Source organism: Sturnira hondurensis, unplaced genomic scaffold, assembly GCF_014824575.4.
Source record: "Sturnira hondurensis isolate 20B ecotype Veracruz unplaced genomic scaffold, ASM1482457v3 Scaffold0000880, whole genome shotgun sequence".
Taxonomy (NCBI): Eukaryota; Metazoa; Chordata; class Mammalia; order Chiroptera; family Phyllostomidae; genus Sturnira; species Sturnira hondurensis.
The window spans coordinates 2,728,714-2,798,059 of record NW_028073511.1 but is presented as its reverse complement, the minus strand read 5'-3'; the positions used below and the strand labels follow the sequence as shown (position 1 = coordinate 2,798,059).

General features: G+C 55.3%; 1 protein-coding gene across 8 annotated transcripts; it reads right to left on the bottom strand.

Annotated features, from left to right (window-relative positions):
• Window positions 1–10,448: 10,448 nt before the first annotated feature.
• On the bottom strand, window positions 10,449–61,732 carry FOXP4 (forkhead box P4). Of its 8 annotated transcripts, none has more exons than XM_037052392.1 (18): window positions 61,646–61,732; window positions 44,258–44,483; window positions 31,054–31,149; window positions 24,887–25,009; window positions 24,214–24,300; window positions 22,518–22,665; window positions 22,162–22,375; window positions 21,794–21,898; window positions 21,008–21,095; window positions 19,903–19,986; window positions 19,611–19,818; window positions 19,456–19,532; window positions 18,665–18,766; window positions 15,054–15,175; window positions 14,401–14,499; window positions 13,499–13,565; window positions 12,793–12,962; window positions 10,449–12,378 (listed from the first exon to the last, which is right to left on the bottom strand). In XM_037052392.1, exons 2-18 carry the CDS (start codon window positions 44,465–44,467, stop codon window positions 12,231–12,233), a joined length of 2,148 nt encoding a protein of 715 aa, XP_036908287.1. In that variant the 5' UTR covers window positions 44,468–44,483; window positions 61,646–61,732; the 3' UTR covers window positions 10,449–12,230. The 8 variants fall into 8 exon arrangements, with proteins under 8 accessions (XP_036908287.1, XP_036908313.1, XP_036908303.1 ...); XM_037052418.1 differs by having other exon boundaries at window positions 19,611–19,782; XM_037052408.1 differs by having other exon boundaries at window positions 22,162–22,372.
• Window positions 61,733–69,346: the final 7,614 nt, after the last annotated feature.

Below are 69,346 nucleotides of genomic sequence, written 5' to 3'. Positions count from 1 at the left end.
TCCAGTGCTCTAACATTCCAGGTTGGTGCGCTTCGGTGAGGGCGCATTTGCATTCATCCTTGGGCCTATTCAGGATGGAAACTCATGTCCATCAGTCCTGGAAAATGCTCTTCATCTATGTTTTTCAGCATTTTCTCTTCTCTGTTTTTTCTGTTTCTTTCTTTCCGCGTCTCCTGTTGTTTAGCTGTTGGTCCTCCTGAACTACTCCTCTAGTTTCACTGTCTTCTCTGGTTTTCTTTTGTTGCTTTGTCTGCTGTTACTTTGGGAAGATATCTTTAATTTCCAGGCTTTTTGTTTAATTTTTCATTTCTGCTATATTTTTCCTAAGACCTTATTTCATTCTCTGAATGTTCACTTTTGTAGCATCTTATTCTTATGTCATGGATGCAATAGCATATTTGTGAATACATGATTTTTTAAAAGATTTTATTTATTTATTTGTAGACAGAGGGGAATGCAGGGAGAAAGAGAGGGAGAGAAACACCAATGTGTGGTTGCCTCTCACGCGCCCACTACTGGGGACCTGGCTTGCAACCCAGGCATGTGCCCTGACTGATTTTTTAAAGATTTTTCATCATCCTGGCCAGGTAGCTCAGTTGGTTGGAGCATTGCCCCATACACCAAAAGGTTGCAGGTTCAATCCCCAGTCAGGTGACATACCTAGGTTGTGGGTTTGATCCCCGGTTGGTGTGCACGTGAGAGACAACCAATTGATGTTTCTCTCTAACACTGATGTTACTATGTCTCTCTCCCCCACCCCCCTTTCTCTTTCTCTAAGATCAATTTAAGGAAAACAAGTCCTTGGGTAAGGATTAAAATAAGTAAGTTTTCTTCATCTGTGTAGCAGTGTCCTTCTCCAAGCTGCTCTTTCGTTTGCTTTGCTCTCTGTTTTTCACGTTGCATGCTCTCTGCACGAGTTGATCCTTGGGTTTCTGTGGAGGAGGGGGACTCCAAAAGCTCTGCACCTGTGGCAGGCCATTGCTGCCCTGGCCTTTAGATTAAATCTCTAAGCCCCCTGGCGTGCCCTTGCCTCAACTACCTCAGTGTCCCCCAGCCCTAAGACCCTCTGTCTCACCCACTCCAGGGAAAGGGACCTGCCTGTGCAGAGTGGGGGAGAGGATTTGCAGGATCCCACCTTAAACTGACTTTTAGCTGGTTCATTTTTTAAAAGATTTTATTTATTTATTTTTAGAAAGAGGATAAGAGAAGAAGAGAGGGAGAAAAATGTCAGTGTGTGGTTGCCTCTTGCATGCCCCCTACTGGGGACCTGGCCCACAACCCAGGCGTGTTCCCTGATTGGGAATCAAACCAGGCACCCTTTGGTTCTCAGGCCAGGGCTCAGTCCACTGAACTACACCAGCTTGGGCTGGTTCATTTTTTAAAGGCTTTATTTTATTTAGAGCAGTTTTAGGTTTATAGCAAAAGTGAGCAGAAAGTACAGAGTTCTCATATGCCCCCTGCCCCCAACCTAAAACCTCTCCCACTGACAACACCCCCACCAGAATGGCACCTTTATTACAATCAGTGAGCCTGCATTGACACATCATTGTCACCCAAAGTTCGTAGTTTATGTTAGGGCCCACGCTTGGTGCTGAATATTCTATAGGTTTGGATAAAAGTATACAGATAACGTATCTAACGTATCTACTTTTGTGACATCATAAAGGTAGTTTCACTACCCTAAAAACCCTCCAGGCTCAACCTATTCACCCCTCCCTCACCCCAGCCCCTGGCAAACACTCACTTTTTATTTTTAAAAACTTACCCTTACCCCTGCTTCTAGAGGTAACCCAGCCAGCCACCCCTCATCCCTGCACCTGGGGTAGGGATGTCCACAATGTAGGCTGGGTTGCCTCTCAGCTTCCCTCATTGCTAGCTCAGGACTCAGATTTCTCTGCCCATTCTCTCTCCAGCTTCCAAAACTTGTTGCTGTTGCTTTCTGCTTTGTTCTGTTTCTATAAGTTGATATCTTTAAAAAAAAAGTCCTTCATCGGTGGGTTAGCAGGGCTTCAGAAGGGCAAGGGCATTAAGGAAAATGTGTGAGCTCAACCCACCATCTTTAATTAGAAGTCTCTCCAATTGAATTTGCTATCACCTCAGATTCAACCTGACCCAGACCAATCCCTTCCTCTTCCATGACAACAACAAGCTCCTTCCCTGTAAGTCCTGACTTCTGCCTGCGGCTCTGATACTCTGTTACCTAAGGTTTCAAACCATGAGGTCCCCTTCGCACCTTTGCTTCCTTTGCCTCCTATTTGTGGAACCAGTCTTCCTTCCTTCCTTCCTTCCTTCCTTCCTTCCTTCCTTCCTTCCTTCTCTCTTTCTCTCTCTCTCTCTTTCTGGTGTTTCTCCCATTTCCCTTTTTCTCTCTCCACAGCCACCACTCAGATCCCGTCTCAGACCCAGGCCTAAATGAGGGGCCTGTTAGCCATCTTCAAGCTTTTCTCTTTCCCTTTCCCACCTAACCTGCAAATATCTTATAAAAAGAAAACAAAACCAGTCATGGTCATGTCATTCACTGATGAAAAATATCTTGTCTAGAGCAAAATGTCCAAAATTCTGAATTGTCAGGCAAGTTTCCAGAGTACGATCCCACTCTGTCTCTCCTGGACGCATTCTCCTGCCGCTGCTCCCGGGCACGGTCACTCAGGACACACTGGGCCCTGCCTGTCCGTCCCCTCTGCCTGGGTGCATCTCCAGCGCTGCCCCTGATGAGAAGCTTCCCGAGTTGTCCCAGGAGTCTTGCACACACCCTCTCCCAGGTCCCCAACCACAAATCGAGTGTCGTGCTGTCACTTTTCTGCTTACACACCTGTCTCTCAGTGGGGTTCTTGGAGGGGAGGGACTGTGTCTTACACAGCCTATCTTCAGGACTGAGCTTGGTGACTTGTATGTAGCAAGTTCTCAATAAATGTTGGGTGTATGACTGACTCACTTTACAGTTATGTATTTGACCCTTGAACAACGTCAGCTTGAACTGTGTGGGTTTGGATTTTTAAAAAAATTATGCAATCAGCCCTGGCTGGTGTAGTTCAGTGGACTGAGTGCAGGCCTGCGAACCGAACAACCGTGGTTCAATTCCCAGCCAGGGCACATGCCTGGGTTGCAAGCCAGTTCCCAGCAGGGCATGCACAAGAGGCAACCATACATTGATATTTCTCTCCCTCTCTCCTTCCCTTCCCCCTAAAGATAAATAAGTAAAATCTCTAAAAGAAAAATAAGTATATTTTAAAAAATGATGCAATCAGACCTCCATGTCCTCAGGTTTACATCCACGGATTCAACCAACTGCAGATGCAAAGGGCCGACCGTATACATTGCTTTATGTCATTTTATATAAGGGAGGGACTTCAACATGCTTAGATTTTGTATTTGCAAGGGGTCCTAGAACCAAACTCCCCAAAGATACAGAAGGATGACTGTGGTTAGGTTTGGGGGGAGTCAGATTCATAGGCAGATTCTCAACTGCTCAGGGGGTTGGCGTCCCTAACCCCTGCATTGTTTAAGGGCGACTGTGCTTCATTCTTTGTGGATGTCTGTTCCTTTCTCTGCAGCTGCCTTCATCGCCACTATATGAACAACTGCAATAGGAAGATGTTCTTAATAATTAAAAGTCCTTAGAAGTGTCATAAGAAGGACCTTCTCTACATCAAGGGTTATTTACAGCAAAAGGAAGAGGAGCATGTTCTTTTGCATGTTGCCTTGTCTCGAATCATTGGTTATTTTACTTCTTTACACATCAGTGTTCTTTCCCCAAGTGTCCTGTTCGCCCCCTGGAGGTAGGGCTTGTGCCTAGCAGTTTCTCTCAGCATTCCCTGCAGCACCCAGCACCAGTCTGGGTGTACAGTCAGGTGCTTAATAAAGATTCGTAGCTTCACTACATTCACTTCGGGGCAGAGAGAGGTAAATGGGCTAGTTTGGGTATTTCTTTTGGGTGGAAGCAAAATCAGGAACCCCAGCTGGGCCTGGGGTCCGGCCTGGGTGCTGGTGGTGAAGGTGTGACAGCAAGGACCAGAGGGGCTGTGGCAGAGGGCATCTGGGATGGCCAATCACAGGCAAACATACATGGAGAGGCAGGAAGCAGGAAGCAGGAGGAGCGTGAGAAAGGAGTTAGATGGGGGGAGAAAATCATGTGTGTGAACTGGAGTGGCCACTGGGTGGGGGTGGCAAGTGCAGTGGGGGAGGGGGAGGGAGGGGGCAGGCCCTCCAGGATGAAGTAGGGCCACTTCTGCGGGACGGCGGGCCCCATCCTCCCTCCCATTTCGACTCCCGTCCCACACGGTGGTGCCTGTGTCAGAACCACCTGCCTGCATCCTGAGAGTCTTGCCCCTCCTCACTGAAGGCCTCTCTCTGTTCCTGGATGGAATTCCCACCCCTTCTTTCCTCTCCCCACTCCACCAGATGGGAGTTCCACAACTGTTTCCAGGCTCCCCCTCCCAGAGGGGTTCCTCGCCCCTCTTCCCAAGCAGCCAAGGACCAAGTCCTGGGGTTGATCATGAGGAAGACGGGGGTGTCAGAAATGCCTAGTCTGATGGAGGAGGGAGGCACACTCACACACACATACCTGGGAGTCTGTAGCTTGAGCCTCTTCTGCCCTTCCCCCGCTCCCTCCAAATTCAGTAAAAATACACAAAATCATCGTAGCTGAGAAAATTAATAATCAAACCTCCCCTTGACATTCCATGGCCATATGCCCCCTACCCCCACCCCCCAGTTCTGGGGTCCTTTCTCTCCCTCTGCTACTAAAATCATACCCCTATGCCCATTTCCACCCTGCACACCGACTCCCCAACCCACCCCTCTGTGCTCTCGCTCCCCTTGGAACCTGTCCCGTCCCAGGGAGCCGGCACTCTCCTGTGTCAAGTGCATGCGGGCCATGGCTGCGGTAGAGTCTGCCAGGCCTCGAATTCCATACACCTTGCAGGCCCTCTCAGCCCCTGGAGGGCGCCAGCCTCGGGACCACCCTGTCTCCTGGTTCTCCTTTCTCCTTGCCCACTGACCATCTCCACCCTCCTTCACAACCATGCCTCTTGCCCCAGCTGGGCCTCCACAGCCTGCCTGCTACCTCAGTGTCATCTCCCAGAACGCAGCCTCTCTGGCCCTCCTGGCCGTCCTCTGATGTCCCAACCACCCCCACCCCGCCTCCTCTTGGTTGTTGCCCCACTGGCCAGGCTCTCCTGCTTAGTCTTATCTTCCTTGCAAGGTTTCCCATCCAGGGGTGTCCAGCCTCTCTGCGTCTCTGGGCCATACTGAAGGAAGAATTCTCTTGGGCCACGTATTAAATACACAAACACGAACAAAAACTGATGAGCAAAAAAAAGCTTTTAAGTGAATTCACGATTCTGTGCTAGGCCGCATTCACAGCCATCCAGGGCCACAGGTGGCCTGCGGCCGCGAGTTGGACACCCCTGCCGGTGAGTCTAACCTTCTCTAAGACACCCACGCCGAACACCTCTGGGGGCCACAGCATGTGGCGTTGAACCACTGACTGGCCCATGCCAGCCTCTATGCCCCTCTACATGTAAACTCCTCAAGGACAGAGGCCGCACCTTTTAATCTGCATCAGCATCCCCACTCACTGGCTGTCCCCAGGTGTGGGCCTGGTTGGTGTAATGCTTCACACTCACTGCTTCTCCCCTTCATCTTCTGAGTAGTCAGGGGTTCTCATCACTGCTTATGCACAGGTAAGGAAACTGCCCCACACCACACTTGCCCAGGGCCCAGCTGGGGGCCAGTGGGTGTAAGTGTGGGCTGGCAATGACGAGGGGGCAGGCTTCTGCAGCCCATCGGCCTCCTGGCCCTGCCCCTGCTTCGCCCACCTCCATTCAGTCCTCACGTTTTTCCGCACCGACCTCCTCCAAGCTCTACCTCAGCCTCTCCACAGGCCTAGAACATCTCTCCTGGCCCCTCTCCCCACCCAGGTTTCTCCGCCCCAGCTCCAGCCTGCCTTCTAGGGGGCCCTCCAGGTGCACCGGGGTTTCCTTGACTGCTCTGGTAATTGACATCCAAGATCCCATTTTATTAACAGCTACAATGTGCTGAAGGCTTAAAATGTCCTAGACACTTTGTATATGTTATATTATTGATGTTCTCACAAACCAGTGACAATCACCCCACTCCAATCTACAGACAGGGAGACCAAGGCCCAGAAAGGTCAAGAAGCTTTCTCAAGGCCACAAGAGCCAGCAAGTAGCAGCAGCAGGAATCAAACCCTCATTGGCAGAGTCCTGTGGGGCCTGAGTTGACTCCCTGCAGCACTGGGCACTCAGCGGGACTCCATCTGGTTCGCAGCCAGAGAACCAGCTCTCTGAGATCATAGTCCCGTCTGTGTTTCTCCAGAGTCCGCCCACCCTGCTCTTGGCCCACTCCTGAGCTCAGGAAGCAGCAGGAGGCCTGAGGTCCAGTTCTGGGAGCAAGAGGAGCACTGAGCCCCAGCAGGGAAGAAGCCTTCTCATCCGGGCCAGGGGCTCCAGAGGACGCGTGCCCAGCGCACTTCTGTACCATCCTGTTAACCTGGCCCATTTCACAAAGACGGCCAGCCAGCCCCTCCTACCTGGGACAAGAGGGCCTTTCAGCCTTGGCTGCCACCATGACCACCTTCTCAGCAGGGGCTGTTTTTCTAAACTTTTGATCCTGAGGTACAGACAGACTGCAGGTGTGGAGGGGACTGGGCCTGTGATGGGATGTCACTGTGACTACCACATGCTATGCATCCCTGTCCTTGGTGGTCCTCTGGGCATGAACATATCTGAGTAGTGGCCTGTGTGCACCCTACTGTGTCTGCCCGCACTCAGGTGTGCTCGTGTGAGTGTGCACACATACTTGTGTGCAGTCGCTGTAAATTCCCCACCTTACACAAGGGCTGCTTTGTCTTCACTGCTCCAACTCCCTTTTCCATCCGAAGGCCCCTGTTTGGTTATTTTTATGGGGTGTTTCAGCCTTTTTCTCTGGTCTGTCTGTCCCTCTGTGACTATTCCAAGCCCCAACTTACCTCATTCTGCCTAGACAAGAAGGCAGCTGGGGTACCCTGAAGCCAGTGCCCAATTCCTGGCTCTGAGGCACTCTGTACCTCAGTTTCCCCATTAGGAGTCTCCAAATAAAGATGTGGGGGGCAGGGGGCAAAGTATGCCTTGGCTGGTGTGACTCAGTGGATTAAGCACTGGCCCGCAGACCAAAAGGTTGCCAGTTTGATTTTTGGCTGGAGCACATGCCTGGATTGAGGGCCAGACACCCAGTTTGGGGGTGGGAGAGAGACAATCAATCCGTGTTCCTCTCCCTCTCTTTCTTCCTCCTTTCCCCCTCTCTAAAAAGAAATAAAATCTTAAAAAAAAAAAAAGACCGAAGTAAATAGTATCACTAAAAAGCTAAGCCACTGAGCCTCCCTCCTCTTTCTCCACTGGAAACCCATGCTTTCTCATTCTTAATGCCTCACCTGTCCACTTCTTTGATTCGCTGTGTCTCCATTTCCTCTTCTGTAAAATGGGATAATGAGAGTATCCAAGTCAGAGTTGTGGGGATTATACTATGAAGCTTCTAGTCCAGTGTTTGGTACCTCATAAAAGCTCGTTAAATTTAATTATTTCCCTTAACAAATCTTTATGGCGCCCTTCGTCATGCCCAGTGTGCTCCGGAGCTGCCTTCCCTCCAGATCCTGTCTCATGCCCCACCCCATCTCCTGGTTCTGTTTAGGGTGTATAACAGATCACAAGTTGGAGGGGCCTGGGAAGCGTACCCTGTCATCCCCCCCAGTAGAAAAGATGGTTTCTGCCCTGGGATAGAGGCTGCTCTTTGGGATATGGGGTTGCAGGAATGCTGTTCTCAAGAGAAGTTGAGCCCCTCCTCCCACCCCTCCCTACCCCTATCCACCCCTGGGGCAAGTTTGCATAGGGAGCATAAGGTCTGCTTTGTCTAAAGCGCCCTCTGCTGGTCATTAGCAAATGGCCTTGGGTAGGGGTGGCCACCAGTTAATGGTAGGAGGAAGAGGTTTCAGAAGGTGACGGGAAGGGGGAATTCTGTCCAATGCAGGTCCCAGAGTGCTACCTCCTCACCCTAAAAATGTCTGGCTTGGAGTACCCCTCATTTTTTTCCAAACTGAGAACAAGTTCTGAAGATAGCTTCCCTCTCCCCGTCAGGACAGAAAGTCCAAGAGCAGGACAAGCTGCCAGCCACAGCTAATGACCTGCCCCAATGGCTGTGGATAACAGCAGGAAGGAGAGGCTAGACAACATGCAGAACTTCCTGGCAGCAAAGCCTAATCGTGGGAGTGGGGGAGAGGCAGTTCTCACTTAGAAGAAGGTAATAAGGTGGTGTGAGGGAGGGGTATCCCTCATAGCATCTATCAGATAAGAACATTGTCAGTAAGCCCAATACACTTAGAAGGTGGTAGTCCACAGCAGTGCCATTTCTTGTATTTCAAGACTCTCTCTTTTGCCAAAGCCCAAAAGAGATCTTCACTGCATGTCCAAATACACCGACCAGGCATTTGCCATGTCTCTGTGGGAGGAATAAAATAAAAATCAAAACAAAAACTCTTGTTGAGCCCTGGCTGGTGTAGCTCAGTGGATTTGAGCGTGGACCTGAGAACCAAAGGGCTGCGGTTCGATTCCCAGTCAGGGCACATGCCTGGGTTGCAGGCCAGTTCCCAGCAGGGACACAGGAGAGGCAACCATACATTGATATTTCTCTCCCTCTCTCCTTCCCTTACCCTCTAAAGATAAAGTAATAAAATCTTTTTAAAAAAACTTTAGCTGAAGCAGAAGAAACTACAGTTAGACAGCTGGGAGAACTGTCTCAAATGAGGCTGAGTAGTCTCCTCCCTGCAGTGGTGTCCAACCCACGGCACATGAGCTGCATGTGGCCCAGGATGGCTATGAATGTGGCCCAACACAAAATTGTGAATTTACTTAAAACATTGCGAGGCTTTTTTTGTGATTACATGTCACAATGTATTTAACGTGTGGCCCAGGATAATTCTTCCAGCGTGGCCCAGAGACACCAAAAGGTTGGACACCCCTGCTTAGTCTCTGGGGTCAGCCTGTAGAACAGACCTTTTTCTTCCAGGGTGGAGTCAGGGAGCTGGGAGCCTGGCAGCCAACACTTCTGGGTGCCTTGGATCCAGGGGCTGGTGGTCCCAGTGGGAAGTGGTGGCAGTGAAATCGTAATGGTTTTTATTGAATTGTAGAGTGCCACTGTCCAGGTTAGTTGTATGTCCAAGGGCCTGAAAGCCTCCACGAAGGGAAGGGAGGGGCGAGAGGGTGGGGTGAGACCGAGGAGACAGGAGGGTGAGAGAGAATGGAGGAAACAGTTGCTGGTGGAAAGGGCAAGACAGGTCTGGGACAGAGAAGTCACCGACTCAAGCTCCAGATCCCACCTCCCACTTCAAGGCCCACTTTTCGGAAAGCTCTAGCCGTTTGGTGATTTGTGGGAAGGGCAAATGCTTCCATTTATGCTTTCTCAACACCCTTTCCTCTCCCTCCCCACTTTCCCCAAGCACAGCTGACCCTTGAGTTATACAAGTTTGAGCTCCACTTACGTGTGGTTGTTTCTGAACATTCAGCTGGCCCTCCTTATGCATCTGTGGGTCCGACCAAACCCACATGCACAGGGCCGACTGCACGCACTGTGTTGTTCTGCATCACTATATACAAGGGACTCAAGCACCTGTGCAGTTAAGTGTTCGTGGGAGCTCCTGGAACCGATGGGGGCTTCTAGGGATGACTGAAGTTTGGGGGGGAGTCAAAAGTTGTATGTTTAACTGCATGGAAGTCAGAGCCACTAACCTCATGTCTTTCAAGAGTCAACTCACACACTCCTCCCTAGGCCCTAAGGATAGAGGCCTGGGGTCCCTGCCCTAAGAGGTGTCAGGACTCATCTCTGGTTTCAACAGGTCGGAGTCTTCCTTTCCTTCTCTCCCCCAACCATCCAGGTCCCACGTGCAAGCCCATCAGTGCTGATACTGCACATGTGGGCACCACCAACAGCCCTTCCCCAGCAGCTTGGTGCCCCCCCCCCGACCCCTATGCAGGTAGCCCCCATGAAGACAAGGGTGACAGGCCCAGGGCCCTTGGGTGGATGTCTCCAAGGGTAGTGGCCCAGGTAAGTGACCTGCAGCTGGACTCCGGGCTGAAAACATACCAACAGGAAGTTGTATTTCAAACCTGAGAACTGGGGCAAGTGGTGACTTCGGGAGAAAGAAATGAGGAGCCATCTTGCTTGAAAGGAACCACCACAGAATGCCCAGAGGACGTGGGAGCAGGCACAGAAGCAGGGGAACTAACTGAATGTGGGCTGGAAGCCTGGTGGCTGGCACAAGCCCACTCACCAACTCGCAGAAAGCGCTCCGACAGGAGCCCCCACTTCCAGCTGGTGTCTCCTGCCCCCGGCTCCCCAGAGCAGAGCAATTTCCCACTTTAATGCTCTCCCCCCTCACGTGGTGACACACACGGGGCCCGGTGTATAGAGGACGTTTAATATTTCTGTGCTGGTCAAACAAAACACAGGTGGGGAGTACACAGGGGAGGGGGCGGAGGGCCCCCTGCCTCTTGGGAGGGGTGGCTTGTGAAGGGACGTATGTGGGGTTTCTTGGGAAATAGTCCAAGGAGTCTTCTCAGCAAAGGGGCCTGGCCCAGGGTGTCACGAGCGTCCAGCACACCCAGTCCTTGGCCTCAAGTCGGGGTCCCCCATAGGGGGTCTGTGGAGAGTGTCACTTTTTTCCAGCTCCTTTGCTGGAATCCACACTCCCAGCATGATGGGGGACTTGGTCCTAGAGAGGGGTCTGGAGAACCCCAGGAAGCAGCCCAGGGTTGGGACTAGGGCTCATATGCCCACTGCCCATGGGGGTGGAGGGGCTGAGGGCGGCCCACCTCCGTCCCCTGCCCTCTTTCCTTCTCCCAGCTGGGCAAGAGCAGAGGGGAGGTGAGAAGGGTCCCCGGCCCCAACTGAGTCCCAGGGTCCTCAGGGTTGGGTGGAGAAGGGGTGAAGAGAGAGGGTCTTGGCCACCAACAGACACTGTAAACTTTGGTTTAAAACAATAACTTAAGTGGAGGGAAGGTTTCCAGCCTGGGGCCGGGGTCGGGAGCAAAAGGACCAGGGGGTGTAGGAGGCGACAAAGGAAAAAGCGAACAAAAAGTTTTGGTTTTTGCTTCCGGCATAAGAAAGGTCTTTGGTCATCTGTTTAACTGGGGGACAGGAAAGGGGTGCTGAGGGTGGGTGAGGGAGGACTGTAATAGGGGACCTATAGGCTGGGGGCGGGAGTGGCCTGCTGGGTCACAGCAGCCACCAAATTAATCCCACCGGCCCCTCAAGCCCAGTGTCAGCCTGGCCGTTCCCCAAGACAGAGGCAGGATGTTTCCGGCAGCCCAGGCACCACCTCTGCCCCAACTCTTGCCTCAAGGGCGGCTGGGCTCCCTCTAGCAGCCCCACCTCTGGAGGTCTGCCTGGCTCGACCTCTCTGGAAGAGGCGGCGTGGGGCCTCTTCCTCTGCTCCCTGGACTGTGGGGCAGCTGCAGGGGCATCCAGCAAATGGGTGGAGGCCAAGTTCAGCCTGGGTCCCATCTCAGATGGGGAGAAGGGGCTAGAGCCAGGGGGCCCTGCTCCCATGTACCCCACAGGGCACACAATTTGTGCCACCCCAGTTGTGGCTTTTGAGTGGGCACAGCCGAGGGGGGCTGGTTCTTCTGGGGATGGGTGGGAACTTCAGTTCCTCCACCCAGGCCAGGGAGGGAGTAGGAGGTCAAGGGTGGAGAACTTTTTCTTCACAGTATGGAAAAGAAGGTGAGAGGGAGCACAGATTAGGGGAGTGGGAGGCCTCTGGCTAGAAAAGACACTGCCAGAGTCAGGTGCAAGGGTCTGAGAGGGGTGGCTTAGCCCCGCCTGCGGGTCTCCACAGCACTGCGGGGTGGGCGGGGGTGGGGGGGTGCTGTAGGGAGAGCTGGTGGGGGCAGAGGGCCCTGCTGCTGCTGCTGCTGCTGCTGGTGGCGGGGAGGGTTTGAAGAGGGGTCTGGGCCCTCCGTGTCCTCTGCTGGTCCCAGACCAGGGGTTCTGTTTCCCCTTGGGGGTGGGACCGTCCCTGCCCCAAGCATCTGTCAGTCAGGTCACATTGGGAGTTGCTGGCCAGTCCCCCCATCTGAGTCCCGAAGTGCCTTGAGGTTTGGATGGGGCTGTGGAGTGGGGGTAGGTGGGGCCTGGGTTCAGGAGGGGTCTCACCCCTGCCCTGCCTGCCCCTGAGGCCCTTAGGAGAGTTCCTCTCCAGGCAGCTCCTCCTCCAGGTCCCTGTCTTCTGTGGGCCCTGCAGTGCTGGGGTTGGAGGGCCCCAGGGGGGGTCCGGGCCGCCTGTCTTCCTCTGCCTCGGCAGGCTCCTCTTTCACCTGCACCTGGTGGCTGTGATAGAAGGGATCGTGTGGGCACCTTGGTGGCCTTCCCCTGCTCCCCTTGAAAACTCACCCAAAATTCTGGGGCACAGAGGGGTGTCTACATCTCCCCTCCCCAGGACCTTACCACCCCTGAGCCACTGGGGCCTGTGGTCTTAGGTCTGATGGATTTCCCCCAGGCTCTAGTCAGAGGAAAGGGGAGAGGTGAGGGGGGAAAGAGGATGTAGAGAGAAGGGGGTGGGTGGATAATGGAAGGAGGAGAGAGAAGAGGAAGGAGAGAAGGACCCACAAGAAAGAAGAGGCCCCTTGTCCTGGGGGGGCAAGGCGTGGTGGGAGCAGTGAGATGCAACCCCACCTGCAGTGGGAGAGGTCCCGTCCCTGACACCTGTGGGCACTGAGGGCAGGGGTCCATGTGCGTGCTCACCTGTACTGGGGTGGGGAGAGGCGAGGCGGGCTGCTGCTGCCATTGCTGGGAAGCGGCTCCCCCGGGGCACCCACGTCGTCATGGCTGAGGGGCAGGAGGCTGCTGGTGGAGCCAGGGTTCAGCATGCCAGGACTGTTGAGGATGGGGAAGCTGCTCTCGGCCAGGGCAGCCTGCAAGGCACAAGGGCAGGCCCTGTCAGTGGGCTGTACCTAGCCAAGTTTTGCCCCCTCCCCACCCCACACAGCCTCCCATGTGTCTGTCTGTGTGCCATCCCCACTGGGGAATCTGTCTGACAGCTTCCCCAGCCCAGACTCAGCCTTTAGAATACCACACCTCCCACAGCCAGAACTCTGACCCTGACCTCCTCCCTCCCAGCTCTCCCAGGAATCTGTACTTCACTTAGCCCCTTTCCAGGAGACAGAGGACCTCCAGACTGCCAGGCCAGGGAAGAAGGCCCTGGGGATTATGCCACCTCACTGCTTCCTGCCCTGCTCTCCCAGACCTAGTCTTGAAAGCAGAAGTCCTCCCCACTGCAGCTGAGGTGGGGCAGAGGGTCAGGGTTCTGGCCACCCAGAGTCGTCTCCTCCCTTCCTTTCCGGGAGAAGATGAAGAGGGTGTCTCTACAGACCAGGGTGTGTTGAAGAAAAACCACGGGGGCGGAGGGGGCAGGGGAATGATTGGTGGGCTCTGGGAAGGACCTGATCACCTGGTAGCTGGCATTAAGTGCTCCGTAACTGAGGCTGGAGATCATGTTCTTCACCAGGGTGGGGCTCCTGGAGGAGAGAGAAGGCCGTGTGTGGTTCGTTCATTCACCTACTACTCATTCACCTTGACCCTGACTAAGGGCTCGCTCTGTGCCAGGGACCATCTCCGCCCCATTCATTACCCTGGGGCGGGGGTGGTCAGAGCAGGGCTGGCCACTGTCTGCGGCGCCTGTGTGTGTCCCACCTGGCTCAGTCCCCATGCTGGCCTAGCACAGCAAGTGCCAGCAGCCCCCGCACAGGTGAACTGCAGGGCCTCAGTGGCTCTGGAACGTGTCTCAGAGCTGGAGAGTGGGAGCAGGGGCCCCTCCCAATGTCCGTCCTCACATCCTGCTGCCCCAGCACCTCCTCTCTGTGGTGTAGGTTTTCCGGTGTCTGGCAAGGTCCAAGCTACAGCCTTGACAGTCCCATATTTGTCAAATTCACCCTCTCTTGAGGACCTGCATTTTGGGACAGCTAATAAGTCATGTGCTCAGGCAGTGACCGTGTGCTCCTTACCAAAGGCTTTTCTGCACAGGAAGGCACTCAGGAGCTGGGTCAGGGCAAGCAATGGCTCAACACTGCCTCTTCCACAGTGATCATCCCCCATTTATAGGGGTCTCAGAGGTCGCGCAGCTGGTGGGAAGGAATTTGAACCCAGGTCTCCTGATTCTAAGTTGGTAATGAGATGTGAAGAGACCAGCTGTGACTGGCACGTGGGGGCGGTCAGAAGAGGTCGCTTTCCTTCCTGTCCCAGGCCCCAGCCCTGCTCCTGCCCCGACAGCTGCTGGGAGTGGAGAGGCTCTTGCCCAGGGAGAAGGCATCTTTGAGGGGAGCAGGCACCCACAGAGATATCCATCTGACTTGCCTCAGACCTCTCTCTCCTTCCCCCGGGGCCTCAGGGTCAAGAGCACAGGTAAAGGGTAGCCCGTGTGGGGTGGCTGGTGTAGGGAGAAGGCCTCTGGTGCTGGAAGAGAAGCCCAAAGAGGAGGTTTAGACCCTCTCCCAGGTCCCTCAGTTGCCACTGAAAATGCCATGCGGTTGAACAGATCACACAAGACAGGTCAGAAACTCAGCTCCGCCATTCATCTGCTGTGTGATCTCCCTCCAGCCCCTTGTCCTCTCTGGGCCTCCTCTCTGATAAAGTGAAGAGTTGGGGCCCAGGGATCTCAGATGTTGACTCCTCCTGTGATGAGGGCGAGTGGCTCTGGGGATGGCAGACCAACGGTCACAGTGACTAGCACGTGCCCAGCTCTAGCCATGGACACTTGGGGCCTATCTCCTTCTAGTGAAATATGCCCCTCGCCTCCTTCACTCAGTCAGAAGGGCGGGCAGAACGAGGCACAAACGTCCTCTTTCTAATCATGTCATTTCCAGATTCCAGCCTCCCCTGAGCCCCTGCACCCCTTTGCTCCCCACCTCACCCCCAAAGTGGGGAGCATTTGGTGCACTGGGGAGGCAAGGTGCTGACCAGGCCCACGCCCTGGTGGACACATCCCGCCCAGGTCCTGGCCCACGTACCCTGTCATCTTTGGTGGTCTCCGCTTCTGATACTCCCGCTCGTCCACAGTCCACACGGCGCCCTTGACGTTCTCCACACGCACAAAGCACTTGTGCAGGCTGAGGTTGTGCCGCACGGCATTCTAGGGGTGCAGTGACAAGGGGCAGGTGCTCAGAGGCAGCCTGGGCCCCGCCTCTGCTCAGGTGAGCACACTTTGTTCCACCTTCCCTGGGCCAGGGAATGGCAGGGATGGGCCAAGCAAGGAGACCTGGCCGGGGGTCGGGGGAGAAGACCCCCCTCCCCGCCCTTGGAGTCTGGTGCTCCCAGCCTCTTCACTACCGACGGCCCGTTTCATTATCTGCCCCTCTTCTTTCGGCAAAATTCTGGAAAACTGTCTACCAACTAAACAATAGGGAGTTAGTAACACTTTGTGCATTATCACTCACTAATCAGACACATAGTAGCTGTTACTCAGGCTTTTGATTGTCAAAAGGTCATACTCAGGCCTTAGCACCTCAGTGAGCCTAGGACACCTTATCTCAGGTACCCAGAGAATTTCCACTAAGCTTTTAAAGTTTGGGGGATAACTCAAGACCTCTTACGGCAGCCCCTCCCCGCTCTGGGAGCAGGGGAGCCCGGCTTGGAGCTGTGCTGCAGAATGGAAAGCTTACTGACAGCACGGAGCACACAGAACGCCTAAAACAGACTTGCTGAAATAAACCAGAGAACGGAGAGCGTGGGTGCAGCGGCCACAAGGCAGGAGGAGGAGAGAAAAGAGGGAAAGTCACCTTGCCGCTCCCACCTCCTTCTGGCAGGGTATCTTCCAGAATTGAGGTCATCTGGTTTGTAGGACACTTGGGTGAAGGTGGGGGTGCTTGGCCCAATTCCCTGACCCCCCCATCACCCTGGGAGCCTAAGCTAGGGCCCTAAGCCACCCACTTCTCCCACCCCCCTACCCTGTCCCTCCGTCCTGTCCCTACATTCTCCTCTCAGCTTCATCCCCGCTAGCTGTCCCTGTCCCTGTTACCTGTCCTCCCTCACCACCCGCCCCCCCCCCCCCCGCCCCCATCTTGTCTCCTCTTTACATTTCTAAATGGGGAAGAAAGCAGGCAGGGCGGGCAGCCTGTGCCCCTGGAGATCCCCTCTCCCTCTCCTCCTTCCAACTCTTGCCACTTGCAACTGGCCCGATTTCATTACCAATTTTAATTTGCCTCTAATTAAATCCTGTGTATTTTTCCGACTCGCTTGCTAATCCACGAGGGAGGCGGGTGGCTGGAGTGGAATCTCTTGGAGCGATAATTACAAAGGGCCTAATCACGCCGGGGCTCCTGCCTTGGAATAAATTTGCCCGCATTACGGGGCTCCGATCCTCCGCTTTGCAAATGAGAATGACCCCAATTTCCGAGGATGGCCTCACCGGGGCTTTTTTCCCTCATTTCGAAGCCTGATTCGTGATGAGAGACTAATTCGTTACGCTGAAACATTAACGGCAATTTCAGGGGTCTGGCGGGGGCTGCGTAAACAAAAGGACAGGCCCACAACATCGGCCCTGGAAGGGGATGGACACAGGGGGAGGGCTGGGGAGGACCATCCGCTTGGCAGATGGCAGCTCTGTCCCGGATGAATGGCAGCTGGCCTGGCCGACATTGCCTCCCGACCCCTCTTCCCTGGTCTGAAGTGGATAGCATCTAAGGGTGGGGGCGAAAGGGGTGAAGGAGGAGGGCAGAAAGGAATCGGAAATAGTTAAGAAGAGGGACCTCAGGGGAGATAGGTGGGCGGGAAAGAGCTGGGTGTAGACAGGGTGCATTTCCCAAGTAACATGAAGGAAGGTTCAAAACTCCCAAAGGTCAGAGTGGACCCTGAGCTGAGACGGTCTGTGTGCCCCAAGTGGGGGGAGCAGCAGCAGAGCACTGCTGGCTGGGAAGGCCACCCAGCAGCCATTCAGCCAGCTTCCTGTTGGGACTGAGGCAGGTGAGGGGAAGTGGAGGGGAGGACTCCGGAGCGAGACACACCACCAAGGTGACCAAGGCTGGGCAACCAGGTAAAGGTGGCGTGAGAGGCCAAGGGCATGAGGCCACGGGGCTTCATGACAATCATCGGGTGTTTAAGGAAGCCACCTAAATGTGTTCCCCCTGATTTCAAGAAGGGAGAGGAAAAATTGCAGTGAGGTGGTGTAGTCAAGAGAGAACAGGAAAAGGAGGGTGGGTGGGTGAGTGGTACGCTGCCCCCAAGAAAGACATTGTCTGATGGAAGGGAGACTCTACATTGTCACTCCTAAAGGCACAGGGTTAACATGCAGTGTGTAAAGCAAACATTACTAGCAATCATAATGATTCACGCAGGAACTCTATTATTTACAAAACCTAATATCCGACTGGCCTAAAGGTTGGAGACTGCGCTAGGAGGGCCTAGGGAAGGCTCTGCTGGCTCAGAGAGGGCAGAACTCTGGTTGGCCGGAAATGACATCACTTGTAGCCAATCAGAGTAGCCGTCCCAGCCTCAGAGCTTCTCACCCAAGCTTTGGAAATTGGGCCTGGGGATATGGAAGATCATGGAGCAGTCTCTCTTGCTGTACTCAGCACACTTCCAGAGCACAGAAGGCTGGGGCCTGTGCAGGCTCCACCCAGTCCTGGGCACTGATGGGGAGGGGGCCCCAGTGACACTTGTAGAAACCTGGCAGGATGGGGGGAAGGGAGGGAGTAGCCTGTTTGACTGCAGTTTCTGCACTGGCCAGCAGGGGGACCCAAGAACCAGGGATCCAAGTGGGGTTCTGAGGCAGGGACTCCTCCTCAGGTGTCTAAACTTCCCCATAGTGCTCAACACTTCCCTCTCCTTATCTGGCCCCCACCCCTCCCAATTTAGATATGACTTTCCCACTCTGCTGCAAAGACCCTAATCTTCTCACCCATCAGACACACACACACACACAGGCATATAGACACACAGACCATCTTGGCTATAAAGAAATGGCCTAGCAGCTCAGCCCACATCTCAGTGTCCTATTTTTCTAGGGTCCCTCTCTTGCTTGCCTCTGGTCCCTCAGGAAAACTCCTATGGGCTGAAGGTGTTGAAATGACTAATTGGATGGAGACAATTATCTTCCTGCAGCCAACGGCGGATTGGGGAGAGCGAGTGAGTGCCTGTATGTGAGCCCCAGTGTACACAGTCCGTGGGTCTCAGTGCATCCTGGAGCCTGCACCCCCATGCCACTCCATCCCCAGTTTTGGAGCATGCGCCTTCAAAGCAAGGCAGCCAGGCCTTGAGGGTCTCCTGTGAGTGTAACCCAGGCCTCCTTACCAGGCTCAGGCATTACCAACTCCCGAGGGCCCTACTCCATGAGGCTGGAGTCTTTGGGGCCCATGGGGAAGCACTCCGGAGAAGAGAAGGATTTCTTCCCAGAATGAAGGCAACACAAAGTTAGAAGGGAGGGAGTCATTAAGAGGCAGTTAAAGAACATTCCATGGCCCCTGAAGAGGTAGGGGTGGAGAGGCACATTCCCAGCCCAAGCTCTGGTGGGACCACTTTGGTAAGATTGCCTCATGGAGGGAACTGTTAGGTGTGCTCAGTCTCAGAGAGACATGTGTCCAAGGGTGACTGGGGCCCCTGGCGGGGTGAGAGGGGCATGCCTCACCTTCCAGGTGGCAGTGTTTCTCCGGAAATAGGCAAACATCCTGGTGAACCAGTTATAGATCTCATTCAGGGTCAGCTGCCTGTCAGGGGTTTCCAGAATGGCCTGTGGGCAAGGAAGAAGCAAAGGGACCCTCAGTCTAGGCCTCAAAGGGTCCCGGGCTTGTGTACTCACCCCCAAGGTCTCTCTCTTCTGCCTGGCCACTAACTCACCCTGAGCCCAGAGGAGACTGGCTGCAGAAGCCTGTGGGTAAGGATGGGTGGTACTCATCCATCCTTAGCAGGGCAGGCTGGTTACAGCCCAGCCACAAGGGAACACAAGCCTCAAGGGCTGTGCACTTGTGCAAGGGACACATGAACTTCTCTGGAGAGGGAAAAGGGCTCCAAGGGAGTGGGAACAAAAGCAGGATATCTAGGGAGTGGGGGCTGTTTGGAATTTATCCTGATTTTGGCAAAGGGCACGTTCTGAGAAGGTGTGGGGTGGGGGGAGGGGAAGCTGAGTAAGAGTGACCACAAGTCCATCACAAAATAGTCTCATGGGAGTGTGTGTACATAGAAATGAGAGAATGAATACACTGGGTATGAGTAACAAAAAGTGTGTGCTCCCAGAGAAATGGTCACATGACCAGTGGAAGCCTCTATCTGAGACCTACAGCTGAGAAGGGTGAGCAGGAAGGGACAGCCCTGAGAGGGGAAGCTGTGTCCCCTGCCTGGCACAGGATCCTGCCAGAGGCTGGGACCCTGGGGCAGCCTGTGTGCCATTTCCCACCCTCTCCGGCTACCTTCCGTGCTCACCTGGCGGATGAGGGAGGCATAGGTGAAGGGGGGCCTGACATCCGCGTTCTTGTAGAACTCGTGATTCTGGGCCAGCTCTGGGGGAGACAGGCAGAGGGTAATGTAGCCACTGGGGAGGCCCAGCTTGGGGAAAGTGCCCCTCCGATAGCCCTTACCTGAGGAGATGGGGGAGCAGAACTTGTCGCTGCTCCTCCGCCGGGCGGGGCCCCCGCTGTGCAGGGAGGCAGAACCCAGGCCTGGAGGCCTTAGAGGGGTGACAGGAGCAGCAGCTGAGGTGGGGGGGTGCACGAGGCCATCTGGGAAGGAGTCTGCTGCAGAGACTGTCACCTTGGAGAATGAGGAGGAGCCGGGGGCTGGGTTCAGCTGTGAGCAATGGGGAAGGAGCTGAGACGGGCCAGGGAGCTGTGGAGGGGCTGTGGGAGGGCTGCAGGGAAGGCGGACACTCACCGGCTGGCTGAAGGGCTTGGGCTCGGAGGGCCGCATGTGCAAATGGGCCATCATGGCTCTAAGCCGCTCACTCTCCTTGGCAAGCTGTGGAGAAGTGGAGAGGCTGGGGGTGAGCAGACGCTCTGCCTGGAGGCAGACAGGCCCTTCTCCTCTGCATCCCACCAGACTCCCCAGGAAAGCCCTACTCCCACCACCACGCGCCTCCAAGCCTCAGTTCCCCGGCTCCCTCTGGCCTCTGCCCCTCTGGCCCCTCACACCCTCAAGGTCCCAGACAGGGGCTGCCTGTTCCATGAAGCCTTCCTCGCTTCACTTCCAGACTGCAAGTCCCAGACTCCAGTTCATCAACAGTCAGGGGCCCTCTTCCTAACAGCACTCGCCTTTTCTCCCTAACAAGGGCAGAGGCTGTGGCTGAACAACACCCAAGTCCAGTGGCACTTGTGTGTGAGAGGGTCCTCATGCACTGAATGGAGACACAGGAATGGATGAATGATTCATTCACCCCCATTCATAAATTCAATAGATCTTTTACAACCAGCATCCCACGGCAGGGCCTCTGCTAGGTGCCAGAGGGAAATGCGTAAATATTGATTGGCGGCCTGACCGTCTGTCCAGAGCAGCCCCAGGCGCTCTTGTGTTACAGAACTCAGACTCTGGAGCCAGACTGCCTAGGTTCTTTTCCCAGCTGTGCCACCTGCTAGCTGGGTGACCAGAGGCAAATTACTTCGCCCCTCTCTGTTCCTGTTTTCTGTAACATGGGGGTAATAATAGTACCCACCACACAAAGTTGTTTAGAGGATTCCCTGAGTTACACAGGTTAAGTGTTCAGGACAGGACAAAAGAAGTTAGTGCATTAGCTATAAATACTACTTTTGTTTCTATTAGCATGAGTCTCTTCTTCTGGACCTCCCAGCAGAAACAGCCCTGACCCTGGTTCACCTTTCAGAGTCAAGCTAACCGTGGTAATGAGGACTTGGGAAATAAAAGATGCTGGCTCTTATGACCCTTCCATAAGACTCCCCCAAAAACCCCTCATGGAAAGTCAGTGCTGTGGGTGGGGTGGGGGCTGGTGGCCCCTGTCCGTGTCCCTCTGTAGCGTCGGCCACACCTGGATCTCCAGCTGCTGCACCACCTGCATCTGCACCCGGCACTGGGCCGTGCTCCGGTCGTCCAGGGCATGCTCTGTGTTGAGGTGTCTTCAGGGGGAAGCAGGATGGAGAAGAGAAAGTTGGCCCTGGGTTTCCTTCCATCACCACCCTCCCGCCCACCCTCTAAGCCAGCCCACAGCCTGGAAAGCAGACAGACCGAGTGATACAAAGAAGGGGAATGGGTGGGGAAAATGGGGCAAAGGAGGAAGCAGCCTTCTCCTCATCCTCCTTTGATGTCTTTGCTAAAATCACAGCTACAGAGAGATCTAATTGCAAATGAACTAATTAAGTAAACCTCTGACGAAGCGTGAAAACAATTTGTTTGACCCTGATGCTGCAAGGGTCTGGGAGACAGCGGAGTTAATCAGTCAGTGACAGAGCCTGGCACGGCTGTGGCAGCTGGTCGCCTGCTGCCAGCCGCCTGTCTGCCTCCCGCCCTGCCTGTCTACCGGCCAGGCCTGTCACTAGGCCATCACTCATGGGGGTTGAGGCCGGGGGGAGGACAGGGGTGGGAGTTCTGTCCTTGTCCTCACACCCAGACCCTGGGCTGTGCAGCCTGGGGACAGGGCAGGGAGGCGGGCAGAGAAGTAACGAGGGCCCCTGGAGGAGGACAGCTAGTGGCTGAAGGCCTTAGAAGGGACAAGCTAGGTGACAGGCAGGGGGAAGGGTGGTGAGGGACCCTGTGGAAAGGCTTCTCTGGGTAGGGGGGCAGCCAGGGGCAAAAGGAGAGACCGGGTGAGACCTACTTGATAAACTGGCCCAGGTCCTCACACAGGGTCTCACAGCCAGGCCACTTGCACTCTCCATGTCCATAGAGGGGGTGGGAGCTGGGGGTCTCCTCATGGGAGGAGCTAGGAGAAGGGACAGAGGTGGTGGTCAGGGACCTAAGACACCAGCAACCCAGCCCCAGTTCCCCTGCTGGTGATGTTTCTGTCCCTAACACAGGTTTCCCAGAGACCTGGCACAATTTTGTGTGCCCTGGGAGAGAGATACATTTCCAGGTCCCTGAGCTCCACCCCACTCTCCCAGCCCCCACTGTGGATTCCTCCCATAGGGGCCCAGGCAGGCCCCTGGGCAGGTCTGCAGCACCCCCTTCTCAGCCTGGGACTCGTACCTGTCTCTCCGAGGTGTGAGCACAGTGGGCTGTCCATTGGGCAAAGTGTGGTGGGAGAGTGGGGGTGAGACTTTGGGGGGGGCAGCAAACGAGGTAGCGGTGGTGGCCGTGCCAGTGAGGTCCAGCCCCTCCTGCTTGACACTGTCCTCAGCGGGCTGCCCAGGGGCACCCTCGCCCTTCCATAGCTGGGGCAGGTCTGTGGGGCACACAGCTGCTGTGGGAGAGAGAGGCGAGAGGCTGGCAGGGCTCCAGGAACATAGGGACCTTTCCATCTCACCCCTGAGAGAAGGGAGTACCAGCCCTTAGGTGCAGTGAGGGCCGTGGGGCTGGTCTTAGAGGGTGGGTAAGCCACTCACCTTGCGGGAGCGTCTGGAGGGGCCCCGAGGCTTGGTTGGGTTGCAGGCTGACCAGCCCCTGTCTCTGCAGGTTGAGCAGGTGCTGTTGCTGCAGCTGTTGCATTTGCAGGAGCTGCTGCTGGAAGGCCAGCTGCTTGTTCCCCAGTGCCTGATGGGGAGCCCGAGGGGGTGGGCAGAGAGGGGTGCCATCAGCCTCAGGTGCACCATCTGGTGCCCACCCTGCGGCCACCCCCTCCCAGGGCCTCTCAGCCCCCGGAGCTGTGGGTGCAGTGTCCGAAGCGGCAGCTTCTCTGCTCCCGGCCCAGCTTCCATAGGGCTGCATGCCTCCTCGCAGTAAACACACGCACACACGCACTCACGCACGCACTCGCGCGCGCGCAAAACACACAGCCAGACTCAGATGCCTCCCTCCTCCTGCTGCTTAGCGCCTGCTCCAGCTCCCTGATCCGCAGCTGTGCACGCCTGGGGGTGGGGGGGGCGCTCTCATCACAATGATCGATGAGCCTGTCAGACTCCAGGGGCCACTCCTGCCTGGAGACACCCTTCCCACATGCCCGGGGTGCCCCCCTTCTGCCTGAGGAGGGGGCCTTCTCCCCTCCAGCTCCTCTCTTGCTTCTTAGATACAGAGAATCTCAAAGTCTGATGGGACTTTAAAAGATCAGCATCGGCTCATCATTAGGACCCAGGATCCCTACTGCTGGGGGGCACTCTCACACATACACTTGTTCACACCCTCGCTCTAGTTTCCCCGTTCTCTAGGTTGGCCCAGCACCCCCCGCCCCCTTCCCGGCCGCCAAGATTCAGCTCTTCACACAGGCACTGACAAGTCAGCAGGCTGCAAGTCTTGTCCAGGCCTGTCCTGGGTGCTTGTGAGGCAGGGATGTCTCTGCCTGCCTGCCTGCATGACTGCCCTGGGGCTGGGGGCTGGCTAGTCAGTAGAGGCAGCCTAGAGATAATGCAGAGAATGCAGCAATTACTAGACCTTGAGGGAGAGGCTGAAGCCTTGGGGAAATGACTGGGTGTCAGCAGGGCAGCCTTCCGGGTGGAGGCAACTCAGAAGCTGGTTGTGGTTTGCACAGCAGGAGGGAGGCACATGTCTGGGATGGAGGAGTCAGGGGAACAGCAGGGCCTGGTACGGAAGCTCAGGAGGCTCTGTTGCCCAGATGGGGCAGCAGATGTAGGCTGGGAGTTAGGGCTCTGGAGAGGGCAGGGCTGAATGCTATGAGAAGGGACAGAAGTTGGGGCTGGACTAGCGGGTGGGGGCAAGTGGTTTGCTGAGTAACTGAAAGATTCTCAAGACCAGAGGGGAGAACTGAAGTGCTGGCTCACTAAGAGACAAGCGGGAAGGAAGAGGGCGTGACAGCAAGGCAGGTGGTCATGAGTGTGGGCCATGTGACACCATGCACACGTGTCTATACACATGTGCAGAGGCAACACAGAGCTGTCTTCCTGCTCTTGTTAACCCAACAACATAAGGCAAGGAGAGGACTAGGTGTGAACGAGGGGAGATAGAGAAATTCGAGCCCCTTTCCGCATCCCCCCCTATGCTCCCTCTCCCAGGCTGATCCCTCTCCCAGGCTTTTCCTGATTTTCCCACTGTATGCCCACCAAGCAATTCTCTGAGAGTCCCAGCCACCTGCCAGGAGAGGGCTGGGACGGCAGGTGAGGGCGCGGGGGCCCTCCCCGGGCCCCTTACCTCTTTGGGTGGCTGCTTCCCAGCCTGCTGTTGGGTGAGGAGCTGCAAGTGGAGCTGCTCTTGCTGCTTCTTGTAATATTCCTGCAGCTGGGTGGGGAGGAAAGGGTGGGAGTGGGTTGCCATGGGCAGTGGACCGCTGACCCCATAGCAACCCCAGCCCTGTGGTGACCCAGCCGCTAGAGGCAGGAGTGGGGAGCCTTACTGGGGCAGTGGGACAAACAGCCTGGCAGGGAGAGTGCTGCTGAGAGAGGCTCAGTAAGTGGAGAGGGGAAAGGGAAGCTTCATCCTACACTGCCCGGCCCTCCCTGACTCCTGGGTGGGTCCCCTGACCAGGTCAAGGTGCTGAGAGTCAGGATGTTCCAGCACTTTGCCCTTCCCTGGGGTTCTGAAGACAGAGGTGGGCCCAGCACCAGAGAGGGAGTGCAGAGGNGCGGCCCGCGCCGGGGGGGGGGGGGGGGGGGGGGGGGGGGGGGGGGGGGGGCGTGCCGTAGCTGTGGGAGAGGCCTGACTCCTGTGGTCCCCCCACTGCCCTGGAGGAATGCAGACCAGTCGGGCCTGAGCAGTCTCTCCGGTTTCTGCCACTCAGTGATGTTGGTAGCAAGCAGGGCAGAGGTGGGAGGCCAGTGCCCATTCCCCACCCCCCACTTCTCAGCTGCCCTGAGGCCAGACTCACCTGCTGGAGCATGAGCGCCTGCTGCTGCTGAAGCAAGGCCTGGAGCTGCGGGGGCGACAGGATCTGTTGCATCTGTTGGGGGGTAAGCATCTGTGGCGACATCATGGCCACCGACACGGGCACCTGTGGGATTGGGCCCTGTTAGCCTGCTCACCTCGACCCCACCCAGGGGTGGGCATGTACCCAAGGCCCCTCCACAGGATGGCAGAGGGGCTCCACAGTGAGTCTGCCTGGGTTCCGATCCGGCTTTGCCACCAACCAGCTGGGCATCTTTGGACAAGTGACTTGCTTCCTGTTTTCTTGCTTTTTAAATGGAAGCAGCAACAATGCCTACCTCTTGGTAGGTTTTCATGAGGACTAATGAGTTAATACCCCGAATAAAGCCTGGCACACAGCAAGTACTCATGAAGGCTGCCTATATTTGGGACAGGCAACCTCTAGTGCAGGACGATTAGACTCTAGTGACACTGGCTGGTAGAACCCATGTGATGGGAGGGCAGCCGTCAGCCATTCCCAACTCTTGCTCTGTCTCTTTTGGGACATACGAGACGGGCCTGACCCGAAGTGCAGCCTGCGGCCACGGGGGTATTCGAACGGTGGCCCACACGGCAGGAGCCCTGGACTGTGCCTCTGCTCACACACGCGTCATGCGCTTCCGCACAGCTGTCTGGAGGACGCACAGAGCCAGACATCCTTGGGTGGGGGGTGGGGGGTGGGGGTGTGGTTATGTCTTTAGCAGCGTGGGAAGAACCCCGGCAAGGAGTTAGGAGGCAGGCTTCTTCTCCTAGTTCCGCACTGAACCTGCTGGGCGACAGTCACTTGCCCTCTCTGGGGTGTCAGTTTCCTCAAATGTCAAACAGGGACTGGATGATAACAGATGACTCCTTCCAGCTGGAACATGCAGGTTTCTCAAAGCAGAGAAGCTTTCTGTCCCTGCCCTGGGTTAGGCCTCTCCAGGAGGCCCAGAGAATCTAGCTGCAGGCAAAAGGTGCAGGCAAAAGCAGTAGCAGCATTCTTTTCCCAGCCCTACCTCCCTCTGAAACCCTGAGGCTTGTGAAGTGACAGCCAGGGAGGCCCAAGTTGCAACACTGTCTTAACGCCATTTTGGCAGGACCGGTGCCCTAGTAGGGCTATCCCCTAGTGGGGCTATCCCCTAGTGGGGCTACCTGCCACTCCTGTCGTGCTGGAAGTGTGCAAGACTCTTTCTCTCATCTCCTCCTCACTCCCAGGCCCTAGCACAGTGCCCAGCATGCAGTAGGTATTAAATATTTGCTCCCGTGAGCTGAAATACCTTCCCCAGAAAATGCAGGCCCCTCTGCCAGCCCCGGGGTGGGGAGGGAGAGGTACAGGGTGGCCCAGTCAGGGAAGAGTGTCCTGCAGGGACTTGTCTTAAGCAACTTGTTTCAGGTTAGGTCCCCAGAGGACTCATGGCCCCTCTTACCTCCCCCCAGTCCCATGGGTGGGGCAAGGGAGGAGGAGGTGGTTCCTTCTGGGATCCCTGGCAGGGGCAGGACTCAGCCTCAGGCCACTAATTAGGGAATCCCCAAGCAGCGGAGCAGCCAGGGAAGCGAGGTAAATCCTCCAGGGACATGGGAAGTTCCACTGCCCACAGTAACTAGTGGCTGAGACCACCCCTGGGCTTTCCCCCAGCTTCTCTGCACACTCCCCCCAAGGGGCACCACCTGCCTCTTCAGCCACGGACATCCCATGGGAAGGGGGGCTCCCAGGGGAGCACTCAGTGGCAGGGTCGTGATTCAAGCCCGGGTCTGTGTACTCCATGGCTCCTGGTGTTTCCACATCCCATGCTGCCTGCTCCACCCTGGAGCAGGTCTTGAGAAGCATTATGGAGAGTGTGTAGAAACTGAACCATCCAGGGAGTTTAAAGGAGGGGGATCCCAAAGGCCAATCTCCATCTTTACACTGTAGCAAAGGAGATTCTGGAAAGCCAGCCTGCAGGGGCATCTTGGTCCTCACTCGCAAAGGCACCTAGGGGAGGTGGCAGAGGGTGGCCCAGATCCACTCCCCTGGCGGAGCCAGCCTCTGTGTAACCCCTGGGGCAGCTGGGCCGCTCATCTGTCCTTTCCTCCTTCCATGGGGGCACCCAACATGGTGGCATTGAGCTCAGAGTCCTAGATTTCTGAGTCAGGTGACCTAGGTTCTTGTCTCTGACACCAATTGGTGACTATTCTTTGAAATCACCAAGCCTCACTTTCTGCATCCTCTAATTGGGATTTGGAACACCTGCCCGCCCTGCCTCACAGGACTACACAAGAGGCTGTGGTTGGCTTCGGATTACTCGCCAGGCACTTGGCTAAGCCTTTAATGAGCATGATCTCCCTGAATCTTCGTGGCAACCCCGGGAGGAGGGTGTCATCATCATTACCATTTTACAGATGAGAAAACAGAGGCCTGGAAAAGTTAAAACACCTGCCCCGCCTTAAAGAGACCAGGGGAGAAGGGGTAAGTGGAAGTGATTTCTATGGTATTAAATGCTAGGCAACTGGAGAGACAACTACTTTTTAAAAACATTCTGAATGTTCCTTCTCCCCCTCTTTTCTTGTCTCTGCCTTTCCCTCTTTCTTCTTTATTGCACCTTAGGTAAGGTGCACCTCAAGGGGCCCCAGAGGGCACTGGGGAGCAAGGGTCACTTAGGACAAAAGCAGTTGGCCTCCTGTTCTCATCACAGCAAGAGCTGCCCCAGGGAGGGACTCGGCCCACAGCAGGGGAGACTGAGACCAGCCACCCAGCTCTTTCCAGGCACTAGGAGTGAGTCATTGTGAGTGGCATGCAAGAAAGGATGTGGCATTTCCTTCCTTGGGGCTTTCCTGCATGAGGCAGGGGAATGGAAGCGATGCCCTTGGAAGGCCCCCCAGCCTCAGACGTTCCTGCCACGTGGTAGAGGTGCCGGCTGGACAAGCAGCTGCAGGATAGATGGAGACAGGTTACCTCTGTGTTCTTGTCTCTAAGCTGGTCCAGGAGGGCCAAGAAAGGTCAGCAAGGCGGCTGCCATACACTGATCTCCTGGGATGGCTGACCCATCCACCTCTTCTCACGCCCCTTGGGGTTCTGAGCACTGAGTTGGAGCTCCCCTGGTGTCCCCACTGACCCCTCCCCAGGCCAGGATGTGTCAGGATGGGTACTGTGGGCTAGTCGGCTCAGCAGAGCTGGTGAGTCACCGCCTGGAGAGTGGCCAGGGCAGCCACACGCGGACTGAAGCCTGGCAGAGTGCACACTGGGCTCCATGCTGACAGCTGCCTGCAGCCCCACCCCCAGGCCCCGCTCAGGCCCAGACCCCTCCATCCACTGTGGTCACAACGGGGAGGCAGCTTATTTGGGAGCTGAGGGTTGGGACGGGTGCAATTTGGTGCCAATCGAGGACCCAAACTCAAATTTTGGAGTATGGAGCCAGGGTTTCCCAGGTGACTTTGGGGACTAGGCCAGAGCTTAGTTTTGGTTCAATCCCCTTGCATATCACCAGAGGGAAGTCCTCAGACTAATTCTGGGCTGAGTCTACAATAAAAAAAGATCGTGGTGAGACCCTAAGGTAGGCAGAGCTAAGGGGCCTGGCCTTAGACAAGCATCTGCCCAAACTCCCAGTGACCTGTACCATTTCCCTGCCTGGCATCCAAGCCTGGGCACAAACCTGGCAATCTCGTTAAAGCTGGGGACCTAATGAGGTTTTAGGAAGTCATCTGAAGCTGTCTCCAGGAGAGGGCTAGTGACTGTGGCTGGGAGGAGACTGCGGGCAGGAAACCCATCTCGAGCTGGGGAGTAGGGCAGTGTCCGGTGGGGCCACGGGGGAAGGGCTGCTATAGGCCTCCCTTCACTACCCATTTCCCCAAATGCCGCATCGACAAAACGCACTTTCCTTCTCGCTCTCCCCTACTGCCCCACCAGACGTGAGCTCACAGGAAAGCTATTTCCAGGCCCTGTACCCCTGTTCCTGGTGGAACAGAAGCCCCATCTCCTTAGAGATTGTGAACTTGAAAGACAAGGAAGGCATCAAGGTTGGAAGAGATGAAGGACTGATAGCCAGGGCTCCAGGCTCCTGGGGAAGTTGAGACATGGCCGCCGAAACTGCCACCTGCCTGAGCCCAGAGAATCACCCGGCAAGGGCTCTGTCCCCATGGACTGTTAGTGTTTACCACTGTGCGAAGCGCATGGCGGTGTCACGGTACAGGCAGTGAAATGTGAGTTCTGGGGATAGTTGTTTGGGTTCAAATCCTGGCTTTGCCACTTATTAGCTATGTGACTTTGGACAAGTTATTTAATTTCTATGGGCCTGTTTCCTCATCTGCAAGATGAGGCCAATAACAGCATCTACCTCATAGGACTGAGGATAAATAAGACGATACTTATAAAGCACTTAGGGTCTGCCCCCAGGTAAGCGCTCTGTAGATGTCAGTTGTTGGTCTAGGAAGTACTGAGTAAGTAATTGTTGAGTGAACAGATGAATCAATCACTAGGAGTGAGGGGGCAAGATGAGAGGAGGCCTGAGAATCATTTTATCTGTCCCTCTGACCAAAACCTCTGCCTCTCATTCAAGGTCATCCAGGGACTTCTCTCAATCTAGGAGAAGGGGTCTCCCAAGGAAAATTCCAAAGCCTCCCTCCCTTTCTCATTATTCAGCTCTCCTACCCGTCTTACCTGGCTGCAAAGTACTTCCTGTGCCTGACCCTCAGTCCCTCCAGCTCCCATCAAACTCCTTCTTTCTTGCCTCCTGTCGGCTGGCCCTTTCTGGCCTGGGGTACTGGGCTGGGGGCAGGGTGGGGAGAAGCCCTGGTCGGGTAGCTCAGTTGGTTAGAAAGTCATCTGGATATGCCAAGGTTGAGGGGTCGATTCCCAGTCTGGCATATGCAAGAAGCAACCAGTGAATGCACAAATAAGTAGAAAGCAAATGGATGTTTTTCTCTCTCTCAAATCAATAAACTGAAAGAACAGTAGCCTGAAGGCCACTTTAGACACAGGGATTATGTATGTGTGTGGTTGGGGGGGGGGGTTCCCTAACTCAGAGACCTCGTCCTGACACCACAAAGGGAGAACTTTCTCTTCTTCCCAACACTGGCCTTCCAGATTGTGTCCTCCTCGCCCAACCCAGGCCCGTACCCCTCTTTGGACTCTTTGCCCAACACCTCCCCCTTAAGGGCTGTCTCATTAGATTCAAGACTGAAATCAGGGCTACAGTGAAGGCACCACAGTGTTGGGCACCTTGAACTTGTTCAAAGCACTTTCTGAACATAAGCTTGCTCCACGTAAAACCCAATCCTGGTCCTTCCCTGGGCACCCTGCACCCCACCCCCGATCCTGCCTTCCTCCCCCCTCCCCTCAGCACCCTGCCCCCCAGACTCCAGAGCTCCATGCTCAGGATAGTGTTCAGCTTTTCTCCCTTAGATAAACTTCCTTTCAAAGCCCCGCTTAATCCTCTCCCCAATTCCAAGCCTCCCACCACTGCTGCGGGAAGGGGAAGGGGTAGGGGGGTGCGGCAGCTTGGCTGGCGTGGAGAGGGAGGAGACTGGGCTGCCCCAGTTGTGACCCACCCCGACTCAGACAGCGATTCTCCCAAGTTCTTTGTGACACAAAAGGTAAACAGAAGGCCTGGCTTACCCCGGCCCACCCCCCACGGATCTCCCTTCCCCCAGCCAGCCAGATGGGCTGGCAGGCTGGGGGAAGGGAGGGGGAAAAAGGGCAGATTGTGCAAAGGAAAACAAAAGAGACACAGAGACACCAAGAGACAGGAAACGCGGGGAGACAGAGAGAATTGGTGGGTGAGAGACAAGGGGGGAGACCCGGTGACCGGAGCAACTGAGAACGCCTGGGAAGGGTGTAGAGAGGGACAGGCTGAGTGACCACACCAGGATGGAGAAACAGAAACCTGATAAGGAACCCTGAGGCCAAGGAAGAGGAACCCGTGGAGAGGGACAGGGACCGAGAGACCTGAGTGCAGGTTCGAACTCAGACAGAGGCCAAGCAGAGGAAGGCCTGGGGATCAGGTGGAGATGAGAAAGTGCAAGTGTCTTCACCCTGCCCCAGCACTTCCCTCTGGGTGGCCGGCTGGACAGAGCAGTTCTCCAACGGGCCCTTCCTCTCCTTTGTTTTGCCAAGCCCTCCCTCTGACCTGGCCCCAGCCCGCCCAGCCCAGCCCAGAGGGCTAGTGCCCTCCTCCTCACCTGCACTGCAGAGGCCGCCTGCTTGCTGTCATTGTTCCCGGGGGAGCTCAGGCCTGAGGCCTGCTGTAGCAGGAACTGCCGGGCTACCTGGAGAGCCTGCAAGACAGGGTGAGTCAGAGTGCCTGCTGGGGCTGCTGTGGGCCGCAAGTCAGTGCAGTCCGTGTGGTGGGTGCAGAGCCGGGGTTCAGGTGGAGTTTGGGAAGTAAAGGGGAGTAGGTCTTGGGGGTGAGTGAAAGGCTCATGGGGTTCACTTGGGCCTGGGATAAATATAAAGACGGGAGTCACTGAGGAATCAGAGCCTATAGGCACTCACTCTGGAAGCTGGTGAGGTTTGCTGCCTTCGTGAGGGCAGCACATGGAAGGGTCCCTGGCCCAACAGGGGGGTGGACTCAGGGCATTAAACATAAGTACTATTGTTGAGCATCTACTATGTGTCAGGCACTTCGTGGGTGTCTGGGAGGAAAAACTATTCTCTTTCCTTCAAGTGCTTCTGGCTGGACTAATGATCTGATCAAAGTAACGCAAGGCAGGTTAGCAGGAGGAAAACATTAAACTTTAATAACAGGTATACTCCCTGTATACATGGCACATACCCAGGAGTAGGGTAACTGGCCACCGCCTTAAAGACCCCCTTCATCTAAAGACAAAAGATGACACGGGGCGGGGCCGGTGGGGGGCAGGGTCAGTTCTGAGAGGCCACCAGGAAAAGCACAGTGAACAGAGGAAGGAAAGCTGCTGTGCCTGCTCCCAGACAGCCAGCCAGGCCCAGTGGCCAGGGGGACACGCTTACAGACAGAGGGGTCCTATCTGTAAACGTCCTATCCAAAGGGTACCTTCTACTTGATTCTCAGGGCTTCTCCCACGTCTGCTCTTTCTTAAAATTAACCAGCCTAAAATAATCGATACCCTAAAGCCACGTATTTTGGGGTGGCAAACTCTGCTCCCCTTCACAGGCAGGATCTCATCTAATTCTCTCCCGTGAGGCAGGTATTAGCAGCCCTATAATGAAGATGAGGAAACAGTCTCCAGGTTAAGTACCTTGCCCAAGATCCCACAGTCAGGGGGTGTCAGAGCCGGGACTGGAGCCCGGAGAGCCTGGCTGCACGGCCTACTGCCTGGTGGGTCCAGGGGCTGGGGGGGCAGCAGTCACTCGGAGTCAGAGCACACTGGGGGGGGGGGGGGCTGTGGATGGAAGCTCAAAGTCTGCGCACAGGGGGTGCTTTCTGAGGCCAGCAGGTTGAGGTGTGGGGCCTCCTGGCACTGGGGGAATTCAGTCAGGTCCTGACAGGGGTGTGTGAAGTACCCATGAGTTACACGGACTGCGGCGGTCAGTGGTCAGCTCTTGGAGGCCATGGTGGTGGGAATGGACTCGAGTCAGCAGACACTCAGGAGTGGGAAGTGTACTTCATTTGCAGGAGGAGAAGCTCAGGCTAGAGAGTGGGCCTGGGACATGGGTGGACGCGCTGTGAGAGGTCAGGTAAAAGAGGGAGGGGTCAGGGAGGCTGGAAGTTCTTCATAAGGTCAGCTAGGCCCTCCACCCCCCCACTCCTGGGTCAGTGGGGGCTCAGAGGCAAAGGATGTGGGGATCTGTCCCAAATCCACAGTCCAGGAACACAGAACCTGTCTGCCTCCAGGTTTCCCGGAGACCTAGAATGCCAGAGCAGCCGTGCCCAGGCCTCAGACTTGGGGCCCTGGCAGCAGGCAGGCCTGGGTTTGAATCCCAGTGCGATTGCCGGCAGTGTGACCTTGGACGAGTTGTTCCCTTTCTGTTTCAGTCTCCTGATCTTCAAAACTGGGACACTGCCCATCTGCGAAATACTGGAGGAATTAAAGGACCGATGCTTTCACTTTGTTGGCATTGGCGAAGCGTCTGTCCCTTCCCTTCTCATCAATCTCCCTCGGTTCTCTCCCAACACAGTGTGGTGCCCAGGGCACCTGTCCAATGACTCACGACCACCTCTGTCCACACACACTCCTGTCTGTCCTCACACGGACTTCTACTCTCTGAACCCACCCCATGCGCCGTCAGACAAGACCCTGTAAGGAGAATCAGGACGCACTCACCCACACTGGCCCCTCGTGCTTGCCGAGGGGGCGCCCGCGGTGTTCCGGGAGAATATATACACAGTCCCCTTTGAGCAGCTGAGCCTCCCCGAGGCTGAATTCCAGTTTACCTTAGGGTGGCATCTACATGCACACTGGAGTGTCTGTGGGAACGTATCTCCCAGCAAAGCTGGGGTTCGGACAGGTGTGCAGCGTAGGCCCATCTCTTCCCCTGGGCCTCACACCAGGATCAGTGGCTGGGGTTTCTTTTCAAGATTCCCTTCAGAAAGTGTAAGCCTGACCTTGACCTTCCTGGATCAAAAGGCTCTCAGAGGCTATAGAAACGGGGTGCGGGCAGGGTGGGGAGAGGTGGGCAGGCAGGGGATGATCAAGGAGGAGCCCCTGCTTCTGCCTGCCTCGCTAATTTCAGTGACCCCTCCAGGCCTGATGATGCAGGCTGGACAAGTGCTCTTTGCCCTCCAAAGGTGGAGGGTGCAGGGTCAGGGGTCAAGATGGGGGAGAGTGGCTCAGAGGAGCTGCTCAGCCCAGGCAAGCAGGAGGGAACACCGGGTCAGTGCAGGGGCAGGAAGCACCCACCCCCTGGTGGGGAGAGGTGGGCAGCAGGGGGGTTTCCAGGGGCATGTGGGGGGAGCCACATGCAGTCTCTTGGTGGGGGGAGTGGCTGGGGAGTTGGATTTACTCCCCAATAACTCACTTATTTGTGGTCTCCCAGAGCATGAAATTACAAGACTTACAAGAAAAAAATGACCTGAACTTGCAGTCTCATTCCTGGGAGAGGTCTCTGCGACAGGCCACTCACTCCCATTCCTTCCCATGCCTCTGGCTGCTGCCCTCAAACAGCCAGCTAAGACCCAGGGCTGGCCAAGGCTGTCTCCTTCTCTGACTTCTCACTTGTCCACACTCAGTCTTTCTTCACACTGACCGAGCGCCTGCTGTGTGCCAGGGCCCGTGCTAAGTGCTGAGGACACGGAGAAACAGCATAGGCCCTGCCCTGCCCTCACCACTTGGGTGCTTAGATGATGGCTGCCCATCAGAGGCTGGAATGGAAGTAGGCATGGGTGCAGAGCCCAGAGTGGGGCCTCCTCTGCCCGGGGAAGTCTGGGAAGGCCTCCCGAGGAGTGGCAGCACTGCCTGGGTCCTGGAGGGTGTCCCAGGCACAGTGACCTGCACACCACAGACGAGTCAAATGGCCCAGCAGGCTGGGGGACCTAACCATTCCCAGAACCTAACCATTCCCTGGCCCTACCACACACTGTATGCCCTTGGGTAAGTCTTGACCTCCTTAGCCTCAGTTTCTTCCTTTGCAAAACAGAAATAGTCCTGTGGTTAGCGCAGAGTTGTTGTGAGGGGTGTGAGAGACAATGTACATGGAATACTCAGCACAGTGTCTGGGGGCAGCAGTGGGAGAGGCTGCCAGGGGCCCAAAGGGTCTACACCCCTGGCACTTCACTCATCCATCCCTTCTTTCCTTCGCTCGCCCGTGTTCCTGGCCGCCAGTCACACACAGGCCCAGTGCGTGCAGATGGTTAGGCGATGATGAACTGCACAGGTAATTCTGTGTGATTTGCCCTGACCCAATTTAGGGTGTTTTGGGTACCACCCAGAAATCACCCTGCAGGTGCCAGGGGCAGGGAAATGGGCAGGCCCTGGGCTCAGGACCCAAGCTGCCCTCCTTGGATTGCCTGGGCACGTCACCAGCAGCTCAGTGCCACTCTGTTCTCTGCTCCTGCCACTGCCCTCACTGCCCTTCCCACCTCCACCCGGGGGCCTCCCTCAGATGGTCACCCAACAGGTCATGTAGGACTGAAATTTCGCCAAGCCTCACCAAGTCAGGTCCACCACTCTGATGCACAGAGTCCGTGTCCGCCTCCACTGGCTGCTGGTGCTGGGTCCAATAGCTCCCTGGACAGCCTGCCTCCCAGGGATGAGGGAAATGAAGCCCCACCCCCAGCCTGACAGATCCAGACCCACTTTCTCTGATGATGCCCACTGGGTTGTACCTTCCTTGAAACACAGGGTGTCAAATGTGTCTGTGATCCCCAGATACCAGCACACAGCAGACACTGGAGAAGTCAGTCCTGGCTGAGCGTGGGAGGCAGGCACGGGCTAACACAGTTTGGGAGCTAGCATCTGGAGAGGGCCTGGCGGTTTTCAAAGCACTTCTACAAACATTTAGCTGAAGATTCACAACCCTGAGCTGGGCAGGGCAGGTACCAGTGTCTCCACTGCACAGGTAAGGAATATGAAGCCAAAGGTCTGAGAGCCAGGAGGTAGAATCCAAACACCTCTGGGTGCCCAGCCCCACTCACCCCAGAGGGGCCACTGTGGTGTTCTGGGCAGGCTGGTGAGGCCTGTGACTCTGGCCCCTCCTCCAGCCAGCCTGGTGTTTCAGATGTCTGGGTGAAGGGGAGGTGAAGCTGGTTGAGGGAGAGAAGACCAAGAAAGGAATCTCTAGGAGAAAGGTGGGCTCAGTTCCCCTTCCCTGGGGGCCAGACACCCAAACATAGTCTTGGGTGAGGGCAAAGCCACTTAGAACCCCACACAAGGGAAAAGACATTACGGAAAACCTGGGAGGGAGGAAGAGGGGGCTCAAGGCAGAAACTGGGAGCCATCTGGCTTCTTAAACGTCCTTTTTCTCCTCCCTCCACCCCATTGGAGTGGAAACCAAACGCCCAGCTCTGTGGTTTTGAAAGTAAGGCCTGGTTCTCCTCTAAGGGAGGCAGGATGGGTCTACTCAGTGGATGGACCCTGGTCAGAGATCTAGACCCAGATCCTGGCCCTACCACACACTGTATGCCCTTGGGTAAGTCTTGACCTCCTTAGCCCCAGTTTCTTCCTCTGCAAAACAGAAATAGCCCTGTGGTTAGCGCACAGAGTTGTTGTGAGGAGTGTATGAGACAATGTACATGGAATACTCAGCACAGTGCCTGGCACCAAGAGGGTCCTGAATGGACACTAACTATTGTCACTCAATTTAGGTCTTGCCTTCCCAGGCAGCTCCCAGTCATTTGCCCCTTACCACCCAGAAGGACTTGCTAACCCAACCCTCTTCCAGCCTACACCCACCCTCCAGTCCCTCTCAAGCCTGAGAACTTGGTCTCGGTCTCTTGCTAATGAAGCTTAACTCTCCTCCCCCCGACCATCGCCGTTCAGAAGTCATTAGCAGGATCTCCACAATTAGGAACAAATGGCTTATGACGGATGGCATCCAGGGAGGGCCGCTAGGATGGAGGGGAATCAAGCTAGAGCTTTGAGGGCAACAGGGAGCTGCCATGAAAATAAAAACAAGTCTTGAGACAGGAGGGTCCATCATCTCCAGCAGGAGACCACCCCCTCATTTCTGCCTCTGAGGATTCAGGGGGGAAGGACAGGCACCCTCTCCATGGAAGCCAGGGTCAGGGCTGTTTACTAGGCTGAACGAGTCCAGCTCCGTGCTGGGGCCCTAGTTTTACTCCGTGTAAGGACGTGGACATGGAGGGCAGGGATGTGGTTGGTGCTTAGGGAGACCAGCTTGAAGGACTGGGCTCTGCAAATGGAGAAGCAGAACCACACAGACCACGGCCTGGTGAACTGAAGTGTTAGAGGGAAGCCAGTGTCGTGTGTTCCCAACTGCTGGTCACGACCCAATGGTGGGCCATGATCAATTTAGTGGGCCAAACAATAGGAAAAAATATACATACAGATATTTTTTAAAACTTAGAGTTACTAGGTGAGCATTAGGACTGTTTCATGTCACTGTATGTGCCAGAACTCCAAGTAAAATGGATCTCTCACTGTGGTTCTCAAGCAAAAAGGTTTACAAAGCACTGATGTAGTTCACTTTACATATGATGCAATGGGTGTCCAGAGGGGCAGTGACATGCCCAAAGTCACGTGGTGGCAGAAACAGACCCCAAGTCCCCTGGGTCTGACACGGGGCTCTCCAGGCAGGAGCTCGACAAAAGGGATGGACCCCCTAGCAGATTCTGGTCTCATTTGGATTGTGGTGACGGGAAGCCAAAATAGAGACACTCCAAACTCCTTTTGTCTGCACCCAGCTAACTTGGGCAAAACTGGGATCTAAACCGTCAAGCCCTGGCTGGTGTGGCTCCGTGGACTGAGTGCCAGCCTGAGAAACTAAAGGTTCAATTCTCAGTCAGGACACACGCCTGGGCTGTGGGCCAGGTCCCTGATTGGGGGTGTGGGGCAGGGACATGCAACAGGCAACCACATATCTCTCACACGTTGATGTTTCTTTCCCTTATTCTCTTCCTCCCTCTCTTAAGTCAGTCAATCAATCAATCAATCGACCTAAACTGTCTTGATAACTTCAACTGGGTGCTCGCTAGATTTAGGGGCAGGAGCACTAGGAAGGTGTTTGGGGGCCTTGTCCCATCCCAACGCTGAAGAGCACACCCAGGAAAGCCCATTGCCCGTACTCCCTGAGCCACAGTATGACTTTCTCTTCATTTATCAGTAATCGGGCAAGTACCTCTGAGACCCCGCAGGGCACTGGTCTGGTCCTAGACCCCGCCGACTCAGTGTATTTGCTGTAATGAGGCTCATGCTCTTGTGGGGTGAGACACACACTAAAACAGAGGCAAGCAAGCTGTCAGATGGCAAGCGTTCCACAGAGGCTAGCTGGCTGGCTGTGTGGGGTGTCCGGCCAGTGAAGGCCTCTCTGAGAGAAAGAGGAGGCAACTCTTCCAGGAGAGAGAGTGCACAGCGGAGGAAAGAGCTGGTGCAAGAGCCCTGGGGTGGAATAAGCTTGGAGGCACCTCCTGCACGGTCAGTGTGGCTAGGCTGAGTGGTGAGAGAAAGACCCAAAGGTGAGCAGGGGCCAGATTATTCAGGGACAATGGTTTATTTCATGCTATACTTGAGGAAAAATTTCTGCAGGATTTTAAGCAGCAAATATAAGAAATTAAAAGGAAGTGGTAAAATTTCCTAACCTGCAGATGATAAACAGTAGGTGCCTAATAATCACTTGCTGATTTGAATTACACACACAAAAAAACATTTCTCTACCCACCAGGGAAGAAAGGGTAGAGGGAACCAGAGTAGAGGGAAGGGGCACAGGGAGAAAGGTCAGAGGTCAGTGGTCCCAACCACGAAGGGCACTGACTGTGGGAGATCCAGGTGCTCCACCTGCCAGGCTTTGTCCTCCAGCAAAGAGACATAAAAATGAAATTACACAGAGGAGGGGCAAACAGGGTGGGGAGTGGAGACCATAAAACCCCTGAAGTGATTCTACACCTTTTTCCCTTGGGGGAAAAAAGCTTTTTGGAAAAGGCTGTAAATTTTTTTTACACCAACCTCATAAAAATGACATCGGTGCATTCTCAAATTAGAACCATTAAAATGAAAACCAGCAACTCGCAGATACAGACCGGCCCACGTGGTGGGAGACGCACGGCCTGGGTGCACCGCCTGATTTCAGGGCCCCTCCCTGCCAGGCAGGGCCTCCTCCCTGCAAGGAACTGGCCTCTGCCTGCTTCAAGTGGAGAGACGGGTGACTTTCAACCACGTGCGCGGCACACTGGTGTGCCACAGGAATTTTTAAACATGCAATACCTGAGTATTCAGTCAGGGGCACTGATCTCCTTCCCCTTAGACTGTCAAATAAATAAATGACAACGGCCAACGCAACAACAGCCATCTGGTGTGAATAAAATTATACCTATTTTTTGTTAGATCAGCAAAAAATTTAATATATTTTTTGGTGTACTGCAGACTTTTAGTAATTAGATTAGGTGTGCCACGAGCTGAAAAAGGTTGAAAATCACTGGAATGGACCGATGAGCCCAACAACACTAAGAACGAAAAGGCTCGCCTCAGAGAGACCCCCATGGCCGCTGCTCTAGGACCCTGTGGGCTCAGTGCCCAGGGCGCCAGGTGGGACTTGGCCCAGACCCCTGGGGCCAAGACCACCTGGGTCGGGGAGGGGTGCTGGGAGAGGCCAGGCCTGTGAGTTTGGGGTGTCCAGAGTCACTGAGTCTGGGTGTCAGAAGACACTGGAACATTGAGGGCAATGGTGGTGAGGTACATCCCTGCACTCCCCTATGTCGCCCCCCACCCCCCTGGCTGCTCTCTACCTCCCAGATGGGTGGCCCTATCTACGGGCTCACAGGAAGTGGGTCTTGAGGAGACCTGGGTGCAGTGCCACCGTGGACCCAGCCTCGCCCTGGCCGCTTCTGCAGAGGTAGGGTTCAGAGTGGGGTTGCTGGGGCAGGCGAGTCCCTCCTCAGAACAAAGGTGCTCCCCTAGGACGAGCCGACTTACCCTGGGGCCCTGGGGTGCGGCCCTCCCACTTCAATCCCTCTCCCTCGGAAGAGGAAACATCCAACCCTCCCTTCCCCGAGTCCCCAGACCCCTGATCAGGAAGGACAAAATCTCTGGCATAAAAGGGGGCTTAGAGAGGAGAGAAAACTCAGAGGTCTTAAAATTTCCTATCAAAGGGGAAGGCTGCTGGTAGAGTGGGCTGATTACTTTCTGCTCCCCAAAAAGCAGAGGCCTGGGGACCCCTCTCCCAGCCTTGGGCCCTCTCTTCTACCTCCCCCTGCCCTATTCCTGAAGCTCCCTCCTGGGGAGACTTCCCTCTTCCTTGGACTGAGAGGCAGAGTAAAGGGGGGGTGGCTAAGGCCCTCCCTCCTACTGGCCCTCCCTCCTACTGGCCCTCTCACAGCTCAGCGCCCCCACTCCCCTGACCCCCATTCTCAGGCCGGGCAGGCAGGAACCTTTCTCAGCGCCCCCACCTCAGCTGCAGGGGGAGCCGCACTGCCAAGTCTCCCCTCTGGGGAGCCTGGCCCCACGTTCCCACCAGGCCCCCAGCACCTCCTGGGGAAGGGGCACAATCTGTGGGAAGGAAAGAAAAGGATAGAAGGTACAGGACTACATTTGAAAGAGCAGAATCTGGGGCATGAGGAGGGAGTCCCACAGACTGAAAATGTGGGCCCCAGATCTAAAACTAAAGATAACTGTAGATTGTGTGTGTGAGGTGGGGGAGCCAGGGGGTGCTAATTCACCCCTGAAGCCTCCCCTTCCACCCCATCCCCCTAAATAGCTTGGGCAGAGGAGAGCCAGATGGAGGAGGAAAACAAAAATCTTTCCATTCTTCTTTCCCACCTCGCCCAGTTCCCTAAACCACCCCGAACTCTTTGGAGGGGGGGTGAGCTAAAAGCCCATTAAAGTGCAGACGCCCCCCATTGCCCCCCACCCTAACCCTTTTGAATCTTCTCACAGGATGTGCACAGGGTGGGATTTGGCCCCGGTTGCCACAGCAACTGCAGTGGGAGTTCTCAGGGGCTAGGCAACCCCCCTGTGACCCTCGCTGACCTGTCACCCGCACAACCTGAGGACAATAGGAGTGAGGCTCTGGAGGCCCAGGACGCCTTTCAGTGCAGCAGCCCAGCCAGCCAGTGGCTCTGCCGTCCCCACTGGGCCCGCTGAGCCCTCCCAGCCCCAAGTCCAGCTCTCCGTGGCCAGAGCGCCCAGTCTGGCCCTCAAGACCTCTGCAGGCCCTCCACCTCCGAGAGGCTGGCACACACTTCTCCCAGCTCTCAGTGCCCCTAACAGAGCCCAATGGGTGCTTGTGCAGTCCCTGAGGAAACCCCCAAACACTGGGGCCATTTTCATACAGATGAAATCAGATTAAAATAAAAGGCAAGGGCAACAACCTTCAAAGAAAAAAGCCATCAGAGGGGAACTATGGGGGGAAGGCGAGGAGGAAGGGCTTTGCCCTGGTGAAGGAAGGGGACTGCTGGGCAGCTGGTGTGACTGTGGGGCGTGGGGTACCCTTCAACAGCAGCTGGAGAATCCCCAACTCCAGCTGGCCAACCTAGTCCCTGGTGCAAACTGAGCTTCGATGTGTGTCTGCTGACGAATCCGTGTGCCAAGGCCTACCACAGTCCCCACTCGTTTTTCATGGGGTATTCTCCGTGACAGGGTGAGATTTGAGACTTCGTGAAAGACCAGGGAGAGCGGACTTGGCGTGCGTGGCTGGGAGGCAGAGTAAACCAGCGGGGGGGGGGGGGGGGGGGGGGGCATTACAGAACTAGGAGGGGTGCGGCTAAGGCCCTCCCTCCTGCTGGTCCTCTCACAACCCAGCCCCAATAAGGGTGTTAGGAGGAGGGAGCAGGAAGCTGGGGCGTTGATTATCCCAACGGGGCAGTCAGCTAGGGACCCTTTCTCCACCGAGGGGCCTGGCAGCCAAGCGAGGTACCCCCAACCCCGCCCCAGCCTCTGTTTAAACAAGCTCCAGCCTGCTGTTGCATGGAAACAGGCGCCTGCTCCTGTTCCAAAGTGACGTGGCCGCCCTCTTGAGCACTGTTTGTTTCGGCCTAAAGTCCTGTCACCAGTCTGACTTCTGACTCGCCCTGTTTATCTCTCTCTCCTCTGTCAACTCATTACTCCCACAGGCCAAGCTTGCATTTCCAGGGTTTGTTTACCCAAAGCAGAGGGACAGGGACCAAAAGACAGAAGGACAGAGGGGGAGGGCCCCTGTGTGCAGCCACAGACCCCACCCCCAATCTCCTTCCCCTGGGGTGGCTATTCAGGGTGGTTGACAGTGTTGGTGACAGTGTTGCTGCTGTTTGTCTGTCTTCGGAGCCCTTTTAGGTTGGGAACGGCGGGCCCTCAGTCACGCATCAACAGACATTTATTTAGCACCTACTATGTTGCAGGCCCTGCTCCCTCCATTTCCTAAAGGGGACTGTGTGAGTGGCAGGAGCAGAAAGGAGGCTGTGCTGAGCCCTGCACTAGGATCTGAGGTCTAGCTTTGCCATGTCACCTGGCCAAGTCAGAGCCACCCCCGGACACCCCCTCATCCGTGAAATGGGAGTAATCAAACTCCTAGACAGTTAAATGACGCAATGTATGTAAAAGACCAAAGCATCCACGGGCACAAGGTGTTTTGTCTGTTTGTCCTTGAAGGTCTTCCTGGTTGGGGTTGAGGGGGAGAAGGAACCCATCAGACCAGGCTCTGTTTCCTACAGTTGTATTAGCTCGCAAACAGTCCGGAACATTTGTTGGGGGGCGGGGAGGGAGGGGCAGGAAGTGTTACCCCTGAAGCCTCCCCAAAACCTCACTTGTATATTGGGGGGGTGGAAGGATGGCCTCCAGACTGATGTCATTTTAATTGAAAATTTTGTATTTTTAATTTTGCAGGGCTCTTTTCATAGTTTGGAGCCAACAAAACCTTTTTTTAAGTCTCAAATATTTTCCTTGGCCCCGGGCACTACGCCCATAGTGAGCCCGAATGGATAAAACAGCCCTCTGCCTGCCTCCACATCTCCACCCAGTTTATTTGTGAAACAGATACAGGATTTTCCAGGACTTTGGGATATTCCCCAAAACAAACAGGAGTAACTGGAACGTGGAACACAGACGGTAAAACACGCATGTGTGCGGCGCAGAACGGAGAAACCTGATCAGTACAGGCAGTTCTGCCTCCCCTGCCACCCGCGCATCTCCCCAGTCACCCAGATATCTGCTCACTCTTCACTTGAACTTTTAAAAGACATCTCCAGTTTTGGTATTTTCCCTGCCCACCCCCCACTCGAAACATTTCACTGCTCTGCCTGCACAGAAGTGTGGGAGGGGAAGCTGGCCATACAAAATGGGTGGCCTTGGAGCCTTCTGGCGGGGTGTGGTTTGTTATTATTTTGATAAGGGGTAGAATTTTGCCCTTTGACCTTCTGTCCCCAGTAGATGGCACAGATGCTGTGCGTCTCTCCCCGAGGTCCTGCTCAGGAAGGCTTGAGAGATGCCAGAAAACTCCCGAGGACCATCTCCCTGAGGAAAAGAGATGGCCCCTTTCCGCTCAAGCTTTCGCTGCTTGTAAGAGGAAGTGATTTTTAAAGCCCTTAGCTCTGTTCATATCCACAGCCCATGTGTATACGTGTTTCATACCCAAACTGCACCTGACCCTAACAACCCTGTACTTAAGGCAATAAGAAGGCCAAGGCTCAGGGAGGCCCAGTACTCAGCCAAGGTCACACTAAGGGGCAGGCCAGAACCCAACTCAGGGATGTTCCTTTCCTGTGTGAGTGCTGGCCAGCCAGCTCCCGACCATGCTGCTTGCAGTCTGACCTCAGGCTCCAAGGAATGTGGTGGGAAAGGGCCCCTCAGGGGCGCTGGTGTAGGGGAGGAGCCCCACAGTGACCCTGGGAGACAACCTGAGGGCTAAGTACACTCATCTCTGCACACGAGGCAGGGGTGGGGGCACGGATGGCAGGGGCAGGCAGGACCTGAGTTTTCCTCATTTCTGGCAGAGCCCCCAAGGGCCAGTGCTACCAGCAGTGATTCCACCAGCAGGGAGTCAAATAAAAGAAACAGACGCTCAAGGCCAGGCTGGCTGGGCCGGTTCTCCCGAACTCGTCAGGCACGATTCTCCCTGTCTCCCGGGTGGGGCTGGGACCTGGGGCCCCTGTTCTGTCATCGCCCAACCAGGCTCCCCACCCTAGGGCCTCTTGATCTGCGAAAAAGCTGGTTTTGAACTCCTGAACTCTGCAGTTCAGGGTGGGAACGATGGAGGGGAAGAGAGAAAGTGGATGCAGACAGCGGTTCCCAGTCTGAGCCCTAAAAATGGAGGCCTGGCTTTGCCTCTGATTCTTGGCCTTTTCCCAGCTGCTTTGGCCCCTGGTGGCTGGAAGTTTAATCTCTGCACAGCTTGGGTCAGGGGCCCAGGCAGAGATGGGGTTGGGGATGGGGACGTTTTACAATACAAATAAAGTGGAGATACCCACCATGTGCACAGCTCACCTCCTCTCCCCAATGAACATACTTCTAAAATGAGGATCTTTCCCCACCCCATTAACTTAGCCAGTAGGCAGGAGGAGAGCCCAGGTGCCTGCCCACTCGACATGCACACCCTCAGGACTGCTTCCCCAGTCTGTCTGTGCTGGTGGGCCGTTTCTGAGACTGTTCTAAGCTCCATGATCTCAGGACCCAGAGTCCCACTTCTTTCTCCTGAAAGTGCAGCTCTGCCCCTGGGTTAAGGGGGCTACCAGAATGGGAGGGCTCAGAGAAGTCCCTGGAGGCTGGACCTTCCCAGGACTGTTCAAGTGAAGCTGCTTCGCCCTGAGCAGGGGCTCCAAGTGGCCAGAATGGAGTGAGAAGAGGCCCGTGCGCCCCTCCCCCAAAGAGGGGCGCCAGCTCCTACCTGTTGCTGCTGGAAGTGCAGCAGATCCGCAGGGCTCATCTCGCCGTTGCTGTCTGCTCCCGCCGCTGCGTCCCTGCCCGCACCGCCTCCAGCAGTGCCCGCAGCCCCGGCCCCGCTGCCGCTGCCATCGGCCTGCCCGGAGAGGCTGCCCACACCGTTCTGACCAGACGGAGCTGACCTGATTGTCTCCGAGGCGGATTCCACCATCATGTCGCTCTAGCGGGACCTGGAGGGGGAGGAGAGACATGGGGGGAGGGGCTGAGGCTCCAAAATAGACGGGCAGGGCGGGTTCTACCCAGGGTAGCAACTGATGCCCCTCAACAAACCCTCCCCAACACCACCACCTAACGTCCCCACCCGGTCCTGGGGCATGCCCTCCTCCTCTTCAACTTCTTGGGGGCTACTTCTGGGGCTCCTCCTGGGGGGCAGCCTCTCCCAGCGTCATGCTCCCCCAGGCCCCAGTGAGAGGCAGCTCCAGACTGAAGGTGCACCCCCACCCTGGACTTTTCCTTGACTGGACTTCCGGAAGACTTCTGCAGAGCAAGGGGGAAGCAATTCCTATGCTCCCCCTCCCCAAAACCTGTTTGAGCCTCTCCATCCAGGCCAAGGCTTGAGAGCCCAGGGGAGGAGAGGGGCAGGGGTGCTGAAGGACTTAAAAGCAGATGATCTATTCAGTGGGACTCACTACACAGCTGTGGCCTCCTCCCTCACCCCCCACCCCGCATCCATTGGTAGAACACCTGTATTGGCCTTCGTGTTTGTTCTCCTAGGTGGGGAGTTCCCCCGGGGCAGGAACTCCCAAGGCACAGACGCCCCAATCAATGTTTGTCCCATAGCAAGAATGGCTGCCACTTGTCCAGCAGCTACTGGGAGCCAGATTCAGCGTGGCAGGGCTGTGGAGTGACATCAGCTGTGGTCCCCCTTCTCTGACCATCCATTCTAGGGCTGCAGGCTAGGGTCTGGCCCAAAGTAGACACTCAGTACTGTTTTGTCTCTACAGGGACAAAGATTCCTCATCACAGGAACTGTGAGAGTTACCAGCATCCTGACTTGACAGATGGGGAAGCTGAGGGTCCAGAGTTTGGGGATTTATGGAGGCAAGGAGTCAAGGCCTGAATCCTATACCCTCCTCCTCCCACCCCAACTGCCCCACAAGAAGTAGTAGAAACAACCCCAGGAAGACAGAGGGCACATTTGGGAGTGTCAAGGGTAGTAGGGAGGAGGAGGAGGAGGCCTGAGCTTCTTTCTACAACTTATGAAGGTCCCACTATTTCAGGGGCTTGTACACACAGTGTGTGATGGGGGGCGGACTTTAGCTCGCAGGGCTGCTCTCAAAGTCTGGGAGGTCTCCGACTATCCCCCAAAGCTCCTTGAGAGGTCTAAGGATTTCAGTGAAACAGGACACAGCTGGTAACCACCACTCATCTGCAACGCATGTCTTAAACTCCCTAAAACCCAGTTTCCTTGTCTGTGGAAGTAAATAGATCCCAGCCTCCTGGAGTCCTGTAAGGCGTAAATAAGACAACACATACAAACCACATAGCAGAGGAAGCTCCAATCAACCCCTTTTCACGGGCCCTATTTGTGAGAGTACAGACCCTGAAACTCAGAGGTCAAAGGTGAGAGATCTCAACAACCAAGTGGCTACCTGGGGCTGTGGAAACCAGCCAGTGTTTCCCTCCCTTCCTGATTCCTTTTAAGCAGACCCCACAACCACAGGGTCTCCTTGACCCAAAAGGCACCTGATGGCCTTGCAAGTAGCAGATTAGAGAAAGTGCTAGAAGAGATTGTTCCTAGTTCCCTCCCAGAGTGGCAGCTCCCAAGAGCACTCTACCTCCAAATTCTCTCCTTGCACCTCTGGGAGAACTCTTTTCCCCTCCCTCTACTGGGTCTGTTTGCTCCCTGCTTGGAGCACAACCAGTTGAAGTGAGAGTATTGGGGGATGGGACAGACAGGGAGCCCACCAGCTCACATGTGTGCCACATCATTGCTTGACGGCCCTTCTCCCTCTGTGACGCTAGGTCTCTCTGTCCCCGTGGATCTGTGTGGCTTCCTCTGTGAACCTGTGCTGCTGGAACGTCCCACACGTGTACATTTTTCTTGTGACTCACTCTGGCCCCCCAGCCAAATGCCATTCCTACTCCTGGGTTCTGAGGAGCTTGGCCAGGGGCGAGGGAAAGGGTGAGGTTGGGGGCGATGGTTTGGAAGAGATTGAGCGCTCAGTCTCAAGCCTTAATGGCCATGTCAGCCAGAGGGCCAGTGGCTGCCAAATGATGGATGGGGTGGGCGCCATCCTCCACCCACCAGAGCACAGGGCTCTGGCCCCAGCTCCGGCCCCCCTTCCCCCAACCACCCACCCTGATCCCTCCCAGCAGCTCACACAGCACCTTCCCCCACTCCAGCCTGGGCCCCAGCTACATGAGGGGGGTGGGGAGACAGCAGGAGCCCACTCTGCTCTTGCTCTCCCTCTCCCCCAACACTGGCCCTGCTGGGGGTGGAGAGCAGCTGCCTGCCCTGATTCCAAGTCTAGCTTCTCTGAGATCTGAGAACTCCTGGGCCCCCGGGGACAAAGACCAAAGCCTCAGGGGTGTGTGTGCACAGGAGAAAGGAAGGAGAATCCAGCAGTTACTTTCCTGAGTAAGAATGAGCCCCCCCCCCACACTTCCAACACTCACACTCACACACGCTCACACTCACTCCCCCCCTCCACACACACAGCATAAAATTGTAGATCAGACAGCAAGTTTGGAAAAAAGGAAGAAAAAGAACACAGAGGTGTCCCTTTCTTTTCTGTTTTTTTTATTGGGGGGTACATAGCGACACCCATTGAACAACGTAATTGCCGTGATGTGGCGTGTAATAATAGCTATTCAAGAGCTGATCATTCATATTAAACAGGGTGAAGCAAGCCTCTCATTTGCATGCTTGAGATTATATGCATTTGAAAAGTCATTTCCGCAGGGTGTACAAATGGCCGAGTGGCACACTCTGCCCCCTCCTGAGAACATCACCTCCTTCCATGCTCCTCCTGCAGGCCCACCAATACCCACTGAAACCTTCAGGGCTGGTGTTCCCAGGGGGTCTCTGAACCCTCACCTCTGCCCTGGGACACCTGCCCTCTGAGGATGAGCACACCAGTAGCTTCGTGCATCCTGCTCACCTCTCCACAGGGTGTTGGCAACAGCACTGGGGTGCTCCCTGCACTGTGGGTAAGCAGCCTCCGGGTGCCTGGGGCCCAGCCAGCTAGGGTTGGGATGGGGTGGGATGCTGGATGTGGGCCTTGATATCAGTGCCCTGTAACTGCAAGGGTGTGGGGTGTAGTGGAGGAAGCCAGTGTCCATGAGAACCTGGACCCTGGCTAGGAGAAGGCAGCCTGAGCTCAGCCACAACCAGCTGTGAATATTTTGCCTTCCTCCTTCTCTGGGCCTCAACTTCCCCATCTCTACATCCAGAAGTGGGCTTGAGAAGTGACTTCTGACTTGGAAGCTCCAGGAATAAAAGTCCCTGGTCCAACATGTGGATATGAAGCCAGTGTTCTAGTGGCTGGAAGAAGCCAATGGGGCTCCATCCAATGGAGACTTGAGCTCCCCGCTTAGATACTGGTGGGCGGGGCAGAACTCCCTCCGCCTCACTCCATATGCCCCTCCCCCAGTCACCCATTTCCTCAGCAGAGAGCAGCTGGACACCCACAGAAGACCCGGGAGTCAGACCACCTGGTTTCAAGGGCCAGCTGTGGGACCTTGGGCAAATCACAGCCCTTTACCCAAGTTACTGGGTAGTTCTATTTTTTTTTTTTGTTCAGCACATACTGGGGTGGGAGGTTAGAAGGTCTTTTTAGGATTCAATAAATTCAGGCCCTCACCCCCCCCACCTCAGCCTTCCCAGACCCCTCTCCTACGTTTTGGGGCAGCAGGGGAGCAACTGCCGTAAAGTTATTTTAGGTTATCTAGGATTTCTGTCTGGGGCTCTGGTCCCACTCATAGGTAGGTCCTAGTTTCCCATCTCTCAGGGTTCGGGAGCCAGGGCATCTCAGAGCCTTGGGCCAGGCCCTGAAGCTCCTGCAGACACCCCGGCCTTCGGAGGGAAGGAAGCTGGGTCAAAGCCGCAGCCGCCTCTTCCGCCCTGGGGGAGTCTGTGGGCCGCTGGGGGCTCCCACTTCCCCAGAGGCTTCTGGCCCTTCTAAGAACCCCGGCGGGCAGGCGCGCAGTTAAGGGACTCCGCCGAACTCGTCTGGGTCCGCCTCGTCTCTCCCTGGCCGGAAGTGACGAGTTCTACTTACCAGGGGACCAAAGGGAGGACCCAAAGGCTAGGGTGCTTCTGGAAGATGGGAAGAAGGATGGGGCGCCCTACCCGCGGAGAAACCTTTGTGCCTTTTCCGCGGGCCCATATGGTGTAAGAGTATTAATTACCATAGCTTTTTAATTAAAAATCGCTTAATCTGAGCCTTAACATTTGCCACGACACCCTGCGCCTCGCCACGAACCCGCACCGCCCGCCCTGCCAACTCATCAATTAATTTTTATTGACGTTTTCTTCCCCAAACAGGCACAATACCAGGGTTTTCCAATTAACACCTCCGCGATCTCTAATTAGTGCAATTAACAGACTGATGGATGCCCGGAGTTTACCCGCGAGCGGGGGAGGGAAGGAAGGGGCGGGGCAACCCTCAGCGTGCTCCCTGGGCGCCAGTCTAGAGGGCGCGCACGTGTGTGCGCGCAGCTGGAGGGGGCGCATTCCTAGCTCTTTGGGAAGCATGGAGAGTGAGGGTGTGAATATAGGTAGCCTGTAGCTGGTAACGGTGGTGGTTTGAGTTGAACTAAGGAGACAATGTTTCCAGCCCTCCCGAAAGCTACAATCTAGCTGTGGAACTAGCTGAAAGCCTGAGACTAAAAGTTATTTAGCAAATCTGGCACCCAGCCCTAGCTTTATCACCAACTTGCTGTGTGACTTGGACCAAGGTACCCCCCCCCCTTTTCTCCTGTGGATATTGGGGGAAAATTGGACTAGATGTAGCTATTTATAATGTATACCCCTGTCAAATTCCAAAAAAGATTGTGCAGCAGACTGCCATAAAAGACAGATTAAGATTCTTAAAATATCATGGGGTGGTAGGGAGAATAAATGGACCAAAACCTTAAGCTAGAAGATGTCAAACTTGAGCGCACAGAATCACGTTGGAGGGCTTGTTAAAACACAGACTGCTGGGCCCCGGGCCTGGGGTTTCTGATTCAATAGCTCTGAAGTGGGCCTGAGAACTGTCATTTCTAAAACATTCTCAGGTGATGCTGATGCTGCTTGTCCCATGCATAAAGAGCTAGGGCTCCAATGATGACACTGACTTGCATTATGAGCTTCCTGGTGGCTAAAACCAGGTGATCCACCTCCAAGGCCACTCCCTCAGTGAACATGGATTGAGTGCCTGAGCATGCCAAGCCCCGAGGATCTATCTGCAGGAAACGGAAATGTGACCCCTGTCCTGTGCCGGCTTACAAAAGTCAAAGAAGCCCGTGCAGTAGTGTCCTAAATGCTTTGAGGGCAGCTGGTAATGATGTAGGTCCTAGTCCCACTCCTCTTTATTTTTTTCTGAGTAAATCTGGCATTTGTCTTCTTGAAAGTTTAGTCACTAGCAGAGTTTGGGCCATGAACAAAGTCATTCTTCTCTCTCCTCCAGTGTCTGGCCAGAAGCGTATTTCACCAGCAATGACCCTTCATTCATTCACTGGTTCAACAATTAAGCACCTACAGCATGCCAGGCTCTGTATGCAGACCTGCACAGAACACAGACTCTGCTCTCCTGGAGCTTATGTTCCCATGGGGGCGGGGGAGGTGATAAGTAAGCTCAAATAAGATAAATTCTATCAAATGTGATTACAGAGAATAAACAGGGCTCTCTAACTTAAACGGAGGGGAGCACGGCAGGCCTCCTTTTTGAGGAAAGAACGTTCACGCGCAGAAACGGAGGGGAAGAAGGTGCCGGAGGGGAAGAAGGTGCCAGCACAGTGCCCACTGAATGCAGGGGAAATCGCGTATGTAAACACCCCTTCCTCACAAGAGGTCAGCAGTTTGAGAGAGTTGTCCTGTGCATGTATGTGGGCGTCACACAGAACAGAGCATGGATCCACCACATGTTTTCTCTTTTCCTTCCTTTCTAGCAATCCTGAGATCAGATCTTACTTGTGTCAAGAGATATAAAGCAGAGGTCTTTTCAGACTAATACGCACTGGTGTTACAAGTGACTGAAGGATGCTTCCCAATCTGTCGTCCAAAGGCCCAGGGATCTTCCCCCACCCCCAACCCTCCAGTTCAGCTCAGGAGCCAAAAGCCCACTGACTTCATGCTGCCAGGTAAGAGGAGGGCTTGGGCAGCAGCCTCCCTTGGCCTTGGCCTTCCCTGGCCAGCCACTTATTTGCCATTCTACCTGCTGAGCCTTCTCTGGTCTCTTATAACCTCTGTAATGAGAGCACTGAGCAGTAAGGTCACCAGTCTGAACCTTGGGTTCCTTATTTGTCATATGGGGCTGATACCAATAAACCTTCCTTTCAGGGGTGCAGTGCTATCAAAGAAAATACACTGTGAGCCCTGGCTGGTGTAGCTCAGAGGATTGAGCGCGGGCCTGCGAACCAAAGGATCGTGGTTCGATTCCCAGTCAAGGCACATGCCTGGGTTGCAGGCTAATTCCCGGCAGGGAATGCATGAAAGGCAACCATACATTGATATTTCGCTCCCTCTCTCCTTCCCTTCCCCTCTAAAGATACGTAAATAAAATCTTTAAAAAAAAAAGAAAAGAAAATACACTGTGTGAAGGTGCTCAGGAAAGGGTAGTAACTACAATTATGGCGGCATAGAAGATCCTGCTACAACCCAACTCTGAGTGGGCTGTGGCTTAAAAACTGACCCCAGCCCTTGGTTCAGCATTCCAGGAAAGCAAAGCAGGGCCCAAGGGTTAGAATGTCCCTACAGCTCAAAGTGGGACCCTGACCTAGGGCAGGGTCATAAGCCACGTGACAACTTGGCTCTCTGAGTAGGCCAGCGTGTCTCTCTCTCAGCAGATGGGGCTCCCTGAGTTCCAGAAGCTTAGTCCTTTGTGTGGGTAGGAGGCTCGCTAGCACCCCAGGTTTCTTTCTACACTCACTTCTGCCTGACATTCTCTCTAAACGACACCCTAGGAGTTGCCTGCCCCGACTCTAGAAACCATCTAAGGCCTCTTCTTACCCTAAAACTTCAGGCCTGAAATGCTTAGTGGACGTGGCAGGGTGAGGACAGCCTCTCCAAAAGGCTGCAACATGCTGGATTTGGAAGGTGGGCCCCCATCCTGTGCTGTCCGTTCCAGGTTCTCTCCCAAGTTGCAAATAACTATTTTCTATCATAAAAATAAGAGCCATCTTGGTAGAAATTTTTGAAGGAAAAAAAAAAACAAAGAAAAATAACTAGTACCCATAATTCTACCACCCAGGGAGCCAGCCCAGCGGACCGCCCCTTCCAGCCAGCCCACTGGCATCTTTTACTTTTGGCACATAAACACATAAACATATAAACATTAAAAAGTGAAACTGGGGTCATAATCTGTACATGGTTTGAATTTTCCCATTTTTCCACTCACCACTTACTATCATAACCATTTCCACATGACATCAAATATTTTAAGCAACAGTTTTTAGTGGCCACATAGTTGCTCAGATGGGCTGCGCGTCCCAGAATTTGCTCAGCCCATTCCCTAGTGTTGGGCATCCTGACTGTCACCTGCTTTTTCAGTATGTTTCTGCGATAAACACCCTTGCGCGAACAGAAGACACCACACATTTCTGACTATTTACAGAGCACCTGTATTTGAAAGGCAGAACTGCATATTTTAAGGCTCCTGATACATTTATTCCCTAATTGATGTCATACACTTGTAACAATTTTGCCCTCCCTTCAGTAATGGGCCACATCCAAACCACTCAGCTTTTTAGAGATTTACCTCCATTCTCTTCTTCTCCGGAAGATCCTCAGACCCTGCAGAAGGCATTCGAAACCCAACACTACAGACCCTGTCCGATGCGGACGAGTTTACAAGGCACATGGCTGGGTGGTGGGCCTTTGCCTGCAACTGATACGGAGTCCTGGGGTTGGGGGCACCTACAGGTGAATGAAATACAGCCCTTGCTTTGAAGGGACTTACAGTTTGGTGAAGAAAGAGACACACTGCCAAACACAGCATTAACAAAAATACCCATACTCAGGCTCCACCCTGGCTCATTTAAGTTGGACTCTCTGGGGAGTGGGATCCAGGAGTGGATAATTTAAAAGGCTTTTCCAAGTATTCTAAACTTCAAGTGCAGCCAAGGTCGAGAACCTCTGCTCTACAGAACGTATGAACTTTACAAATGTTATGTTAAGTAGACACTGGGGGCAGTGGGTGCCTAGAGGAAATGGGAGTGCTCTGGGGAAGGCTTCCTGTAGGAGGTGACTTCTGAATTGAGTCATGAGGAAGTGAAGCCTGGGCATACAACTTGTGAATACATTTTATTCCTGATAGTGACCATTCCACTCACAGAGTCCCGGATGGGCCTTTCCCTGTTCCCTCCTCTCTTCTCCGCACAACCTGGCACTCGCTTTGACAGATGAAGAAACCACATTTTGAAGATGTCTTGACAAGGCCACCTGGCTGCTAAGAGGCTGAGCCAAACTGAAACCCAGGCTCTTCTGACTACCAAGCAAGCGCTCTCCTCCCAACACCGCCCCTCAGATCCGGTGCAGCCCCGAGGGTGGTCACTCTGGCATTTCCCTGGAATCTGAATGGCCACCACCACCATCCCTCAGTTCTCTTATCCCTGGCTCCAGCCCCAAAATGTTCCCAGCAGGCCCTAGCAAGGTGGCCTCCCTCAATACTCCTTCCTAGTACAATGACCAAAAGGAAAAATTAACAATAAGAAAAAAAAAGAACCAAAGATCCCACTCCATCTCATTAAGAAAGTAAACATAAGAGCCATCTAAGTGTCTAATTAAGCTTCTAATTAGTCCCTGCTTGTTACTAATGCAAATTAGATTACTCCGCTTAACTACAGCATGTCCACAACACCCTTGTTAATTGCGGCCTTTTGAAATTAAATTACTCCCTAATTAGCATATCAAAGCCATTGATTCGGAGCTGGGAAAGATGAGGGCAAGAGGAGCCGAATGCCAAGTTTGGTTAATCTGAGATGGCTAATTAAATAGTGACGTCTTTTTTTGTGGGGGGGGGGGCACTGCTGGTTAAGGGATGGGGGTTACTCACCCGTGGCCTGAGTGGCCATCTGGAGCCTGGTTCTGCTAGAGCCGTGGGCACCAGGGGGCTCCTGTGGGCAGAGGAGGGCCTCCAGCCAGCCTGGGCCAGATCACTGGGACTGGCCCTCTCTGGGGCCCTGGCTGTTCTACCCAGCCTGGACATGCCCTGGCCCTTTGTCTCTGAAATGATGTGTAGGCCTGGCTCTCACAGGGATCTTGGGCACCAACTTAGGGGAATCCAAAGCACATCCACATCTGAATCTGCAGGCTTCAGTACCCTTCCCCACATCTCCCTCCCTGTTCCAAGAGGATTCCTGGAAGGGTGACTTCTACCTCGTTCTTCCCTAGTCCCAACTGGCACTGGCGAATCTATTCTTAGAAGACATTCTCCCCCATCCCCAACAAAATGTATGTAAGTTTGGGGCAGGCGAGAGGGGCTCCCCTGGGCAGGGGTGAGCTACTTTCAGCTTGGAACAGGCCCCTCGAGACACAAGACTCCATAATTCTCTCCGTGGTAGAAAGAAGGAAAAACAATTAGAGACCGCCATCCATTCTGAAGAAGCTGTGTGAGAATTAGATTTGGGTCAGGGGATGTCCTTAAAGGTCCTCTCGGAGCTCTCGTACAAACCCCACAGATAACAGGTGACATCTCCACAACAGAGTTGTAGCCAAAATGCCCCCAGGACCAGGCTGGTCACCCAGGAAGCCGAGCGAGAAGTGGGCGGCACTGGATCCCGGTCTATCCTTAACCACACAGAAGTGTGGACTCAGTGCCGACGGTGTGAGGGCTTTTAAAAAGGAACCAAGGGGGGATATTTGTGTGAATTTACCACGTAATGAACTTTGTGTGGGCCAACAAATCTCGTAAGGGGTGAGGTCGGCCAGTTTGCGACCTCAGCCCTTCTGTCAAGCATTCCACAGGGGCAGGTTCGTTAGCTGTGTGACCCTGGACCAGTTACATCACCTCCTTGGGCTTGGGTCCCTCACCTGTCAAATGGTAGTAATAAATGTTACTTTGGGAACAAGGAAGTATGTGAACTGGCAAAGCCCAGTTCCTCATTCAGGCTCTGGTGACCACCTAGTTCTACTCTGTACCTGCTACAATCTCCTCCCACACTGGAATGTCTTCTAGAACCTTCCACCTTCATGCAGGAGGCAGCGTCCAGGCTTCCAAGTGTCCTGGAAATACTGAGGGCTTGTTTCTGCAGATGCCTGACCTGGCAGGTAGGTAGCTAGGAGGTAGGCACCACACACCAGCACAGCCCTCCCCCATTTAGATATGCAACACATTTAACAGATTAGCCCCAGCAGGGGCAGCAGCTCCTAAATGCCTCTTCTAAAAAAGGTAAAGCTTTCACAAAAATCCTGATGGCTCACAGGCCGCTAGCCTTGTCCTTCAGTGTCCCCTTTCCCCAACTAGGGTGTGTGTGTGTGAGGGAGTGTGTCCCCAGACCTGCTGCCCCCAGTTCTGTTCTCCAAGTTCCTCACCAGCAGCCCCTACAGCACACAGGGTCAGGGTCAGGGCCAAATTCCCAAAGGGTGAGGTTTTGTTGATTTAAGGCAGATCAAACAAGGGCCCAGGGGAAAGGAAGGGGGCCCTCCACAGCTTAGAAAGGGTGGATGGAAGGCAGTGCCCAGCCCACGGGTCTCCATCCCAACCAACTGAGCAAAGGGGCCCACAGCAGCGGTTTTGTTAGAAAATACATGGAATTAAAAGCAAGGCAGAAAAAGAGAAGCGGGGAGGGCCGAGGGTATCCCGGTGTGAGGGGGAGGGCCGAGCAGCAGCACACAAGGGCCCAGCTGAGCTGCCTGGCCGAGCTCTCTCCCTCCACGAGATTCAATTAATTGATAACGAGAGGCATCAAATTAATTTCTGGAGGATGTGAGATTCTGATGAAGGGAAATCTCTTCGATGGGGATCGGGCGGGAGGGGTCAGATTGCACCCCTTTAATCAGGATGTGCTGCCTAATTGGGAAGGACGGGACTTGCCAGGGCCGTGGAGTGGTCCACCCCGTGCCCCTTTCGGGACAGACGGGAGGCTGAGGGCTCAGGACACAGGGGGATGCAGCGGAACAAAGGGAAAGTGCGCTGAGACCTCCGGTTCTCTTCTTACCAGAAGCCCAACACTCGGCTTCGGGCAGGGGAGGCCAGGGAGGGGACTCCCCACGGCTCCCTCGCCGATTGTACAGTTAGGAAAAATGAGGCCGAGAGAAGAGACTGCCATGCCTAAGGGTGCAGAAGGAATGAGGAAGTTGGTACGGCGCGCATACTGTGCCCCTCAACAGTGAGTCCCAGACCAGAAACCCAGACCATGGAAGTCATCCCCGGGCGCGAGAAGGGCAGCATACGGCGTGGAGGACCCTCCATGTGGCTAAAAAGCAGAGGCCCGGCAGTCCGAGTCTCCCCTCCTCCGGCGATCCCTGGAGCCCCAGGCACTGGGCAGGGTTGGTCCTCACCAGGCATTCTACGGTGGGAGGCAGTGGGCTCAGGTGTGGGAGAGCTAGGAGCGTGCTGCCAATCGCAACAACGCGCTCACAGAGGCGCAGGGAAACGCCAGTGAGTGCGCTCAGCTGGGTGAGAACCGGGCGCCCTGGCTCTCCCCGGAAGCTTCCTAAAGAAGGGATTCTTCAGCATGGACGACTCTGCAGCCCCCCCACCCCCTCGCCCACAGCCGACCAATCTTCTGATGCCCATCTAGAGATGCGCAAGCCTCTGGAAGCCAGGGAGGTCTCCACGCTTAGCACTTGCTCCCCAAACACTCCCAACAGCCGCCACTCTCTCCATCTCCTGCAAGTCTCAACACTCCCATTTCTCCCAGCATTTTTTCCCAGCCTCAATCGCCCTTTCCTTCCAGGGTGCAGATGCACATTTGCCTAAGGAACCCCCGAAGGAAAGGAAATATATCACTACCCTCTCTTGGACTAACTTCTTTAGGCCTATGTCTCCAGGAAGTGCAGGCTCAGCTGGGGAACCTGAACGAGGAAACAAGCACAAGTCCCCTCACCTGCCCACCTGCCAGTGTCTTTTCACACAGCCCAGACTTCCTGAGGGCTGTCCAGGGGCCAGTGTAGGCATCCTTTTGCGGCTGGGGAATATCAGGACCACAGAGCGCCTCCAGTCTCCAAAAGATTCGTGCTGGGCACTCGCTCCACTTCTGGTTCTCCAAGTTGCAAGCCAAGCTACCCCCTCATAAACCTCTTCACCCAGACCCTCACAGCACACACTAAGCCTCACAGTGTTTGTGGAATGAAGAGGGGTCTCTGTCTCCATTCTGAGTGGCCATCACTTGTCCCGCCTTCACTGTGTGGGAATTCTGGGTAACCTTTGCCAGTTCGCCCTGCCTATTTTGAGCAAACGCCAGAACACCACTATTCTACACATTCCACTCTGTTCCTGCTGGAGGAAAACCCACCATCTCATGCCCTCCCACCCCTACCTGCCTTTGCAGGGTAGTGCAGGTGTGGTCAGAAACTCCAGGCAGGAGAGAAAACCTGTGCCCGCGGCCCCGCTCACCCTCAGGTGCCAGCCTAGGATGCGCCAGCAGGACAGAGGATGGGGCTTGGGGAGAGGGGCAGAGCTGCTGGGATTGGGGTGAGAGGGTGAGTGGCTTTCACCAGGGCTGGCCAGAAGAAAGGTGCAAGGCCCAACCGGGCAAGGGACAGCCCAGGGAAGGCAGACCATACGAGGGGAGGGAGGGCACCCTTGGCCAGGCCCGAGACCTAAGGCCTATCCACACGTGCACCTTCTGTGTCGAGAGCTCTTCGGGCCCAGGTGTGCCCCAAGTGCAGGCTCCGGGTGGGGCCCGGCCGGCACTGTCCACTCACTGCCACAGCAGGGCAGGCCGCAAGGCTGGGAGTGAGGAAGTGTCCTGCTGCGACTCCGCGTGGGGGGCTGGCAGCAGGCAGGAAGGTGTGCATTTTCCTTTACATAGAGAGTCCAGAAGGCCGTGCTGAAAGAGCCAGCAACTTCAGGCTCAGGGGAAGTTTCTTAAGCTCTTTTGAGATGATCCATCCAGGATAGGTACCAAATTGGTCTGAGACTGGCTGCCAGGCTTGTATTCCATGAGGCTGTGAAGCTACGATTTCAAACCACAGAAGCCTCTCTTTTTGCAGAGGGGGTGCTGCCAGCCATTTTTCCTCCTCTGGGTTCTGGGGAACTATCCCTCCCATTTTTGTCTCCATGAGGACCTTAGGAGGGCTGGGAGAGAGGGGACAACTGCACGTTCCAGGGTCATGGGCAGAGGGGTGGCCCATACCTGAGCTTGTGTGTGTGTGTGTGGGGGGGGGGTTGGGAGGTCCTCCCATACCCTGTTTTCTGCCCCCACCCCCAGCAGAGGCTCAAGCCCTACTGGTTGCACTGGAACTCAGAGGTGCCACTGTTTCGGCCCCTGCTCTGTGCAGCCACAGTCAAGCTGCACCTCCTCTCTGGGGTCTGTCCTCTCACTCCATAAAATGGAGGACAATGCTCGAGCATGGCCAGCATTCAGGCCATCGTGCGGCCTGGTGGTGCTGGGACTGACAATAAAAGCCATCCGTTGGTCAGCACTACCAGGTGCCAGGCACTGTGCTTTACATGTGCGCTCCCATTCGACGCCCAAACAGGCTCTAAGCAGGTATTATTGCCCTACTTTATGTACACAGAAAACTTGAGGTTACAAGAGCTTAATTAAGTTGCCCAAAGTCCCATCACTACTGGCAAGATCCTAAGCCTTTTCCACTCTGACCCATGCTCTGCCCTGGGGAGGCCTGAGTTCCTTGCCCTGGGTTCGAGTTCTGGAACCAAGTGGGAGGAAGGCATTCCGGCCAATGGAGCCTTGGAACCCTGTGACAAACGGCCCCTGCCTTGCCTTGGTCTGGGAAGCCAGGGGAGTCCTCAGATCCTGAAGGAAAACCATGCGGAGATCCTTGGATGGAAGGAATGATTATTTTGCAATTCAGGCCATTAGAAAAGTAAAGGCATTGTGCCTGCTTGGGATACGGGTGGAAGGGCTTGCATTTCAGCAGAGAGACTGGAAAACCACCGAGACAGTAGGCGGCGATGGGTCAGGATGTCAGTAAAGAGGGTGCAGCTCTAGGTGTGGCACGGCAGGGAAGTCTTCTCAGGGAGAGAACCCTTCCCTCCCCTGGCACCTCGAACCTCCCTTCTAAAACAGACACCCCACTCTCACCACCCTCTCGCTACCCGATGTCTCTCCCACCTGACACGTGAGGTCCAGAGAGCAGGCCCCAGCCTCCGCTGCTTGGGCACTCCAGTGCCCAGCCTGGTACCTGCCCAGACAGAGTAGGGACTCAGCAAACATTTGGGGAATTACTGGATCAAAGAAAGCACCCCCTAACCCCCCTGCTTTCCTCCCCACTAAGGAAGAGGTGTGTTTGGAGTAGGGGCCCAGCAGGATATGCACATTCCTGGCAAGAAGGGACCTACCTGCCAGCAGCCAGAAAGGAAGTTTCTGGCCAAAGGCAGTGAAAAGGGGGTGGGGTAGGGGTGTGTAGGTGTAAGAAGGGCACCTCCACAGGAAAAAAAGGAAGAAAGAAAGAAAGGAAACAGGGGTAGGTCCTTTTGCAAGTCGGGCCCAACCTGCCCCTGCCCTAGCATTCCCCAGCACTGCTGTCAGGCCTTTCTCTCCCCGGGGCTCAGGGGTTCCCCAACTCCGTAACTCCTGGGAAACCTGCCCAGGACTGCAAGAAGGACAGAAAACCCCACCCAGGGGCCCGACGCTCAGTGCCATGAGGGAAGGTTCCCATGGCCTCCCACAACTGAGTGTGGGGGTGGGAGTAGGGGTCAGGGTACAGTGGTGATTGAGGGGTCCAGCGGAAGAGGTTCAGGTTCAGACCTTGGCGAGACCCAGGGTGTGCAGGAGAGAGGGCACCCACAGTGCCACTTCCTCTCCATGACACCTTGCCCCACTGACGAAGGTGGTAGTGACACCAGATGGGGAGCCCCTCAAGGCACAGCTCTCTTTTCTGAGGCTTAGATCTGCCGAGCAGAACAAGCAGGCTGTCCAGGTGCTCCCAGTCCCCGGCCCTCCCTCCAGTCTGCCAGGTGACAAAGAGCCTCAGAACCCGGACATGACAAAGTTTCTCAAGTTTAAAACAAAACAAAACAAAACAAAAAAACAAACAAAAACCCCCCAAGCCTGCAGACTTCCCCTTCCTGGCATGGTTGGGGTTAGGCAGGGTTTGTCTGGGGCAGGGGCTGTTTGAGGCAAGGGGTTCCCCTTTCCCCGGGGGGAGGGGGTGGGGGTGTGGAACAGCCCAGCTTTCTGCCCTTTGGGGGCCCCTACACCCACCCACTGGCTCACCAGGAACATCAAGGGCTTGAAATGCTCAGCACCCTTAAGGTTTAGTCCTCATTCTCCAAGGAAAGTGAGTTTCTGGGTTCAAATTGTCAGCGTGGTGGTCTCCATTATTGGGTTTGATGGGACTATTTATACCCTCCCCAGGCTGCAGGCCGTACAGCCCGCCCTGCTGCTCCTTCCTTCTGTGCGGGAGAAGGGGGCACCGGGCCCAGCCTCGGGCTCCATTCCCAGCTGCCCCTCAAGCTTCACTCCCCTGATCCTCAATTCCAGACTCAACGCAGTTCAAAGGGGACAATCCGGGCGGGGGTTTTAAAACAGCGTATGAATACGCAGAAGTCCCAAGTAAAAACCCGCGTTGGCCAAAATGCTCCCGGGCTTTCTTAAGGACCGCGAGGAAGGCGGCTTCAGACTCGCTCCTCCGCCCGACCCCACCCCACCCCCAAACCCTGCTCCAGGCTCCGAGGACAACCTGCAGCGGATCCCTGTGCTGGGGTGCCAGACACGCGGTGATCTCCAGACACCTTAAATCCCAGGCGCCCGGTGAAGGAGGAAATCGGCCAAGCTTGGGTTAGGAGCGAGAAGGGGTGCAGCGGGAACAATCGGGTGCTCCAGAGCTCAGGGTCTCCGCGACCCCATCCCCTCTCCCCGAAGCCTAGAGAGCCCCGAGTGGGGCGCCCGCGTGTTCACAAGGTCGCTCCAGCTGGAGCGGCGGGATCTGCAGCCCTTGGGGCCGCTGCCTCAGAATCCGCGTCCCGCGAAATCACAAGGTCCTTCGACGGGGAGGTGAGGACCCCAAGTCGCCCCACCTTCTAGTGCCACAGGCCTTGCCCAGACTCAGCCCAAGTCAGTTCGGCGTTGACCGGGAGAGCAGGGCTGCAGTGCCGCGGGGTGGCCGCGGGTCCGAGAGAGGGGTCTGTCGGGGCTCGGCCGCAGAAGACACCGAGTCCCCAGTCTCCCTCCTCAGGGTCCCGCTCGGTCACTCCAGGGCACTTTTCAGGGGGCCCTGAACCTGCTGACACCCCCTCCCCGTGCACGGTGAGGCAGGGGTTCTCAAACGGGGTGAGGGAAGGTCTCGACCAGGTCAGTGCCCCCCTCTCCAGCATCAGCGCACAAAATCACACGGGCGGGTTCCAGACGCTCTCAAGTCCCCAAAGAAGTTTTCCGCTCTATATCCGAGCTGACCGAGGGATGGGGGAAGAGCTGGCCCCGGAGCCTTCCAGGTGCGACCTCGACAAAATGAGTCCCCCTCCGCACCCGAGGCGACGCGGCTGTCCCGGCCGCGACCCCCCCATCTGCCTTGGCGAGTCTTGGGGAGTCCTAGACAGACGAGGGCTGGAGAACCTCACTTCCCCATTTCCCTCCCCAGCTCAGGAAAGTCCGCATCGGGAAGTACTCTTTGTCTGACTCGGGGCGGGCGGGCGGGGGTGTCGCGCCCCCTTACACCCCGTTCCCAGCGGTCGGACCCGGAGGGGGCGGGGCCCGGATTCTTGGGGAAGGGCGGGCCGCCGTAGCCTTTCCAGCCCCCACCCCGGCCGACCTCCGGCTGCCCCCACCCCAGCCCGCCGCCGCCGCGCCGGAGCCCCCACCTGTTCCCAACGCAGCTTGGGGCCGCGAGGGCCCCGCTCGGGGTGTCGCGCCTGCGCCGGGTCAGGGCGCAGCAGCCGGCCGTGGCTGGAACAAAGTGTGCCGGCCTGGGCCCGGCTCCTCCCGGCGTGGCTCCGGCGGGCAGTTTGCAAACACAAAGTAAGCCAGCGAGCGGGCGAGCGAGTGCGCGAGCTCGGGAGTTGGTCTGGTCGCCGGCCCAGCCCCCACCCCGCGTCCCCGGGCTCGGCCCGCCACCTACCTGTCCGGCCCGGCCGCTCGGTGCGGGCTCCGGCCCGTCAGCCCGCGCGGGGCATGGGGCTCGCTCGGGTCGCAGCCCGGGCCCGCCGCCGCCCGCAGGGGCTGCCCCTCCGCGCCGCACAGCTCCGGGGCGTCCTCCCTCCGCGCCGCGCCGGCCGCCGCGCGCCCTAGCCCCGCCGGGGCATCGCACTTTGTGGGCAGCTCGGCTAGCTCCGGCTGTTCTCCTCCTTCCCGGTCCTCCCGCGACGCTGGTTCGCTCGCTCCGGCGCCGGGCTCCGGGACCCCGGCGTCCCCGCCCCCGGCCCAGCCCTGGTTCCGGCCCGGGCTCCTCCCCGCCGCGCCGCCGCCGCCGCCTGCGCCGCGCCCTCCTCGCAGGATGGGGGCTCCGTCCCGGCCGCTGGTCTCGCAGTCCGGTTCGCAGGGGCGACCGACTCGGGACTCCGAGGGGCTGCGACTGAGCCCGGGCTGCGAGCGGCTGCGAGCGGGCGGTGCGCAGGCGGGGCGGGCGGGGGCGGGGAGGCGGGTGGAGGGGGAAGGAGGGAGCGCGCCGCGAGCCTGGGCGGAGGGAGGGAGCGAGTGAGCGGGCGGCGGAGGGAGGGAGGGAGGGGAGACCAACTTCTAGCGCTACCATAATTCGCCTAAAGCAGGTGCATCAACTTTCACCCAGCGAGGCGGCCGGCCGGCCGGGAGCGAGAGAAGACCACGTGGATCAAACTTTAGGGGAAGAAAAGTGGGGACCCCGAGAAAAGATGTGGGACTGCAGACCTGAAAAGCGAGGGGAGGTGGAGAGACCCCAGGAATTCACCCCGGCCTCGCGAATCCTATGGCGTGCTTTGCAAACCCCAGCCCTTCTCCGGAGTCTGGAGGTTCGGCCAAGTGCCGGTCCCACAGGGTTCACTAGTTCCCGGCGGGCTGCGCTCGACTCGGGGAGTGGCCGGGGGCCCGGAGCCGGTGGCAGGTCTGTGCCCTTCCTTGCCTCCCTCCTGTTCCCCACGGAGTGGGGTTTGGGGGTGGGGTTTTGAGCGACGGTGCGGGAGGTGGGGAGGCTCCTTCTGGGCTTTGTGCACTGCCACCCCGGCGATCGCTGACGCCCTCTCCGGAAGGGGGATTTCCCCTAAAGTGCTCTGCGAACCTGTAAGGAAGGGGCCCAGCGCCGGATCCACGCGGCCTGGAGAAGAGCAAAGTAGAGTCAGCTAGCCGGACAAATTAGACTGTAAACAAAACTCAACATCTTTTACCCCGGAAAACTGAGGGTATTTGATGGTGGCACTGGTGACTGTTTGGGGTGGGAGGGGAAGTCCGGGGGAGGAAAGGCCCGAGATCCCGGGGGAGGCCTGTGCTGGTAGCAGATGCCCTGCTCAGAGGCCTGTGGCGATCTCAGTCCTCCCTCCCACCCTCCATCTTCCAAACATCTCCCATCTGGCCCTGTGTATTGGGGTGGGGAGAGGTGATGGATGCCTCAGGGATCATGGAGAAGTGTTCAGGACCAAGTGAGAACCCTACTGTGGGGTGGGGGCAAGAAGGCAGTGGCCCTGGAAGGCTCACCTGGCCCAGGTCCCCTGAGGCAGGTGGGGATGGGCACACACTTGTTGCTTCTTTGGAATGTGAGCTGTGGGGGCTTCAGGGATTGGTGCTTAGGGTATGTCAGTGCTGTGGCCAGGGGAGAGAGAATTTCTTGTTCCAGAGGCCTTTCCAATGGGGCTTGGAAGAAAAGGGTTTTGGGAGAGGAGGTTCCCTCTTGGGTTGTTCACCATCACTTATTCTATTTCTTTTTTTGTGGGTGCAAATAACCAGAAGTAGTTGCAATGTTAGCGATACCTGTCCAGGCCCAGATCCTATGTATTTGCTCTCTTGGGTAGGTGTCACAGCCATTCTTGGGTCCTGCTGGAGGCTTTCAGATATTAGGTGTGAACTCTTTGGGGGAAGGACTCTGAGTGCCATTTACTTGGATACTGTTATTGGAAAGTGTCTTCCAGTGTAGTGGTAACAGTAGCAATCTGAACAAAATAACACAGCTAAAGTCGGAGTTGCATAGGGCTCACTTCACCTACACAGTAACCATGTGAGGTAGATAGTACCATTATCCGCATTTACAGAGGTGGAAACTGAGGTACAGGGAGGTGAAGTCCCTTTCCCAGACTTACACAGCTGGTAAGTGATAAAGCCAGAGCCCCTTCAGTGAGGACAGGGGAGAGGTCGGGGAGATCTTGAAAGCAGTACAGCCTGCTTGTGGGTTACCCAAAGAGTACAGTTTGGGGGAAAGAAAGCTCTTGGTTGTGTGCTGGTTTATCTTCTATGGAGAGCCAGTGCCAGTGGGAGTCAGGATGTGTGGACAGGCCTGGGCCAGGCCTGGAGTTGGCAGGTCCTTGTGTAAGCCCAGCTGGGCCATGGCCCCCTTCCCATTCTTCCCGCAGAGGACTGGGGTGGGTTTCTGCAGTGGGGAGGTGGAATCAGGTGAGTTCCAGTGGGCTTCTCCAGCTCTTTGCTGGCTGGCTGTCCTCGCCACCAAGTCCTCTTCCATCACCTGCAGCAGCCCTCCTTACCTCACACGCGGGCCTACTTGCCCAAATTTCCTGGGAACTTTTGGCTCTCATTTCAGCTTACCCCTCTTCTCCAGGCCAGCTCACTTCCCAGCATCCTGTGAGTCACAGTGCATGGGGGTGGGGGGAGCTCAAAGGAGGCAAAAGACCATGCCTTGTCTTCACCTAAAAGGCATTTTAGTGAGAAAGCAAGGCCCACCAAAGGAAGGTGTGGAACAAACACCCTGAAATCAGAGAAGCCAGTCCAAAGGTCCTTCAGGTGCAGAAGCTCTGTGTGAAGTTTCACATGAATAGCCCTTGGCTCCCCAGACAGAGTGGGAACTGGCAGGAGGGTCCCCTCACTGTCCTTCCTCCTTCGAAGGGTCCAGGGAGGGCCTGGGGCTTTGGCTGTGGCAGGAACCAGGGCCCCATTAGGAGGCCGTGGTTAAGAGGGCAGGAGCCAGAGTGAGGCAGGTTGGGGCTAAACTTCAGCCCCTGTCCCTTACCAGCTGTGTGACTTGGACAAATCTGAGCCTCACTTTCCTCATTCACCAAAATTAGGAGGATGCTTCCTAGGTGGTTGGGAGATAACATGAGAAAGTACAAGCCGAATCTAGCTCCATGACCTGTTCGTCAAGTGCCTTCCATAACCATTTATCTTCCCTTTTGTGAGCCCCAGTGTCCTCACCCAGAAATGAGGACTACAGACCTCACAGAACTGCAAATAATGCATCTGACTGCAGTTGGTGCCTATGAAATGCCTGTTGTGTGCCAGGCACTTGATTCCTGTGCTGCTCAGCATGCGGCTCTTCTCATTTTATAGGTGAGGAACTCACCCCAGATCATCCAGCAGGAGGGGATCCAGCAAAGACTTGTTCCCAGGCCTTCTTACTCTGCAGAGGATGCCCTTTCCCCAGGCCAGCTGCTTCCCTGCTATGTGGATGAAGTGGGCTAGTGTGTGAGCTTGTTTCAAGGACCAGGCCTTGCACTCCCGCTGTGTATATTCAGAAATGCTGGTCTCCCTGTTCCCACAGTCCCCTCACATCTATGCCCAGATAGTTTGTTTCCATTCTCCTGACTGCTTCAATCTTACCTCTCCTCGAAAAGAACATTCTTTTTTACTTACTAAGGAATAAAACTTTACCAGCATAATGTAGCAGCAGCAGCACGCCTAAGCATTTACCAACAGAGATGCATTCACATATGTGTTCACCAAAAAACCTGCACTACAGTGTTCTTAGCAGCACTGTTACTAGTAGCCCTCAACAGTGCATCAGCGAACAAATCATGGGACTCAAATGCATTTGCTTGTGCTTGGCAGTGAGAATGAATGAACTGTCGCCACACACAGCAATGTGGAGAAATCGAACCAGAATGTTGAGCATAAAAGCCAGACACCTGAGAAAACACACAGTATGATTCCATTGATCTGAAATTCAAAAATCAGTCAAACTAATTAATGGTGTTACTACTCAGGAGAGTGGCTACTCTGGGTTGGGGAGAGACTGGGAGGAGCATGAAGGGTTTCCCGGGCTTCTGGGAATGTTTTGTGTTTTGTTTTGTTTTTTCAATTTGGTTACTTGGGTGTGTTCACTTTGTGAAAATTAATTGGGCTGTATGTACACTTATGATCTGTGCATCTTTCTTTATGGCTAAAAATAAAAGGCTTAAAAAGGACTGCTGATCTTGTTGAGGTCCCTTCATATCCCTCCCTCTCTTTCTCTACCCTCCCCTTGCAGAGGTAGCCAGTTTCCTGAAGTTGGTAGGGAGCCTTCCCAAATAAGTTTTATACTCTTTGCTCATTATTGCTTGGGCATCTTGGAATTTTAGGCAAAAGGTATCCTTCTGCTCCTTGCTTTTTTACTTTTTGTTCTTGTTGTTTCACTCGACTTTATGTTGCTGAGCTTAATTTGGGATCGCTACATGTATCTCTGGGTCATTAATTGAAAAGCGTTCTGGAGAGCCTTCGCCTTATCAGTGTGCCCTGGTTTCTTTACCCAGCCTCCCTGTGATGGACAGTTGGGCTGCTTCCGATGTTTGGCCACTGTGGTCACGCTGCAGTGGGTTTCCTTTCCAGGGCAATGGTGGGGAGGGCTTCCAGGGCTTTCTGTTTCACTCTTTATTGCCTCCTGCTCAGTAAAGTTGACCCCCTTTTCCTTGTAGTTCCCCCACTCTGGAATCTTCTCCCTTCCCCGTGTCTCCCAGCTGTTCCTCCCCACCCTGCTTCTCAGTCTGACTCAGAACGACCCAGGTTCCACGTTGGGTAGGGGCATGGAGGGGTAGAAAGGGACAGCCTTTTCCTTTGCCATGAAGGCCCCTGTTCCCCAAGATAAATGACAATTTAGACAAAGAGATATTCCATTAAAGGCTGATATCTTAATGAACTGTGCCAGGAAGCTTCAAGGCACTCTCCAGACCTCCCCTGTAAGGGAGGTCTCCAGCTCCTGCGGGGTGGACTTATCCGCTTCCCTTCCCGCATTGCTGTGGGTAGAGGACTGAGCAGTGTGGGGGCGGTGGGGGAGCAGTGGAGAGCAGGACACCAGGACAGGGGGGAGGGGGTGGCTTACCATTCTAGGTGTCCCAGCCCTGAGAGATGTTTGCATTCCCCCACCCCCATAGTCACTTTTAGGGACTCAGAGGCCCAGGCCTTGTCCTCAGGGTGTGGGCACGGGACTCCCAGCTGATTGGTGGAAAATCAGTCATTAAGGATCAGGAAGTGAACACTAACCTGACAAGCCATGGACAATTTCCCATGAATTAGAACGCAGCGTCTTTGGGTCGCTCCAGGCCCCCTCCATGGAGGTCCCATGCAGCTTGCTCAACATTTCACAGAGGAAGGGGCAGCGCCTGGGCCTGGGAAACGCCGGGGAGTGAGCAGGCTCAGAGAAAACAGCCCCTTCCGCCTTCAGGGAGTTCTTCATCCTTCAAGATTTACCCCATGTCTTCCTCCCTTGTGAAGATGCTTGGATTTAAATCAAAATTCTATAACTCTCAAGCCTGAAATCCGGAAGCAAGGGGCGTAGTCTCAGTTTCTTCAATAGCGGGATTGGCAGAAAAATGAGGGTCTGGCAAAGAGGTGGTAAGGAAGAGTACAACTCATGTGGCATTCTTCCCGGTAGAGGCATTGGGTGGAGCTACTGTCGTTATTTCTTTCTCTTCTTGTTAAAAAGAGTTTATTTATTTATTTTTAGTGAGAGGGTAAGGGAGGGAGAGAAACACTGAGCAGTTGCCTCTCGCACACCCCCAGCTGGGGACCTGGCCCACAACCCAGGCATGTGCCCTGACTGGGAATTGAACCAGCAACTCTGGTCCACAGGCCGGCACTCAGTCCATGAGCCGCACCAGCCAGGGCTGTCATTGTTTCTTGGTCATGCCAGCCCTCTCCCACCTCTTTTCCTTTCCTCTTGAGCACACCTATTGGCATTACAATGTTTTGGTAGCTGACTTTGACTTAATAAACACCTTATAACTTTAAATACATTGTATTGTTTGTTAACTGTGTACCCATGTGCACCTCAACCCACCAACTAGACAGTAAACTGAGACAGGGGGCCCAAATTTAGTCCGTTGGGGACTTCCTGTTGCATCCAGTGCCAGGGGTCTTGCATCATAGGTGCACAGTAAAGGGGCGTGGAATTCATTTGATTATGACTTGATAATTTTGACCAGATTTTTTAAAAAGCCTGAAGGTATCAGCGGGGGGTGGGGGCGGTTGTTGTAGGACTTATATAACAACTCTGTCTTGAACGATTGGAAGGGAAGACTTGGGAGTCAAGGCGAGGGCAGCTTGGGTAGAAAGCGGGGCAGGACGGCACCGAGTCTCCCTGCAGCCCTCTCCTCCTCCCAGAGAGCTGTGCTCCACACTCTTCCCGTCACTCTTCCTGCTGCCTTTCTGCCTGTCTGGTGGGCATGCCTGTAGGACTTTTTATTTATTTACTTACTTATTTTATTGATTTGAGAGAGAGAGAGAGAGATCGATTTGTTGTTCTACTTATTTATGCGTTCGTTGGTTGATTCTTGTATGTGCCCTGACCTGGGATAAAACCGGCAACCTTGGCCTATTAGGAAGACACTCTAACCCACTGAACTACCCAGCCAGGGCTAGGATTCTGTTTTTTGGTTGTTTCTTTTTTAAAGATTTTATTTATTTATCTTTACAGGGGAAGGGAAGGAGAGAGGGAGAGAAACATCAATGTATGGTTGCCTTTCGTGCGTCCCCTGCTGGGAGTTGGCCTGCAGGGAACTGGCCTGCAACCCAGGCATGTGCCCTGACTGGGAATCAAACCGTGATCCTCTGATTCGCAGGCCCGTGCTCAATCCACTGAACTACCCAGCCAGGGCCAGGATTCTGTTTTAAGCAAGAGAGTTCCCAGGGAGGCTTGAGGGCCTAGCTAGGGTTTAGGGTCTCAGCCACTGGCACTGGGAAGGGAGATGCAACGTGAAGGAGGAAAGTCAAAGCCAAGGTAGCCTCGCAGGAAATAGCCACCACCTATGAAGCATCTACTGCATGTGTGCACACCAGACACTTTTCATATGTCTCTCTGATTCCCACAGTGGCCCCAGTGTTTTGGTGTTTTAATGTTGTTTTTAAGAGGAGGCAATGTCCCAGGTGGCGGAGGCAATGGACCTAGTGTGGCTACATGGAGAGAGAAGAGAACGTCTTCACACATTTCCTATTGTGTGTGACATCTGGCTGGGCCACAGAGTGGGGCTCACACTTTTCTCTGGGGCTTCTTCACACTGGTCTGAGTCACATTCTGTGCCTGGCCTGGACCCCAGGGCTCACCTTCTTTCCAGTTCTCCTGCACCCCCTCTTCTTTCTGGCTTTCTCTTTTCTAGTCCTCTCTGGTCTTGACCCTTCCAACCCCCAAGGCTGACTTCATAATTGTTAGGCGCAGGAGGTCCCCATGCCAGGCCTCTAAAGGCTAGAGGGAGGCCAGCTCTGGGGTAGAGAACCTGTGCGTTAGGCACGGTGTTAACCACTTTTCACGGGTGACCTCATTTCACTCTGAGCAGCCCTCCGAGCAGCCCTCCGAGATGGTACGCCTGGTGCTGCTGGCGCCCTCTGTCCCGTGCGCCCGCACCCTGACCACTTCCACCCTTGAGACTTCTACGCACAGTGCCCGCCTGGCCTTGCCTGAGGGCAGCCTCTGGGCCCTGGAACCCCGTCCACCGCCACCACC

Excerpts from the sequence above, each read along its gene's own strand:
- FOXP4 (XM_037052392.1), bottom strand. The coding sequence starts at position 44,467 with ATGATGGTGGAATCCGCCTCGGAGACAATCAGGTCAGCTCCGTCTGGT. Across the intron at positions 25,010-31,053 it reads AGGCGGCCTCTGCAGTGCAG|GTGCCCGTGTCGGTGGCCAT; the intron begins GTGAGGAGGAGG and ends CCAATCCCACAG. Across the intron at positions 19,533-19,610 it reads CTGCTCCCCCATCTCCTCAG|AGCTGGCCCAGAATCACGAG; the intron begins GTAAGGGCTATC and ends TGTCTCCCCCAG.